The 69,431-nt window shown below is 37.7% G+C and overlaps 1 protein-coding gene across 1 annotated transcript; it reads right to left on the reverse strand.

Annotated features, from left to right (window-relative positions):
- Positions 1-41,630: 41,630 nt before the first annotated feature.
- On the reverse strand, positions 41,631-59,777 carry LOC102410938 (olfactory receptor 7A10-like). Its single transcript, XM_006078268.4, has 3 exons — positions 59,700-59,777; positions 59,445-59,499; positions 41,631-42,769 (listed from the first exon to the last, which is right to left on the reverse strand). The coding sequence occupies exons 2-3, from the start codon at positions 59,471-59,473 to the stop codon at positions 41,749-41,751; spliced, it is 1,050 nt and encodes a 349-aa protein (XP_006078330.4). The 5' UTR covers positions 59,474-59,499; positions 59,700-59,777; the 3' UTR covers positions 41,631-41,748.
- Between the last annotated feature and the right edge of the window lie 9,654 nt (positions 59,778-69,431).

A 69,431-nucleotide genomic window follows, 5' to 3' on the forward strand; every position in this document is an offset into this window, starting at 1 on the left:
CACTTTCTTACTTGGAAATGTTCACGCCTCCTTTGTCTTCAAAAACTCCATCTACACTTTCACATTGTTTGTAGGAAGCTCTTTCATGAACCATTTTTTAAATTAATAATTCTAAAGGAAAGAGACATTTCCTCACACACTTAATTTAGTTGTATAAGCCATCAATGTCTACTTCTAATTCTTTGTTATTTTCCTATGCTGTGAATATCTTGACACGTGTAATGATGCTATACTTACTCACTGCCATTCTGACCCCACCATGCCAGACTTAGTTGGAAATGGTAGATGAATAAATATATATCACTTGAACTTGAAAGATTATGGTCCCACAAAATTGCCAAGGCTGAAAGATGATGAAAGGATGAACAGAGGCAGGGAAATGCTAAAATACATATGGAGGACACACAAAACGAATATTTTCCATATTCTGAGGTGAGGACCTACTAGGGAATTAAACTATCTTTCCTAAGAATTAAATCTAATAGATTAAATAAAACACAAAATAACTTATCAAAGAGCATCCTTCAGAGAAAGGATACAGACAAAATCATACCAGGGTTCTCTTTGTTCAGTCCTTTCTATGTTAGTATATCTGTCTGTGTATGTACATATGTGTTTATTTCTATATTTGCATATACTGCAATATGCAATGTAAACGGCATGTAAAACAATGTACAAGGCATGCCTTCTTCTCTACATAGTCAAAATAAATTCATGGTAGCATGGAAGTGTTTCTATTTTTGTTTATTTTTATTTTTTAAAGTTATTTGAATTGGAGTATAATTACTTTATAATATTGTGATGGGGAACAGTATAGAGATTGCTTAAAAACTAAGAATAACATTACCAGTTGACCCAATAATCCCACTACTGGGCATATGCCCTGAGAAAACCGTAATTTAAGAAGACAGTGTACTCCAATGTTTATAGCAGCACTATTTACAATAGCTATGGGCACAGTCTAGACCTGATTCTGTTGCTGGTCCAACATGCAGAGGCTTCTCCACACCAGATTCCATAAAATCCTACAGAGGCCAAGATAATATATCCTTTTAACATATGATTTATCTCTGAGGACAGTATATCACATTTATGCATCTATATGATTGCAATAAACTTTTTCTTTTATGATTTATTATTCAAATGAACAGAGGCCTCATATTTTATTAAGCTTTGTGTTTTAAAGTGTGTACACTTATATAGAAAAATATTGGGGGAGGAGCTAAGATGACGGAGGAATAGGACAGGGAGACCACTTTCTCCCCCACAAATTCATCAAAAGAACATTTAAACGCTGAGTAAATTCCACAAAACAACTTCTGAATGCCAGCAGAGGACATCAGGCACCCAGAAAATCAACCCATTGTCTTTGAAAGGAGGTACGAAAAAATATAAAGGACAAAAAAAGAGACAAAAGAGGGAGGGACAGAGCTCTGTCCCAGGAAGGAAGTCTTAAAAAGAGAAGTTTCCAATAACCCTGTGTACGAGACAGCAAAAGAGACAGTGATGTATAGAACAGTCTTATGGACTCTGTGGGAGAGGGAGAGGGTGGGAAGATTTGGGAGAATGGCATTGAAACATGTAAAATATCATGTATGAAACGAGTTGCCAGTCCAGGTTCGATGCATGATACTGGATGCTTGGGGCTAGTGCACTGGGACGACCCAGGGGGATGGTATGGGGAGGGAGGAGGGAGGAGGGTTCAGGATGGGGAACACATGTATACCTGTGGCGGATTCATTTTGATATTTGGCAAAACTAATACAATATTGTAAAGTTTAAAAATAAAATAAAATTAAAAAAAAAAAAAAAAAAGAGAGAGAGAGAGAAGTTTCCAAACACCAGGAAACACTCTCACTGCCGAGTCTGTGCCGAGCCTTGGAAGCACAGAGGGCGATATAACAGGGAGGAAAAATAAATAAACAATTAAAACCCACAGATTACGAGCCCAACAGTAACTCCCCCAGCAGAGAAGCAGCACAGATGCCTGCACCTGCCACTAGCAAGCGGGGTCTGGGCAGGGAGGCGCAGGCTGCATCGCTTAGAGTAAGGATCTGGCCTGAATGCCCCAAGCGCTACCTGAGCAAACTAATTTGGGCTAGCAAACCAGACTGTGGGATAACTACCACACGAAAAGCCAGCCCTAACCTAAGACACTGCCAGGCCCGTGCATGGCACAAAGGACTGAACAGAGATAGCCGGCTGCAGATCATCCCCCTCTGGTGACAGGCAGCCAGAGCCGGAAGGGGGCAATCACAGCCCCAGAGAGACATCTACAAAACAGTAAGCAGGCTTCTTTGCTAACTAAGACTTCTTGGGGTTCTGGACGGTCAACATCCGCCTGAGAAGGTGCGCCGGTTGCACACCCAGAAAACCCAGCGGCGGGGAGGCGATAAGTCGCAGCAACCGTGCTTGCCAAACACCTCATCACCTGAGCTGCTCGGACCTGAGAAGGGCACAAAACGCAGGCCCAACCGAGTCTGCGCCTCTGAGGACTACCTGAGTGCCTGAACCTGAGCAGCTTAGACCTGGGAGGCGCAGCAGCCCAGGGCCAGCCTCGGATGGTTCCCTGCGGAGCAACCTAGAGCCTGAGCAGTGTGGGCAGGGAGGCTACAGGCACCTTGAGCGGGGGCAGGCCCAGTGTGGCTGAGGCACTGCGAGCACATGCCAGTGTTAATTTGTTTGCAACGTCCCTCCCTCCCCACAGCGCGACTGAACAAGTGAGCCTAAAAAAAAAAAGTGTCCACCACCGCCCCCTTTGTATCAGGGTGGAAATCAGACACTGAAGAGACCAGCAAACAGAAGAACCTATAACAGAGGGAACCACCTTGGAAGCGACAGGCAGTAGATTGAAACCCTGTCGTTAGTACGGACTACATAGGAAGGGGCCTATAGATCTTGAGAAATATAAGCCGGACCAAGGAACTAGCTGAAAATGAACTGACCCCACAACACCAGAGAAAGTCCTAGATATATTTTTACTATTTTTATGATCATCCTTTCTTTCTTTAATTTAAAAAAAAAATTAAGACCTCTATTACTCCTTTAATTTTCACTTTTATAACCTACTATTACTTTGCAAAAAAAAAGACCCTATTTTTTTTTAAAGCAAACTTCATATATATATTCTTTATAATTTTTGTAACCTTGTTTTTTTTTTTCTCTTGTTTTTTTTTTTTTCTTCTTTTCTTTAACATTGTATTTTTGAAATTCCAAACTCTACTCTAGATTTTTAATTCTGGCTTTTTGATATTTGTTATTAATTTTGTACCTATATTTTTAAAAATAATTTTTGTGACTTTTTTTCTTTCTTTCTCTTCTTCTTTTCTTTAACATTGTATTTCTGAAATTCCAAAATCTACTCTAGATTTTTAATTTATGCTTTTTGGTATTTGTTATCAATTTTGTACCTATATTTTCTTATAATTTTTGTGAATTTTTTTCTTTTCTTTTTCTCTCGTTCTTTTCCTTCTTCCTTTCTTTAACATTATATTTTTGAAATTCCAAACTCTACTCTAGATTTTTAATTTTTGCTTTTAGGTATTTGTTACCAATTTTGTACCTTTAAGAACCCAATCTTCAGTAACCATTTTTTACGTGGGAGCAAAATTACTGGTTTGACTGCTCTCTCCCGCTTTGGACTCTCCTCTTTCTCCACCAGGTCACCTGTGTCTCCTCCCTCTCTACTCTACCCAACTCTGTGAATTTCTGTGTGTCCCAGACGGTGGAGAACACTTAGGGAACTGATTACTGGCTGGATCTGTCTCTCTCCTTTTCATTCCGTCCTTTTATCCTCCTGGCCACCTCTGTCTCCATCCTTCCTCTTCTCTTCTCTGTATAACTCCATGAACATCTCTGAGTCGTCCAGTTGTGGAATGCACATAAGGAAGTGATTACTGGCTAGCCCACTTACTCCTCTACTGATACCACCTCATCTCATTTGGGTCACCTCTAACTCCCTCCTCCCTCTTCTCTTCTCCATGTAACACTGTGAACCTCATGGTGGAGAAACTTTTCATCTTTAACCTAGAGGTTTTATTGATGGTGCTGTATAGAAGGAGAAGTTTTGAGACTACTGTAAAAATAAGACTGATAACTGGAAGCAGGAGGATTAAGTCCAAACCCTGACTCCAGGGAACATTAACTTACAGGAGCTCATCAAACGCCTCCATACCTACACTGAAACCCACCACCACACAAGGGCCAACAAGTTCCAGGGCAAGACATACCAAGCAAATTCTCCAGCAACACAGGAACACAGTCCTGAGCTCCAATACACAGGCTGCCCAAAGTTACTTCAAAACCATAAACATCTCATAACTCATTACTGTACACTTCATTGCACTCCAGAGAGAAGAAATCCAGCTCCACCCACCAGAACACTGACACAAGCTTCCCTAACCAAGAAACCTTGACAAGCCACCTGTACAAACCCACACACAGTGAGGAAACTCCACAATAAAGAGACTTCCACAAACTACCAGAATACAGAAAGGACACCTCAAACTCAGCAATATAAACAAGGAGAAGAGACAGAGGAATACCCAGCAGGTAAAGGAACAGGATAAATGCCCACCAAACCAAAAAAAGAGGAAGAGATAGGGAATCTACTTGATAAAGAATTCCGAATAATGATAGTGAAATTGATCCAAAATCTTGAAAACAAAATGGAATCACAGATAAATAGCCTGGAGACAAGGATTGAGAAGATGCAAGAAAGGTTTAACAAGGACCTAGAAGAAATAAAAAAAGAGTCAATATATAATGAATAATGCAGTAAATGAGATAAAAAAACACTCTGGAGGCAACAAATAGTAGAATAACAGAAGCAGAAGATAGGATTAGTGAATTAAAGACAGAATGGTAGAAATAAATGAATCAGAGAGGACAAAAGAAAAACGAATTAAAAGAAATGAGGCCAATCTCAGAGACCTCCAGGACAATATTAAATGCTCCAACATTCGATTCATAGGAGTCCCAGAAGAAGAAGACAAAAAGAAAGACCATGAGAAAATACTTGAGGAGATAATAGTTGAAAACTTCCCTAAAATGGGGAAGGAAATAATCACTCAAGTCCAAGAAACCCAGAGAGTCCCAAACAGGGTAAACCCAAGGTGAAACACCTCAAGACACATATTAGTCAAATTAACAAAGATCAAACAAAAAGAACAAATATTAAAAGCAGCAAGGGAAAAACAACAAATAACACACAAGGGGATTCCCATAAGGATAACCGCTGACCTTTCAATAGAAACTCTTGAATCCAGGAAGGAATGGCAAGACATACTTAACGTGATGAAAGAAAATAAACTACAGCCCAGATTATTGTACCCAGCAAGGATCTCATTCAAATATGAAGGAGAAATCAAAAGCTTTACAGACAAGCAAAAGCTGAGAGAATTCAACACCACCAAACCAGCTCTCCAACAAATACTAAAAGATACTCTCTAGACAGGAAACACAAAAACGGTGTATAAATTTGAACCCAAACAATAGAGTAAATGGCAATGGGATCATACTTATCAATAATTACCTTAAACGTAAATGGGTTGAATGCCCCAACCAAAAGAAAAAGACTGGCTGAATGGATACAAAAACAAGACCCCTACATATGTTGTCTACAAGAGACCCACCTCAAAACAGGGAACACATACAGACTGAAAGTGAAGGGCTAGAAAAAGATTTTCTATGCAAATAGAGACCAAAAGAAAGCAGGAGTAGCAATACTCATATCAGATAAAATAGACTTTAAAACAAAGGCTGTGAAAAGAGACAAAGAAGGTCACTACATAATTATCAAATGATCAATCCAAGAAGAAGATATAACAATTATAAATATATATACACCCAACATAGGAGCACCACAATATGTAAGACAAATGCTAACAAATATGAAAGGAGAAATTAAAATAACACAATAATAGTGGGAGACTTTAATACCCCACTCACACATATGGATAGATCAACTAAACAGAAAATTAACAAGGAAACACAAACTTTAAATGATACAATAGATGAGTTAGACCTAATTGATATCTACAGGTCATTTCATCCCAAAACAATGAATTTCACCTTTTTCTCAATCGCACACGGAACCTTCTCCAGGATAGATCACATCCTGAGCCATAAGTCTAGCTTTGGTAAATTCAAAAAAATTGAAATCATTCCAAGCATCTTTTCTGACAACAATGCAGTAAGATTAGATCTCAATTATAGGAGAAATACTATTAAAAATTCCAACATATGGAGGCTGAACAACACGCTGCTGAATAACCAACAAATCATAGAAGAAATCAAAAAAGAAATAAAAATTTGCATAGAAAAGAATGAAAATGAAAACACAACAACCCAAAACCTGTGGGACACTGTAAAAGCAGTCCTAAGGGGAAAGTTCATAGCAATATAGGCATACCTTAAGAAACAAGAAAAAAGTCAAATAAATAACCTAACTCTACACCTAAAGCAACTAGAAAAGGAAGAAATGAAGAACTCCAGGGTTAGTAGAAGGAAAAAAATCTTAAAAATTAGAGCAGAAATAAATGCAAAAGAAACAAAAGAGACTATAGCAAAAATCAACAAAGCCAAAAGCTGGTTCTTTGAAAGGATAACTAAAATTGACAAACCATTAGCCAGACTCATCAAGAAACAAAGGGAGAAAAATCAAATCAATACAATTAGAAATGAAAATGGAGAGATCACATCAGACAACACAGAAATACAAAGGATCATAAGAGACTACTATCAGCAATTATATGCCAATAAAATGGATAACGTGGAAGAAATGGACAAATTCTTAGAAAAGTACAACTTTCCAAAACTGAACCAGGAAGAAATAGAAAATCTTAACAGACCCATCAGAAGCACGGAAATGGAAACTGTAAACAGAAATTTTCCAGCAAACAAAAGCCCAGGTCCAGAAGGCTTCACAGCTGAATTCTACCAAAAATTTAGAGAAGAGCTAACACCTATCCTGCTCAAACTCTCCCAGAAAATTGCAGAGGAAGGTAAACTTCCAAACTCATTCTATGAGGCCACCATCACCCTAATACCAAAACCTGACAAAGATCCCACAAAAAAAGAAAACTACAGGCCAATATTACTGATGAACATAGATGCAAAAATCCTTAACAAAATTCTAGCAATCAGAATCCAAAAACACATTAAAAAGATCATACACCATGACCAAGTGGGCTTTATCCCAGGGATGTAAGGATTCCTCAATATCAGCAAATGAATCAATGTAATACACCACATTAACAAATTGGAAAATAAAAGCCATATGGTTATCTCAATAGATACAGAGAAAGCCTTTGACAAAATTCAACATCCATTTATGATCAAAACTCTCCAGAAAGCAGGAATAGAAGGAACATACCTCAACATAATAAAAGCTATATGTGATAAACCCATAGCAAACATTATCCTCAATGGTGAAAAATTGAAAGCATTTCCCCTAAAGTCAGGAACAAGACAAGGGTGCCCACTCTCACCACTACTATTCAACATAGTTTTAGAAGTTTTGGCAACAGCAATCAGAGCAGAAAAAGAAATAAAAGGAATCCAAATTGGAAAAGAAGAAGTAAAACTCTCACTGTTTGCAGATGACATGATCCCCTACGTAGAAAACCCTAAAGACTCCACCAGAAAATTACTAGAGCTAATCAATGAACATAGTAAAATTGCAGGATATAAAATCAACACACAGAAATCCCTTGCATTCCTATACACTAATAATGAGAAAATAGAAAGAGAAATTAAGGAAACAATTCCATTCACCACTGCAATGAAAAGAATAAAATATTAGGAATATATCTACCTAAAGAAACTAAAGACCTATATTTAGAAAACTATAAAACACTGCTAAAAGAAATCAAAGAGGACACTAACAGATGGAGAAATATACCATGTTCATGGATTGAAAGAATCAATATATTGAAAATGAGTATACTACTCAAAGCAATCTATAGATTCAATGCAATCCCTATCAAGCTACCAACGATATTCTTCACAGAGCTAGAACAAATAATTTCATAATTTGTATGGAAATACAAAACAAAACAAAACAAAACCTCGAATAGCCAAAGCAATCTTGAGAAAGAAGAATGGAACTGGAGGAATCAACCTACCTGACTTCAGGCTCTACTACAAAGCCACAGTCATCAAGACAGTATGGTACTGGCACAAAGACAGAAAGATAGATCAATGGGACAAAATAGAAAGCCCATAGATAAGTCCATGCACATACGGACACCTTATCTTTGACAAAGGAGGCAAGAATATACAATGGATCAAGGACAATCTCTTTCACTAGTGGTGCTGGGAAAACTGGTCAACCACTTGTAAAAGAATGAAACTGGAACACTTTCTAACACCATACACAAAAATAAACTCAAAATGGATTAAAGATCTCAATGTAAGACAAGAAACTATAAAACTCCTCGAGGAGAACATAGGCAAAACACTCTCTGACATACATCACAGCAGGATCCTCTATGACCCACCTCCCAGAATATTGGAAATAAAAGCAAAAATAAACAAATGGGACCTACTAAAACTTAAAAGCTTCTGCACAACAAAACAAACTGTAAGCAAGGTGAAAAGACAGCTTTCAGAAGGGAAGAAAATAATAGCAAATGAAGCAACTGACAAACAACTAATCTCAAGAATATACAAGCAACTCCTACAGCTCAACTCCAGAAAAATAAATGACCCAATCAAAAATGGGCCAAAGAACTAAATAGACATTTCTCCAAAGAAGACATACAGATGGCTAACAAACACATGAAAAGATGCTCAACATCACTCATTATCAAAGAAATGCAAATCAAAAGCACTATGAGGTACCATTTTATGCCAGTCAGAATGGCTGCGATACAAAAGTCTATAAGCAATAAAAGCTGGAGAGGGTGTGGAGAAAAGGGAACCCTCTTACACTGTCAGTGGGAATGCAAATTAGTACAGCCACTATGGAGAAGAGTGTGGAGATTCCTTAAAAAACTGGAAATAGAACCACGTTATGATCCAGCAATCCCACTGCTGGGCATACACACCAAGGAAACCAGAATTGAAAGACACATGTACCCCAATGTTCCTCACAGCACTGTTTATAATAGCCAGGACATGGAAGCAACCTAGATGTCCATCAGCAGATGAATGGATAAGAAAGCTGTGGTACATATACACAATGGAGTATTACTCAGCAGTTAAAAAGAATACATTTGAATCAGATCTAATGAGGTGGATGAAACCGGAGCCTATTATACAGAGTGAAGTAAGCCGGAAAGAAAAACACCAATACAGTATACTAACGCATATATATGGAATTTAGAAAGATGGTAACAATAACCCTGTGTACGAGACAGCAAAAAAGACACTGATGTATAGAACAGTCTTTTGGACTCTGTGGGAGAGGGAGAGGGTGGGATGATTTGGGAGAATGGCATTGAAACATGTAAAATATCATATATGAAACAAGTTGCCAGTCCAGGTTCAATGCAGGATACTGGATGCTTGGGGCTGGTGCACTGGGACGACCCAGAGGGATGGTATGGGGAGGGAGGAGGGAGGAGGGTTCAGGATGGGGAACACATGTATAGCTGTGGTGGATTCATTTTGATATATTGCAAAACCAATACAATATTATAAAGTAAAAAATAAAAAAAAATATTGAGGAAATGACAATTCATAAAATAAAAATGGTGCAAAGAAAGAAAAAACCATGTGAAGACTAAAGGTTTCAATTAATTGTATTAAATGATATTTAATAAGACTGAGTCCCTTGGACTGTAAGGAGATCCAACAAGTCCATTCTGAAGGAGATCAGCCCTGGGTGTTCTTTGGAAGGACTGATGCTAAGGCTGAAACTTCAATACTTTGGCTACCTCATGAGAAGAGCTGACTCACTGGAAAAGATTGGGGGCAGGAGGAGAAGGGGACGACAGAGGATGAGATGGCTGGATGGCATCACTGACTCGATGGACGTGAGTTTGAGTGAACTCTGGGAGTTGGTGATGGACAGGGAGGCCTAGTGCGCTGCGATTCATGGGGTCACAAAGAGTCAGACACGACTGAGAGACTGAACTGAACTGAACTGAATAAGACTGATATGAAATAAGACATATAGAATAAAATTTTAATTGTATTATTTGGGTCTTTAATTATAGTTCAAAAAGGCAAAGGCCTATTAATGAAAAATGTAAAGACTCAATACTTGAAAAGTAAAAAAGAAACTATCTAAAGTTTTACTTCTATCAATATAACAATAAAAAGATTGCAAAATGCTTATGAAAAAGAAGCAGTAGTTAATTGAATGAAAAAAAAAATGCCTTCCACAGAGGGAATAAAATGACTTCTATTTTTATTTATTTATTTATTTTTTCATTTCATACATGATATTTTACATGTTTCAATGCCATTCTCCCAAATCTTCCCACCCTCTCCCTCTCCCACAGAGTCCATAAGACTGTTCTATACATCACTGTCTCTTTTGCTGTCTCGTACACAGGGTTATTGTTACCATCTTTCTAAATTCCATATATATGCATTAGTATACTGTATTGGTGTTTTTCTTTCTGGCTTACTTCACTCTGTATAATAGGCTCCAGTTTCATCCACCTCATTAGAACTGATTCAAATGTATTCTTTTTAATGGCTGAATAATACTCCATTGTGTATATGTACCACAGCTTGCTTATCCATTGATCTGCTGATGGACATCTAGGTTGCTTCCATGTCCTGGCTATTATAAACAGTGCTGCGATGAACATTGGGGTACACGTGTCTCTTTCCCTTCTGGTTTCCTCAGTGTGTATGCCCAGCAGTGGGATTGCTGGATCATAAGGCAGGTCTATTTCCAGTTTTCTAAGGAATCTCCACACAGTTCTCCATAGTGGCTGTACTAGTTTGCATTCCCACCAACAGTGTAAGAGGGTTCCCTTTTCTCCACACCCTCTCCAGCATTTATTACTTGTAGACTTTTGGATCGCAGCCATTCTGACTGGTGTGAAATGGTACCTCATAGTGGTTTTGATTTGCATTTCTCTGATAATGAGTGATGTTGACATCTTTTCATGTGTTTGTTAGCCATCTGTATGTCTTCTTTGGAGAAATGTCTATTTAGTTCTTTGGCCCATTTTTTGATTGGGTCATTTATTTTTCTGGAGTTGAGCTGTAGGAGTTGCTTGTATATTCTTGAGATTAGTTGTTTGTCAGTTGCTTCATTTGCTATTATCTTCTCCCATTCTGAAGGCTGTCTTTTCACCTTGATAATAGTTTCCTTTGATGTGCAGAAGCTTTTAAGGTTAATTAGGTCCCATTTGTTTATTTTTGCTTTTATTTCCAATATTCTGGGAGGTGGGTCATAGAGGATCCTGCTGTGATGTATGTCAGAGAGTGTTTTGCCTATGTTCTCCTCTAGGAGTTTTATAGTTTCTGGTCTTACGTTGAGATCTTTAATCCATTTTGAGTTTATTTTTGTGTGTGGTGTTAGAAAGTGTTCTAGTTTCATTCTTTTACAAGTGGTTGACCAGATTTCCCAGCACCACTTGTTAAAGAGATTGTCTTTAATCCATTGTATATTCTTGCCTCCTTTGTCAAAGATAAGGTGTCCATATGTGCGTGGATTTATCTCTGGGCTTTCTATTTTGTTCCATTGATCTATATTTCTGTCTTTGTGCCAGTACCATACTGTCTTGATGACTGTGGCTTTGTAGTAGATCCTGAAGTCAGGTAGGTTGATTCCTCCAGTTCCATTCTTCTTTCTCAAGATCGCTTTGGCTATTCGAGGTTTTTTGTTTTTCCATACAAGTTGTGAAATTAGTTGTTCTAGCTCTGTGAAGAATGCTGTTGGTAGCTTGATAGGGATTGCATTGAATCTATAGATTGCTTTGGGTAGTATACTCATTTTCACTATATTGATTCTTCCAATCCATAAACATGGTATATTTCTCCATCTGTTAGTGTCCTCTTTGATTTCTTTCACCAGTGTTTTATAGTTTTCTATATATAGGTCTTTAGATTCTTTAGGTAGATATATTCCTAAGTATTTTATTCTTTCCGTTGCAATGGTGAATGGAATTGTTTCATTAATTTCTCTTTCTGTTTTCTCCTTATTAGTGTATAGGAATGCAAGGGATTTCTGTGTGTTGATTTTATATCCTGCAACTTTACTATAGTCATTGATTAGTTCCAGTAATTTTCTGGTGGAGTCTTTAGGGTTTTCTATGTAGAGGATCATGTCATCTGCAAACAGTGAGAGCTTTACTTCTTCTTTTCCAATTTGGATTCCTTTTATTTCCTTTTCTGCTCTGATTGCTGTGGTCAAAACTTCCAAAACTATGTTGAATAGTAATGGTGAGAGTGGGCACCCTTGTCTTGTTCCTGACTCTAAAGTCAGGAAATGCTTTCAATTTTTCACCATTGAGGATAATGTTTGCTGCGGGTTTGTCATATATAGCTTTGATTATGTTGAGGTATGTTCCTTCTATTCCTGCTTTCTGGAGAGTTTTTATCATAAATGGATGTTGAATTTTGTCAAAGGCTTTCTCTGCATCTATTGAGATAATCATATGGTTTTAATTTTTCAATTTGTTAATGTGGTGTATTATATTGATTGATTTGCGGATATTGAAGAATCCTTGCATCCCTGGGATAAAGCCCACTTGGTCATGGTGTATGATCTTTTTAATGTGTTGTTGGATTCTGATTGCTAGAATTTTGTTAAGGATTTTTGCATCTATGTTCATCAGTGATATTGGCCTGTAGTTTTCTTTTTTTGTGGGATCTTTGTCAGGTTTTGGTATTAGGGTGATGGTGGCCTCATAGAATGAGTTTGGAAGTTTACCATCCTCTGCAATTTTCTGGAAGAGTTTGAGCAGGATAGGTGTTAGCTCTTCTCTAAATTTTTGGTAGAATTCAACTGTGAAGCCGTCTGGACCTGGGCTTTTGTTTGCTGGAAGATTTTTGATTACAGTTTCAATTTCCGTGCTTGTGATGGGTCTGTTAAGATTTTCTATTTCTTCCTGGTCGAGTTTTGGAAAGTTGTACTTTTCTAAGAATTTGTCCATTTCTTCCTCGTTGTCCATTTTATTGGCATATAATTGTTGATAGTAGTCTCTTATGATCCTTTGTATTTCTGTGTTGTCTGTTGTGATCTCTCCATTTTCATTTCTAATTGTATTGATTTGATTTTTCTCCCTTTGTTTCTTGATGAGTGTGGCTAATGGTTTGTCAATTTTATTTATCCTTTCAAAAAACCAGCTTTTGGTTTTTTTGATTTTTGCTATGGTCTCTTTTGTTTCTTTTGCATTTATTTCTGCTCTAATTTTTAAGATTTCTTTCCTTCTACTAACCCTGGGGTTCTTCATTTCTTCCTTTTCTAGTTGCTTTAGGTGTAGAGTTAGGTTATTTATTTGACTTTTTTCTTGTTTCTTGAGGTGTGCCTGTATTGCTATGAACTTTCCCCTTAGGACTGCTTTTACCGTGTCCCACAGGTTTTGGGTTGTTGTGTTTTCATTATCCTTCGTTTCTATGCAAATTTTGATTTCTTTTTTGATTTCTTCTGTGATTTGTTGGTTATTCAGCAGCGTGTTGTTCAGCCTCCATATGTTGGATTTTTTAATAGTTTTTCTCCTGTAATTGAGATCTAATCTTACTGCATTGTGGTCAGAAAAGATGCTTGGAATGATTTCAATGTTTTTGAATTTACCAAGGCTAGCTTTATGGCCCAGGATGTGATCTATCCTGGAGAAGTTTCCATGTGCGCTTGAGAAGAAGGTGAAATTCATTGTTTTGGGATGAAATGTCCTATAGATATCAATTAGGTCTAACTGGTCTATTGTATCATTTAAAGTTTGTGTTTCCTTGTTAATTTTCTGTTTAGTTGATCTATCCATAGGTGTGAGTGGGGTATTAAAGTCTCCCACTATTATTGTGTTATTGTTAATTTCTTCTTTCATACTTGTTAGCATTTGTCTTACATACTGCGGTGCTCCCGTGTTGGGTGCATATATATTTATAATTGTTATATCTTCTTCTTGGATTGATCCTTTGATCATTATGTAGTGACCATCTTTGTCTCTTTTCACAGACTTTGTTTTAAAGTCTATTTTATCTGATATGAGTATTGCTACTCCTGCTTTCTTTTGGTCCCTATTTGCATGGAAAATCTTTTTCCAGCCATTCACTTTCAGTCTGTATGTGTCCCCTGTTTTGAGGTGGGTCTCTTTTAGACAACATATGTAGGGGTCTTGTTTTTGTATCCATTCAGCCAGTCTTTGTCTTTTGGTTGGGGCATTCAACCCATTTACGTTTAAGGTAATTATTGATAAGTATGACCCCGTTGCCATTTACTTTATTGTTTTGGGTTCGAATTTATACACAATTTTTGTGTTTCCTGTCTAGGGAATATCCTTTAGTATTTGTTGGAGAGCTGGTTTGGTGGTGCAGAATTCTCTCAGCTTTTGCTTGTCTGAAAAGCTTTTGATTTCTCCTTCATACTTGAATGAGATCCTTGCTGGGTACAATAATCTGGGCTGTAGGTTATTTTCTTTCATCATTTTAAGTATGTCTTGCCATTCCCTCCTGTCTTGAAGAGTTATGCGACCCCCGAGCCACCCCAAAACCATAGACATCTCATAACTCATTACTAGACATTTCATTACACTCCAGAGAGAAGAAATACAGCTCCATCCACCAGAACATCGACACAAGCTTCCCTAACCAGGAAACCTTGACAAGCCACCTGTACAAACCCACACAGAGCGAGGAAACGCCACAATAAAGAGAACTCCACAAACTGCCAGAATACAGAAAGGACACCCCAAACTCAGCAATTTAAACAAGATGAAGGGACAGAGGAATACCCAACAGATAAAGGAACAGGATAAATACCCACTAAACCAAACAAAAGAGGAAAAGATAGGGAATCTACCTGATAAAGAATTCTGAATAATGATAGTGAATTTGATCCAAAATCTTGAAATTAAAATGGAATCACAGATAAATAGCCTGGAGGCAAGGATTGAGAAGATGCAAGAAAGGTTTAACAAGGACTTAGAAGAAATAAAAAAGAGTCAATATATAATGAATAATGCAATAAGTGAAATTAAAAACACTCTGGAGGCAACACATAGTAGAATAACAGAGGCAGAAGATAGGATTAGTGAAGTAGAAGATAGAATGGTAGAAATAAATGAATCAGAGAGGACAAAAGAAAAACGAATTAAAAGAAATGAGGACAATCTCAGAGACCTCCAGGACAATATTAAACGCTACAACATTCGAATCATAGGGGTTCCAGAAGAAGAAGACAAAAAGAAAGACCATGAGAAAATACTTGAGGAGATAATAGTTGAAAACTTCCCTAAAATGGGGAAGGAAATAATCACCCAAGTCCAAGAAACCCAGAGAGTCCCAAACAGGATAAACCGAAGGTGAAACACCCCAAGACACATATTAATCAAATTAACAAAGATCAAACACAAAGAACAAATATTAAAAGCAGCAAGGGAAAAACAACAAATAACACACAAGGGAATACCCATAAGGATAACAGCTGACTTCTATTTTTAAAAACGAATCTAAGCATAAAGGCAAAAAACTACCATTAAAGAAATGCAAATGTGAAATAAGAACACTATACATATAAAGGACTGTTATTACTGCCAAGGATACAGAAAACATTCCCAAATATATAAAATATAATATGAGATGATGTGACATGATTAAATAATAGAACTAACCACTCAATTGGAGAAGGCAATGGCACCCCACTCCAGTACTCTTGCCTGGCAAATCCCATGGACGGAGGAACCTGGTAGGTTGCAGTCCATGGGGTCGCTAAGAGTTGGACACGACTGAGCAACTTCACTTTCACTTTTCACTTTGATGCATTGGAGAAGGAAATGACAACCCACTCCAGTGTTCTTGCCTGGAGAATCCTGGTGACGGCGGAGCCTGGTGGGCTGCCATCTATGGGGTCGCACAGAGTCAGACACGACTGAAAGGACTTAGCAGCAGCAGCAGCAGCAGCAGCAACCACTCAATAAAGCAAGCTCTGGGAGTTGGTGATGGACAGGGAAACCTGGCCTGTGGCTGTGCACGGGGTCACAAAGGGTCGGACACGACTAGTAACTGAACTGATTGAGTGAACCACTCAAAATGTATATATTTTTACAGATTTCCCTCTAAAACCTATGCATATTATGTAATCATGGGCACCACATTTTTTGGCTTCTTAAAACATTTGTTCAAAAATTTAGGAATGTCTTCCTTTATTGCAAAGTAAGAGCTGTCATTTATACTGTCATATAAAGTATCTGTCAACTATTTTTAAAAATTTAGATATTTTAATACTATTTAACCTGAGATTAACATCTTATAGGCACTGCGTGACTTAAGTTTAGGAAAATTTTGTGCTGGGAAATAGTATAGAATAGACCACATGTCAGCACACACACACACACACACACACACATATATATTAATTAATGTCAAAGAGCAGTTAGTGCAAAAATTCAATTTTTCCTGAAAATATGTAACAAAGACAATATTTGAAAACTCAGGCAACTGTATATAACTGTGGAAAAAACTTTCATTTTCAATGTATAATAGAAAAAATGTGTAAAAATCCCCCAAATATCAATATATGTGGACTCATCAGTAATGAAATAACTGCAAAGAAAAAGTATTCCGTATTCTTCTTCAGATTTATTAAATGCATTTTTTTCATGTGAGCACACAGCATAATAGAAGATATTGTGAAATAGATTTCTCACAAACTGATGTTGCAGATAATATCTACCTCCTTTGATTTGGATGTTTTTAAAATGAATACAGAATATGCTCAAATTTAAAAACATTACAAAAGCTAGGATTTAACTGATGTGACATCATTTTAATGTACATCTTCAATCTATTAAAACTGAAAAGGAACTCTAAGTGTACGAGGATAACAAGAAAATACTGTATTCCCAAATTAAGCATATTCCAAAATAATTGATTTTTTTCTACTAGTGGTAATCATAATTTCTAATCTTATTCCAATTTCAAAATAAAAAGTTGTCATCTTAAAACAATTTTAAATAACTACAGAAAATAAAACCTCTAAGAATTAAAACAAATATTCAAATTGCTGCATAGGCCTCCACATATAATACTATATATGTTCTTATTCTGCTGAACAGCAAAACTCATATATATTTTTATTTTACTGGAAATATGTTATTTATCTCACTTGTGTTACATTGTCATCCAACTAGACCTTCATTCCCATCACTTAATTGTCAACTTACAATGCAGATTAAAAAAAAACACATTATAATTAACAGAGTAAATAAATAAACTGTACATTATTAGTTAACTAAGAATGTAAACACAGTCTTCTCTCATCGCCTGGCTAGGTTGTTTAGGCTCTTAGCTGAATTCAGTTAAAAGTTCTCAGGTTTAATATACTCTGAATCTTTCCTGAAGTAACTCCTCTGTTCTCAGACTTACCTAGATGGAGTTTCTTAGAAGGAGGTCTCTTGTGGGATCTGAGTCACTGGGTGGCTGATGATGAAGACTGAAGCTCTGTCACCAGACAAGACAGCAGAGTGCAGTAAAGCATTGGCCCCTGATCCAGACTTTTGACTCTGAAAGCAACTCTGTGTCCTGTTCAGCTTAAGGATGCAAACACTAAGGGACCTCAGCAAGGGAGATATTAATAGTTCTCTATACCTGTTCATTAGGCATATTTCCCTCCAGTTAGTTATACCTCTTCATATATGATTTCTCTCTGGGCCACTGCAATACAATGAAAGAAATATTTTCCTAATGATTCTCTGATCCCAAGAGATTAGCTTCAAAGTCAAGTAAATCCAGTCTTTATTACTCCTTGTGCTTGATCTTGTCTGTTTTTCAGAGGTCTAACCTGGACAGCTGTAGCCTAATTCTAAATTAATTTTTTTCCAAACCCTGAGACTAAGGGAACTGTTAGGACTAGGTCCCTTTGATCCTTAAAAGATTAATTTGTGGTGAGCACGAAGTCCTTTAATTCTCATAAAATTGCTTTTTTTCTTCAACAAGAAGAAGGTGTTCCTTTGATATGTAACCACATTTGTTGACTTCTTCTAATGTTTGACCAAAAATTTAAGAGTGTCCTCCTTTATTTCAAGTTAAGAACTGCCATTTATTCCCTCACATAAAATATTTGTTAATTGTTTTTTGAAAATTAGATGTTTTAGTGTTATTTAACCTGAGACTAATAGCTTTTAGGCACTTCATGACATATGTTGTGCTCTATTTCACACTGCGGAAATAAGTATGCCTGAAGCAGTTAAATTATTTGTTGAAAGGCTCAAACTGAGGCAGGAAAGGGCTTCCATCAGAATTCTGTCAGGATACTTCCATGTTTCAACTGTGAGTCATTGGTTCCCAACCAGAGATAATTTTGCCCTTGAGATATTTGTCTATATCTGAAGCAACACTGCTACACACCTACAGTACTCAATACAAATAATTATCCAGCCTCATTTGTCAACCAGAGAAGGTGAGAAAACCTGTTCCAGATTTGCATTTCCCCAACTTAATTGTGTGTAGGAATCATGCAGGATTGTAGCTCTGATACAGATAAGATTTCATCAGGTTCTGGTGGGCACAGAGATTCTGGGAAAAAAAAAAAAAAAAGCCTGCTGGGTAAAGTTGATTTTACAGGTCTTATTCTGGGGAACATATTTAGAGTAGCAACATTCCATCCAAATGCAGTAAAATATGCATTCTTCTAAAGTGCACATGTAAAATTCTCAAGAATAGACCATATGCCAGGATGTAATACAAGTCTCAATAAGTTTAGAATACTGAAATTATGTCAAGCATTTTCCATTATAATAGTATGAAACTACAAATCTTTTTTTTTTGCATTAATTTTTTTAATTTAAATTAATTTATTTTAATTGGAAGTTAATTAATTTACAATATTGTATTGGTTTTGCCATACATCAACATGAATCTGCCATGGGTGTACACGTGCTCCCCATCTGAAATCCCCTCCCACCTCCTTCCCCATACCATCCTTCTGGGTCATCCCGTGTACCAGCCCCAAGCATCCTGTATCCTGCATCAAACCTGGACTGGTGATTCATTTCTTATGATACTATACATGTTTCAATGCCATTCTCCCAAATCATCCCACCCTCTACAAATCAACTATAAGAAAAAAGGTGGAAAATCACATATATATGCAAGCCAGACATCATGTTACTGAACAATATTGGGTCAACCTATGGCTGATTCTTGTTGATGTTTTGCAGAAACCAACACAATTCTGTAAATCAATTATCTTTTAATGAAAAAGTAAACAAATTTAAAATAATAAATAAATAAATAAATGGAGTGACTAAAAAACCCAGAACACAAATCAAAATGAAAATATGACATATTTAAATCAGTGTAATAATGGGGAAGTTTATAGTATTACACGCCTACCTCAAGTAACAAGGAAAATCTCTAACAAAGAATTTAACTTTATATCTAAAGGAGGTAGTAAAAGAAAAGGAAACAGCCTAATGTTGGAAGGAAAGAAGAATATAATAAAAGAATGCTATGATAAAAATCAGTGCAGAAATAATGAAAAGTTGTTTAATAAAATTCAACATCCTTTTGTGATAAAAACTCTTATGAAAGTAGGTATGGAAGGAACATGTCTGGACATAATAAGACTATGATAAATGCACAGTTGATATAATATTCAACATCGCAAAGCTGAAAGCCTCCACTAAATCTGCAACAAAATAAGGAATCCCATACTCACCACTTCTCTTTAATATAGTATTGGAAGTCTTACCTACAGTAATCAGACAAGAAAAAGAAATTAATAAGTATTCAAATTGGCAAGGAAGTGGTAATATTGTTATTAAACATGGATAACATGATTCTATCTATATAGAAAACCCTAAAGATCCCACACAAAAGCTAGTAGAACAGATAAATTTATCAAGGTAGCAGGATATAAGATTGACATACAGACACCAGTTGCATTTCTTTATATTAACAATGAAATATCAGAAATGGAATGCAAACAAAAAACTCATCTAAAATCTCAATAAAAACACTTCAGAATAAATCTCATCAAGGAAGCAAAGGGCTTCCCTGATAGCTCAGCTGATAAAGAAACTGCCTGCAATGCAGGAGACCTTGGTAGGATTCATGGGTCAGGAAGATCCACTGGAGTAGGGAATTTAACGAACTGTATAGTCCATGGGGTCACAAAGATTCAGATATGACTGAGCAACTTTCACTTTCAGGGAAACAAAAGACTTATACACTGGGAAGTACAAAACATTAATAAAAGAAGTTAAATTGAAAGATATCCCATGCTTTTGGGTTGGAAGAATTAATATTGTTAAAGTGTCCATACTACCCAAAGCAATCTACATGAGATTTGTCAAAGGAATATAAAAAATTATCCTACAATTTATCAGTTCAGTTCAGTTCAGTCACTCAGTCGTGTCCGACTCTTTGCGACCCCATGAATCGCAGCACGCCAGGCCTCCCTGTCCATCATCAACTCCCGAAGTTCACTGAGACTCACGTCCATCAAGACAGTGATGCCATCCAGCCATCTCATCCTCTGTCGTCCCCTTCTCCTCCTGCCCCCAATCCCTCCCAACATCAGAGTCTTTACCAATGAGTTAACTCTTTGCATGAGGTGGCCAAAGTACTGGAGTTTCAGCTTTAGCATCATTCCTTCCAAAGAAATCCCAGGGCTGATCTTCAGAACGGACTGGTTGGATCTCCTTGCAGTTCAAGGGACTCTCAAGAGTCTTCTCCAACACCACAGTTCAAAAGCATCAATTCTTCGGTGCTCAGCCTTCTTCACAGTCCAACTCTCACATCCATACATGACCACAGGAAAAACCATAGCCTTGACTAGACGGACCTTTGTTGGTAAAGTAGTTTCTGCTTTTGAATACGCTATCTTGGTTGGTCATAACTTTCCTTCCAAGGAGTAAGTGTCTTTTAATTTCATGGCTGCAGTCACCATCTGCAGTGATTTTGGAGCCTAAGAAAATAAAGTCTCTCACTGTTTCTTGTTCCCCATCTATTTCCCTTGAAGTGATGGGACCAGATGCCATGATCTTCGTTTTCTGAATTTTGAGGTTTAAGCCAACTTTTCACTCTCCACTTTCACTTTCATCAAGAGGCTTTTTAGTTCCTCTTCACTTTCTGCCAAAAGGGTGGTGTCATCTGCATATCTGAGGTTATTGATATTTCTCCTGGGAATCTTGATTCCAGCTTGTGCTTCTTCCAGTCCAGCGTTTCTCATGATGTACTCTGCATAGAAGTTAAATAGCAGGGTTGACGATATACAGCCTTGATGTACTCCTTTTCCTATTTGGAAACAGTCTCTTGTTCCATGTCCAGTTCTAACTGCTGCTTCCTGACCTGCATATAGATTTCTCAAGAGGCAGGTCAGGTGGTCTGGTATTCCCATCTCTTTCAGAATTTTCCATAGGTTATTGTGATCCACATAGTCAAAGGCTTTGGCATAGTCAATAAAGCAGGAATAGATGTTTTTCTGGAACTCTCTTGCTTTTTCCATGATCCAGCAGTTGTTGGCAATTTGATCTCTGGTTCCTCTGCCTTTTCTAAAACCAGCTTGAACATCAGGAAGTTCATGGTTCACGTATTGCTGAAGCCTGGCTTGGAGAATTTTGAGCATTACTTTACTAGCATGTGAGATGAGTGCAATTGTACGGTAGTGTGAGCATTCTTTGGCATTGCCTTTCTTTGGGATTGCAATAAAAACTGACCTTTTCCAGTCTTGTGGCCACTGCTGAGTTTTCCAAATTTGCTGGCATATTGAGGGCAGCACTTTCACAGCATCATCTTTCAGGATTTGAAAGAGCTCAACTGGAATCACCTCCACTAGCTTTGTTCGTAGTGATGCTTTCTAAGGCCCACTTGACTTCACATTCCAGGATGTCTGGCTCTAGGTCAGTGATCACACCTTCGTGATTATCTGGGTAGTTAAGATCTTTTTTGTACAGTTCTTCTGTGTATTCTTGCCATCTCTTCTTAATATTTTCTGCTTCAGTTAGGTCCATACCATTTCTGTCCTTTATCGAGCCCATCTTTGCATGAAATGCTCCCTTGGTATCTCTAATTTTCTTGAAGAGATCTCTAGTCTTTCCCATTCTGTTGTTTCCCTCTATTTCTTTGCATTGATCTCTGAGGAAGGCTTTCTTATCTCTTATTGCTATTCTTTGGAACTCTGCATTCATGTGCTTATATCTTTCCTTTTCTTCTTTGCTTTTCACTTCTCTTCTTTTCACAGCTATTTGTAAGGACTCCCCAGACAGCCATTTTACTTTTTTGCATTTCTTTTCCATGGGGATGGTCTTGATTCCTGTCTCCTGTACAGTGTCACAAACCTCATTCCATAGTTCATCAGGAACTCTATCTATCAGACCTAGTCCCTTAAATCTATTTCACACTTCAACTGTGTAATCATAAAGGATTTGATTTAGGTTATACCTGAATGGTCTAGTGGTTTTCCCTACTTTCTTCAATTTAAGTCTGACTTTGGTAATTGACCCATAAATGACACACAATTGACAAAGTGATCCTGAGGACAAAAGAACAAATCAGGAGGCATAATTCTCCCAAACTTCAGACAATACTGCAAAGCTACAGCAATAAAAACAGTGTGGTATTAGCACAAAAACAAACAAGTGGAACAATGTAACAGAATAGAGAGCCCAGAAATAAACCCACATAATTATGGACACTTAATCTTTGCCCTTTTAGAACTAACACCCAAAAAAGATGTCCTTTTCATTATAGGGGACTGGAATGCAAAAGTAGGAAGTCAAGAAACACCTGGAGTTACAGGCAAATTTGGCCTTGGAATATGGAATGAAGCAGGGCAAAGACTAATAGAGTTTTGCCAAGAAAATGCACTGGTCATAACAAACACCCTCTTCAAACAACACAAGAGAAGACTCTACACATGGACATCACCAAATGGTCAACACCGAAATCAGATTGATTATATTCTTTGCAGCCAAAGATGGAGAAACTTTATACAGTCAGCAAAAACAAGACCAGGAGCTGACTGTGGCTCAGACCATGAACTCCTTATTGCCAAATTCAGACTTAAATTGAAGAAAGTGGGGAAAACTACTAGACCATTCTGGTATGACCAAAATCAAATTCCTTATGACTATACAGTGGAAGTGAGAAATAGATTTAAGGGACTAGATCTGATAGACAGAGTGCCTGATGAACTATGGAATGAGGTTCATGACATTGTACAGGAGACAGGAATCAAGACCATCCCCCAGAGAAAGAAATGCAAAAAGCAAAATGGCTGTCTGAGGACACCTTACAAATAGCTGTGAAAAGAAGAGAAGTCAAAAGCAAAGGAGAAAAGGAAATATATACCCATTGAATGCAGAGTTCCAAAGAATAGCAAGGAGAAATAAGAAAGCCTTCCTCAGCGATCAATGCAAAGAAACAGAGGAAAACAATAGAAGGGGAAAGACTAGAGATCTCTTCAATAAAATTAGAGATACCAAGGCGACATTTCATAAAAAGATGTGCTCAGTAAAGGACAGAAATGGTATGGACCTAATTGAAGCAGAAGATATTAAGAAGAGATGGCAAGAATACACAGAAGAACTGTATAAAAAATATCTTCACGACCCAGATAATCACAAAGGTGTGATCACTGACCTAGAGCCAGACATCCTGGAATGTGAAGTCAAGTGGGCCTTAGAAAGTATCACTACGAGCAAAGCTAATGGAGATGATGGAATTCCAGTTGAGCTATTTCAATCCTGAAAGATGATGCTGTGAATGTGCTGCACTCAATATGCCAGCAAATTTGGGAAACTCAGCAGTGGCCATAGAACTGGAAAAGGTCAGTTTTTATTGCAATCCCAAAGAAAGGCAATGCCAAAGAATGCTCACACTACCGTACAATTGCACTCATCTCACATGCTAGTAAAGTAATGCTCAAAATTCTCCAAGCCAGGCTTCAGCAATACGTGAACCATGAACTTCCTGATGTTCAAGCTGGTTTTAGAAAAGGCAGAGGAACCAGAGATCAAATTGCCAACAACTGCTGGATCATGGAAAAAGCAAGAGAGTTCCAGAAAAACATCTATTCCTGCTTTATTGACTATGCCAAAGCCTTTGACTGTGTGGATCACAATAAACTGTGGAAAATTCTGAAAGAGATGGGAATACCAGACCACCTGACCTGCCTCTTGAGAAATCTATATGCAGGTCAGGAAGCAGCAGTTAGAACTGGACATGGAACAAGAGACTGTTTCCAAATAGGAAAAGGAGTACATCAAGGCTGTATATTCTCAACCTGCTTATTTAACTTCTATGCAGAGTATATCACGAGGAACTCTGGACTTGAAGAAACACAAGCTGGAATCAAGATTGCCGGGAGAAATATCAATAACCTCAGATATGCAGATGACACCACCCTTTTGGCAGAAAGTGAAGAGGAACTAAAAAGCCTCTTGATGAAAGTGAAAGTGGAGAGTGAAAAGTTGGCTTAAACCTCAAAATTCAGAAAACGAAGATCATGGCATCTGGTCCCATCACTTCATGGGAAATAGATGGGGAAACAGTGGAAACAGTGTCAGTCTTTATTTTTTTGGGGGGCTCCAAAATCACTGCAGATGGTGACTGCAGCCATGAAGTTAAAAAATACGCTTACTGCTTGGAAGGAAAGTTATGAGCAACCTAGTTAGCATATTCAAAAGCAGAGACATTACTTTGCCAACAAAGGTTCGTCTAGTAAAGGCTATGGTTTTCCTGTGGTCATGTATGGATGTGAGAGTTGGACTGTGAAGAAGGCTGAGCGCTGAAGAATTGATGCTTTTGAACTGTGGTGTTGGAGAAGACTCTTGAGAGTCCCTTGAACTGCAAGGAGATCCAACCAGTCCATTCTGAAGGAGATCAGCCCTGGGATTTCTTTGGAAGGAATGATGCTAAAGCTGAAACTCCAGTACTTTGGCCACCTCATGCGAAGTGTTAACTCATTGGAAAAGACTCTGATATTGGGAGGGATTGGGGGCAGGAGGAGAAGGGGACGACAGAGGATGAGATGGCTGGATGGCATCACTGACTTGATGGATGTGAGTCTGAGTGAACTCCAAGAGTTGGTGATAGACAGGGAGGCCTGGCGTGCTGCGATTCATGTGGTTGCAAAGAGTCGGACGCGACTGAGCGACTGAACTGAACTGAACTGAACTGAATCTTTGACTAAGAAGATACGAATATACATTGGGGAAATAGACAGTCTCATCAGAAAGTGGTATTGGGAAAGATGGACAGCCACATGCAAATCAATGAAGTAAGAACACACCCTCACACTGTACACAAAAATAAACTCAAAATCACTCAGGGACTTAAATATAAAAGAAGATATTTTAAATCTTCTTGAAGAGATCATGGGCAAAACATTCCCCAACATACATCATATCAATGTTCTCTTAGGTCAGTCTTTCAAGACAATAGATATACAAGCAGAGGTAAACAAATGGGACCTAGTCAAACTTATATGCTTTTGCACAGCAAAGTAAAGCATAAACAAATAGAAAACACAGCATGCAGACAGGGAGAAAGTATTTGCAAATGATGTGACTGATAATGACTTAATTTCCAAAATATACAAATTGTTCCTATAATTAAATAAAAAAGCAAACAACTCAATAGAAAAATAAACAGAAGACCCATATGGACATTTCTCCAAAAAAAGACATACAGATTTCAATAAGCACATGAAAAGATGGTCATCATCACTCATTAGAGAGATAAAAATAAAAACAACAGTGAAGTACCACTTCAAATTAGACAGAAGGGCTATCACTGAAAAATCAAAAATATCAAATTCTGAAATGGGTATGGAGAAAAAGGAATCCTCTTACATTGTTGGTGGGAATGTAAGTTGGTACAGTCACTGTGGAGAAAAGTATGGACATTCCTCAGAAAAGCCAAAATTTTAGTTGACGTGTGATCCTGGAATTCTCCTCCCAAGCACGCACCCAGACAAAACTATAATTTAAAAGATACATGCACCCCTGTGTTCAGAGTAGCACAATTTACAATAGCCAAGACATGGAAACAACCTAAATGTACATTCACAGATGAAAAAAGATGATGTCAGATATATATATATATATATATATATACACACACACACACACATATATACATACACACATATATGTATATACATATATATGTATATTATATATATATTACATATATATATATGTAATGCTATATTACTCAGCCATAAAAATAATTAAATAATGACATTAGCAGCAACATGGTAGACATGGAGATTATTATTTTGAGTGAAGTAAGTCAGAAAGACAAAGACAACTAACATATATTATCACTTATATGTGAAATCTAAAATATGACACAAATGATCTTATCTACAAAACAGAAATATTTTCACAGACATAGAGAATAAATTTGTAGTTGCCTGAGGGGTGGAGTAAAGATTGACTGGGAGTGTGGGATTAGCAGAAGCAAACTCATATATAGAATGGCTAAACAATAAAGTTCTACTATATAGCACAGGAAACTTTATTCAATATCTTGTGAAAACCAAAACTGAAGACAATATATATATATATATATATATGCATGTATACGTACATATGTATATATACAGAGAGAGGGAGTAGTTTGCTGTACAGAAGAAATTCACAGACATCATAAATCAACTATTAGTTCAGTTCAGTTCAGTTCAGTTCAGTCGCTCAGTGGTGTCCAGTTCTTTGCAAACCCATGAACCGCAGCACACCAGGCCTCCCTGTCAATCACCAACAGAAGTTTACCCAAACTCATGTCCATTGAGTCAGTGATGCCATCCAACCATCTAATCTTCTGTCATCCCCTTCTTCTCCTGCCCTCAATCTTTCCCAGCATCAGGGTTTTTCAAATGAGTCAGCCCTTCTCATGAGCTGGCCAAAGTACTGGCGTTTCAGCTTCAACATCAGTCCTTCCAATGAACATCCAGGACTGATCTCCCTTAGGATGGACTGGTTGGATCTCCTTGCATTCCAAGGGACTCTCAAGAGTCTTCTCCAACACCACAGTTCAAAAGCATCAATTCTTCTGTGCTCAGCTTTCTTTATAGTCTAACTCTCACATCCATACGTGACTACTGGAAAAATTATAGCCTTGACTAGATGAACTTTTGTTGACAATGTAACGTCTCAGCTTTTTAATATGCTGTCTAGGTTGGTCATAACTTTCCTTGCAAGGAGTAAGCGTCTTTTAATTTCATGGCTGCAGTCACCATCTGCAGTGATTTTGGAGCCCCCCTAAAATAAGTCCACCACTGTTTCCATTGTTTCCCCATCTGTTTGCCATGAAGTGATGGGACTGGATGCCATGATGTTTTCTGAATATTGAGCTTTAAGCCAACTTTTTCACTATACTCTTTCACTTTCCTCAAGAGACGCTTTAATTCTTCACTTTCTGCCAAAAGGGTGGTGTCATCTGCATATCTGAGGTTATTGATATTTCTCCCAGCAAACTTGATTCCAGCTCGTGCTTCTTCCAGCCAAGCGTTTCTCAAGATATACTCTGCATATTAGTTAAAGAAGCAGGGTGACAATATACAGCCTTGACGTACTCCTTTTCCTATTTGGAACCAGTCTGCTGTTCCATGTCCAGCTATAACTGTTGCTTCCTGACCTGCATACGGGTTTCTCAAGAGTCAGGTCAGGTGGTCTGGTGTTCCCATCTCTTTCAGAATTTTCCACAGTTTATTGTGATTCACACAGTCAAAGGCTTTGGCATAGTCAATAAAGCAGAAATAAATGTTTTTCTGCAACTCTTTTGCTTTTTTCATGATCAAGCGAATGTTGGCAATTTGATCTCTGGTTTCTCTGCCTTTGTAAGGCCTCCCCAGACAGCCATTTTGCTTTTTTGCATTTCTTTTCCATGGGGATGGTCTTGATCCCTGTCTCCTGTACAATGTCACAAACCTCATTCCATAGTTCATCAGACACCCTATCTATCAGATGTAGGCCCTTAAAACTATTTGTCACTTTCACTGTATAATCATAAGGGATTTGATTTAGATCATACCTGAATGGTCTAGTGGTTTTCCGTACTTTCTTCAATTTAAGTTGGCAATAAGGAGTTCATGGTCCGAGCCACAGTCAGCTCCTGGTCTTGTTTTTGTTGACTGTATAAAGTTTCTCTATCTTTGGCTGCAAAGAATATAATCAATCTGATTTCGGTGTTGACCATCTGGTGATGTCCATGTATAGAGTCTTCTCTTGTGTTGTTGGAAGAGGGTGTTTGTTATGACCAGTGCATTTTCTTGGCAAAACTCTATTAGTCTTTGCCCTGCTTCATTCTGTATTCCAAGGCCAAATTTGCCTGTAACTCCAGGTGTTTCTTGACTTCCTACTTTTGCATTCCAGTCCCCTATAATGAAAAGGACATCTTTTTTTGGGTGTTTGTTCTAAAAGGTCTTGTAGGTCTTCATAGAACCATTGAACTTCACCTTCTTCAGCATTACTGGTTGGGGCATAGACTTGGATTACTGTGATATTGAATGGTTTGCCTTGGAAATGAACAGAGATCATTCTGTCATTTTTGAGATTGCATCCAAGTACTGCATTTCAGACTCTTTTGTTGATCATGATGGTTACTCCATTTCTTCTGAGGTATTCCTGCCTGCAGTGGTAGATATAATGATCATCTGAGTTAAATTTATCCATTCCAGTCCATTTCAGTTCTCTGATTCCTAGAATGTCGACATTCACTCTTGCCATCTCTTGTTTGACCACTTCCAATTTGCCTTGATTCATGGACCTGACATTCCAGGTTCCTATGCAATATTGCTCTTTACAGCATCGGACCTCGCTTCTATCACCAGTCACATCCACAGCTGGGTATTCTTTTTGCTTTGGCTCCATCCCTTCATTCTTTGTGGAGTTATTTCTCCACTGATCTCCATTAGCATATTGGGCACCTACTGACCTGGAGAGTTTCTCTTTCAGTACCCTATCATTTTGCCTTTTCATACTGTTCATGGGGTTCTCAAGGCAAGAATACTGAAGTGGTTTGCCATTCCCTTTTCCAGTGGACCACATTCTGTCAGATCTCTCCACCATGACCCGCCCATCTTGGGTCGCCCCACGGGCATGGCTTAGTTTCGTTGAGTTAGACAAGGCTGTGGTCCTAGTGTGATTAGATTGACTAGTTTTCTGTGAGTATGGTTTCCGTGTGTCTGCCCTCTGATGCCTTCTTGCAATACCTACCATTTTACTTGGGTTTCTCTTACCTTGGGCGTGGGGTATCTCTTCACGAGAACTTCCTGATGTTCAAGCTCGTTTTAGAAAAGGCAGAGGGACCAGAGACCGAATTGCCAACATCTGCTGGATCATGGAAAAAGCAAGAGAGTTCCAGAAAAACATCTATTTCTGCTTTATTGACTATGCCAAAGCCTTTGACTCTGTGGATCACAATAAACTGCGGAAAATTCTGAAAGAGATAGGCATACCAGACCACCTGATCTGCCTCTTTAGAAATTTGTATGCAGGTCAGGAAGCAACAATTAGAACTGGACATGGAACAACAGACTGTTTCCCAATAGGAAAAGGAGTACGTCAAGGCTGTATTTTGTCACCCTGTTTATTTAACTTATATGCAGAGTACATCATGAGGAACGCTGGACTGGAAGAAACACAAGCTGGAATCAAGATTGCTGGGAGAAATATCAATAACCTCAGATATGCAGATGAGACCACCCTTATGGCAGAAAGTGAAGGGGAACTAAAAAGCCTCTTGATGAAAGTGAAAGTGGAGAGTGAAAAAGTTGGCTTAAAGCTCAGTATTCAGAAAACGAAGATCATGGCATCTGGTCCCATCACTTCATGGGAAATAGGTGGGGAAAGAGTGGAAACAGTGTCAGACTTTATTTTTCTGGGCTCCAAAATCACTGCAGATGGTGACTGCAGCCATTAAATTAAAAGATGCTTACTGCTTGGAAGGAAAGTTATGAGCAACCTAGATTGCACATTCAAAAGCAGAGACATTGCTTTGCTAACAAAGGTCTGTCTAGTCAAGGCTATGGTTTTTCCAGTGGTCATGTATGGATGTGAGAGTTGGACTGTGAAGAAGGCTGAGCGCCGAAGAATTGATGCTTTTGAACTGTGGTGTTGGAGAAGACTCTTGAGAGTCCCTTGAACTGTGAGGAGATCCAAACAGTCCATTCTGAAGGAGATCAGCCCTGGGATTTCTTTGGAAGGAATGATGCTAAAGCTGAAACTCCAGTACTTTGGCCACCTCATGCGAAGTGTTAACTCATTGGAAAAGACTCTGATGTTGGGAGGCCTTGGGGGCAAGAGGAAAAGGGGACGACAGAGGATGAAATGGCTGGATGGCATCACTGACTCAATGGACATGAGTCTCAGTGAACTCCGGGAGTTGGTGATGGACAGGGAGGCCTGGCGTGCTGCGATTCAATGTGTCGCAAATAGTCAGACACGACTGAGCGACTGACCTGTTCTGATCTGATCTTCTCTGCCTTTTCTAAAACCATCTTGAACATCTGGAAGTTCCCAGTTCACATACTGTTGAAGCCTGGCTTGGAGAATTTTGAGTATTACTTTACTAGCATGCGAGATGAGAGATACCAAGGGAATATTTCATGCAAAGATGGGCTCAATAAAGAATGGAAATGGTGTGGACCTAACAGAAGCAGAACATTTTGGGAAGAGGTGGCAAGAATACACAGAGGAACTGTACAAAAAACATCTTTAAGACTCAGATAATCATGATGGTGTGATCACTCACCTAGAGCCAGGTATCCTGGAATGTGAAGTCAAGTGGGCCTTAGGAATCATCACTATGAACAAAGCTAGTGGAGGTGATGGAATTCCAGTGGAGCTATTTCAAATCCTAAAAGATGATGCTGTGAAAGTGCTGCACTCAATATGCCAGCAAATTTGGAAAACTCAGCAGTGGCCACAGGACTAGAAAAGGTCAGTTTTCATTCTAATCCCAAAGAAAGGCAATGCCAAAGAATGCTTAAACTACCGCACAATTGCAGTCATCTCACATGCTAGAAAGTAAATCAACTATATTCCAGTAAAAACAGAATGGCTATTATCCTAAAGACAAGAAATGACACATGTTGGAAGCCGTTGAAGAAAAAAGGTAACCCTCATTCATTGTGGATGGGAATGTAAATTATTAGAGCCACTATGGAAAACAGTGTGATGGTTCCTCAAATTTAAAAAATAAAACTATTATGTTGTGCACATGTGCTCAGTCTTGCCAGAGCCTGCAAACCCATGGACTGTAGCCCACTAGTTTCCTCTGTCCATGGAAATTTCTAGGCAAGAGTACTGGGGAGGGTTCTCATTTCTTTCTCCAGAGGATCTTCCAGACCCAGGGATTGAAACCATGTCTCTTGCATCCCCTGCATTGGCAGGTGGGTTCTTTACAAGCTGACCCACCAAGGAAGCCTCAAAATTACCATGAAAAAGTGTAGTGAAAATGTTAGTCACTCAGGTGTGTCCAACTCTGCGAATCCATGGACGGTAGCCTGCCAGGCTTCTCTATCCATGAAATTCTCCAGGCAAGAATACTGGAGTAGGTAGCCATTCTGTTCTCCAGGGGAATCCAACAACTCCACTTCTGGGTATTTAGGCTCCTTCGAAAAAAGGCCCAAAGTACTGACTTGAAACACTAATTTGCATACTAGTGCTTATTGTGGCATTATTTATAATAGCCAAGGTATAGAAGTAGCCTAAGTGTCTATTGACAGGTGAATGGATAAAGAAAATGTGGTGTGGGTCTACAATGGAGAAGTACTGAGCCATAATAAAAGAAGAAATCTTGCCACTTGTAACAAATGTCCATCTGGATCTTGAGGGAATAATGGAAGATGTCAAATGGAAAAAGACAAACATCATATGATTTCACTCATGCCTGTAAGATAAAAATTAAAAAAATACATTAAAAATAAATAAATACATTAAATAAATAAAAACATTAAATGAAAAATTCCAATAAAAACAAACAGATGCAGAAAACAGAATAGCTGTCGAAGGGGAGAAAAGAGGGCTGAAAAAAATGGGTAAAGATGGACAACTATGTTGTGATGGTTGGAAACTAACATTTTGATGGTGAGCATGTTGTAGTGGAAGTCAAAATGTCTTGCATACCTAAAGCTTATGTAATGTTATAAACCGATGTCACCTCATTACAAAAAGAATGCAGAAATAATACACAAATTCCAGTTGATAAGTCTCTCAAGGACATGTAAGCAAGGAGATCCATATTTATACACTCATTTTGTATCTGGTATTTAAGAAAATTTTTAAAAAAGTAATTCAAAAACAGGGAGTGAGAGGAGAGACCTACACATCAGTGGGCAAAAATATCTAGAATGCTCAGGTGGTTCCTGGAAGATTGTGATGAGAAATCTTTTTTTGTTCTGGCAGCATTCCAATCCTAGTTATTTGCTCTTAAATCCCAGAATATCTAATAAAGCAGGGGAAAAACACACATTTTTTTTTTTTCTCTAGAGAAACAAATAATATCTTATGTTATGGCTTTTACTGATTACACATTCCATTAGATAAAAGGTATAAGGAAATAAACTTATAGTTTATAATAGAAAATATACAAGGTACAATAATGATGGAATATTTTTTAGAGTTGAAAAGTGAGATGTCTTAAAAAAAACTATTGCATGCAAAACTTTGGGCATCAGAAAACTAAATTTTGAATCTTAGATCTACCACCTGTTATTCATAGTTGTTTATGTAACACTGTAAATGCTAATATTCTCGTTGAAGTAGTAAGGGGAGTAATATCCACTGTCCAGAGATGCTTGACAGATTTATTCAATGTGTGTAAAAAGCTTAGAATAGTTCCTTTCTGTTAATAGATTAGTGGTTATCACTGTTGATAAGATGTGGCTGATTTTTGCTTCTTCTCCGTTTGAATAGTCACGGTTGCTTCCCCACCTCTAGATAATGAAATAGTTGTAAAGTAAAGCCTGTTAGCTTAATCCTTTTTCTTATTAAGTACAATTTGTTTTTCGTATGACTACCCAACATGAGAGTATCTGTGAATTCTTTGTCTTGGGAACTGATGTTGCAAGCTAATATCCACTTCCCTTAGTCTGAGGGTTTCTAATAAACATTCTCAAACATGAAAATATGTGCATGTGATACAAATACAAACATTAAAATATTTGTGAAAGATGTAACCAACAAAGGGTCCATCTCTAAAATTTACAAACAGCTGTGTAACTCAATATCATGTAACAATAACCCAATCAAAAAATGACTCGTTCTAAAAAACACACAAATTTGCTCAAATACAACCCCCCCCCCTTTTTTTTTGAGCAGAGAAAGGTTTATTGCAGGACCATGCAAGGAGGCAGATGTCTCAGGCCAAAGAAAAACCCAGAGCTCCCAGAAGGATTTTGGCAAAGGATTTTCTTTCTTTTCTTTTATTTTTTAACTTTACAATATTGTACTGGTTGTGCCACATATCAACATGAATCCACCACAGGTATACACGTGTTCCCCATCCTGAACCCTCCGCCCTCCCTGTACCATCCCTCTGGGTCATTCAGTGCACCAGCCCCAAGCAACCAGTATCATGCATTGAACCTGGACTGGAGACTCGTTTCATATATGATGTTATACATGTTTCAATGCCATTCTCCCAAATCATCCCACCCTCTCACTCTCCCACAGAGTCCAAAAGACTGTTCTATACATCAGTGTCTCTTTTGCTGTCTCATATACAAGGTTATTGTTACCATCTTTCTAAATTCCATATATATGCGTTAGTATACTGTATTGGTGTTTTTCTTTCTGGCTTACTTCACTCTGTATAATAGGCTCCGGTTTCATCCACCTCATTAGAACTGATTCAAATGTATTCTTTTTAATGGCTGAGTAATACTCCATTGTGTATATGTACCACTGCTTTCTTATCCATTAATCTGCTGATGGACATCTAGGTTGCTTCCATGTCCTGGCTATTATAAACAGTGCTGTGATGAACATTGGGGTACATGTGTCTCTTTCAATTCTGGTTTCCTCAGTGTGTATGCCCAGCAGTGGGATTGCTGGGTCATAAGGCAGGTCTATTTCCAGTTTTTAAATGAATCTCCACACTGTTCTCCATAGTGGCTGTACTAGTTTGCATTCCCACCAACAGTGTAAGAGAGTTCCCTTTTCTCCACACCCTCTCCAGCATTTATTACTTGTAGACTTTTGGATCGCAGCCATTCTGAGTGGCGTGAAATCGTACCTCATAGTGGTTTTGATTTGCATTTCTCTGATAATGAGTGATGTTGAGCATCTTTTCATGTGTTTGTTAGCCATCTGTATGTCTTCTTTGGAGAAATGTCTATTTAGTTCTTTGGCCCATTTTTTTGATTGGGTCATTTATTTTTTTGGAATTGAGCTGTAGGAGTTGCTTGAATATTTTTGAGATTAGTGGTTTGTCAGTTGCTTCATTTGCTATTATCTTCTCCCATTCTGAAGGCTGTCTTTTCACCTTGCTTATAGTTTCCTTTGTTGTGCAGAAGCTTTTAAGTTGAATTTGTTTATTTTTGCTTTTATTTCCAATATTCTGGGAGGTGGGTCATAGAGGATTCTGCTGTGATGTATGTCGGAGAGTGTTTTGCCTATGTTCTCCTCTAGGAGTTTTATAGTTAATGGTTTTATGTTTAGATCTTTAATCCATTTTGAGTTTATTTTTGTGTATGGTGTTAGAAAGTGTTCTAGTTTCATTCTTTTACAAGTGGTTGACCAGTTTTCCCAGCACCACTTGTTAAAGAGATTGTCTTTAATCCATTGTATATTCTTGCCTTCTTTGTCAAAGATAAGGTGTCCATAGGTGTGTGGATTTATCTCTGGGCTTTCTATTTTGTCCCATTCATCTATATTTCTATCTTTGTGTCAGTACCATACTGTCTTGATGACTGTGGCTTTGTAGTAGAGCCTGAAGTCAGGCAGGTTGATTCCCCCAGTTCCATTCTTCCTTCTCAAGATTGCTTTGGCTACTCGAGGTTTTTTGTATTTCCATACAAGTTGTGAAATTATTTGTGCTAGCTCTGTGAAGAATACCGTTGGTAGCTTGATAGGGATTGCATTGAATCTATATATTTCTTTGGGTATTATACTCATTTTCACTGTATTGATTCTTCCAATCCATGAACATGGTATATTTATCCATCTATTAGTGTCCTCTTTGATTTATTTCACCAGTGTTTCATAGTTTTCTATATATAGGTCTATAGTTTCTTTAGGTAGATATATTCCTAAGTATTTTATTCTTTTTGTTGCAATGGTGAATGGAACTGTTTCCTTAATTTCTCTTTCTATTTTCTCATTATTAGTGTACAGGAATGCAAAGTATTTCTGTGTGTTGATTTTATATCCTTCAACTTTATTATATTCATTGATTAGCTCTAGTAATTTTCTGGCAGAGTTTTTAGGGTTTTCTGTGTAGAGTATCATGTCATCTGCAAACAGTGAGAGTTTTACTTCTTCTTTTCCAATTTGGATTTCTTTTATTTCTTTTTCTGCTCTGATTGCTGTGGCCAAACCTTCCAAAACTATGCTGAATAGTAATGGTGAAAGTGGGTACCGTTTTGTTGTTCCTGACTTTAGGGGAAATGCTTTCAATTTTTCACCATTGAGGATAATGTTTGCTGTGGATTTGTCATATATAGCTTTTATTATGTTGAGGTATGTTCCCTTCTATTTCTGCTTTCTGGAGAGTTTTGATCATAAATGGATGTTGAATTTTGTCAAAGGCTTTCTCTGCATCTATTGAGATAATCATATGGTTTTTATTTTTCAATAAATACAACCCTTCTTAAGCGTTAAAAAAATGGTTTCAGTTCTCTGCATAAGCCTCCAAACCTAATATTCTAGCTTACTAGGTCTCTTAACTGTAAATCTCAGCTATGTTCTAATTTTAGTGGAACCATTTTATGCCTCTTTTTCTTTCTTAATTCTCATTAATCTGACTTTCCTTTGCCATCAATTAGCTGAATGATCCTTGTATTTCTGAGTTCAAAAGACACTTCTCTTTTCAACATATTAAATAAATTAATTATAGACTAATTAGTCAGTCTGTCATAGAAACCTGACAGTCTCTTGATTCTGGGCTAGGGTGTTCTGACTCTCAGTGACTTTAGGTAAAAGATCTCAGGTTCAATTTCCTCTAGACTTTTCCTCATGTACCTACTGAACTCTCAGACTTACCTGGCTCTAAGAGGAAATTTTCTGTGTGGAAGTCTGAATTACTCCCTGGAGGGTTGATGATGGAGACAGAAGCTCTGATCCCAGATTAGACCAGAAGGAAGAAGTACAACTTTGGTTCCTGAGCTATGAGAAGGATGCCAAAGGCACCATCCGAATCATGTCCGGCACCTGGGATGCACACACTGAGGGACATAGAGGAGATAGTTACAGCTCCCTAGACTGTTCCTTAGGCACTGTTTGCACTGTTACCCCAACTTCTAAGCTCATATTTCCCTGTCTGAATACAGAGAAAAATGATTCCTATTGAGTCTTTGTATCCTAGAGACCAGATTAGAGTCCAGTCAGGTGAATGCAGTCTTTATTTTTCCATTTCCATGAACTCTTCTGCCTTCCAAAGGTCTCATCTGCTTATACCTTCTCCCACTCTTGAGTTAATATTTTCACCAAATCTGAGACTGATAACCTGTGTTTTCTAGATCCCATGGATCTCCAAAGTACTGCCTTGTGACAGCAAATGCCTGTCAGTGTCTCTAGAAAATTATTGTTCCTCTCTTCAACTTGGAAAAGAGATGTGTTTCTTTCCTATAAAATCATGGATGCTCTGATTTTGGCTTCATGGCGTTTTTGACCAGAACTTCCCCAATATGAAAGTGTATATGAATCACTAGGGGATCTTCTTTAAATAGAGATTCTAATTTGGGAGAACTAGGGTGGCTCAGAGATTCTGCATTTGTAACAAACTCCCAGATGTTGATGCCAGGATCTGGCATCATGAGGAATCTAACAGATTGGAACAATTCCAAACCATACCATCTCTCTGAAAAGAAATACATCATGTTTTGGGCTTTCCAGGTGGCACTAGTGGTAAAGAACCCAGCTGCCAAGTAGGAGACATAAGAGATGTGGATTCAATCCCTGGGTTGGGAAGATTCCCCTGGAGTGGGGCAGGCCACTTCAGTATTCTTGCCTGGAGAATCCCATGAACAGAAGAGCCTGGTGGGCTACAGTCTATGAGGTCTCACAGATTGGACATGACTGAAGTGACCTAGCACACATGCACACACATTATGTTTTAAATTTTATTTTAGAATGGTTGATAATGTAACCCACTAAAATTGCAATAATCAAAATGAATGATGTGGGCAATAATAATCTACCGCTTCTTTCAAAAAATATTGAGGTACAGATGATTTACAATGTTGTGTTAACTTTGGGTGTACAACAAGGTGAGTCAGTTATACATATACATAATTCACTCTTTCTTGGATTATTTTCCCTGTTTGATCATACTCTGACACATGGGGGCAGCATTTCTGATTACTTTGTTACTCAAGTTTCTTTTTTTAAAAGTTTTTCTTCACAGAAATATGTTAGCTTGAGTCTGGTGTCTTAGACCACTTGGCTATTCTGACTGCTCACAGAACTGTGATAAAAAGTGACTTAATTGATGTTCCAAGGAGAGCTTGCAAGCACATACATAATTTTACACAAAAACTGTTGACTCTGAATCTTATGAGTAGGCAGAAATTCAAGTTCTTTCATGAGTCAGTTTTGATCATGAAAGTTGAGGAAATTCTACCACATCATATGGGAGATATACAGTGCATGCTATCACTTGTTCACTGCTCATTTTATGGCAATATTTAGAATGAATGAGATTTTTTATTTAGAAAAATGGGAAAAATCATAGTTGTAGGCATTGCTGAAAGTTTTCAAGCAGGAATTGTAAGATAATTCAATAAGAAAACAAAAAACAGTTTCATCAGTCTTTCACCTTAATGAATAAATTGCCCTTTGCAATGAAACCAGTGTTCCACACTATTGAAAAGTTTTTCTTTTATAATTTAAAAGCATATTTTTAAATTTATTTTTTTTGAAGGATAATTGCTTTACAGGATTTTGTTGTTTTCTGTCAAACCTCAACATGAATCAGCCATAGGTATACATATATTTCCTCCCTTTTGAACCTCCCTTCCATCTCCATCCCCATCCCTCCCATCTAGGTTGATACAGAGCCCCTGTTTGAGTTTCCTGAGCTATACAGCAAATTCCCTTTGGCTATCTCTTTTACATAAGGTAGTGTAAGTTTCATGTTACTCTTTCCATACATCTCACCCTCTTCTCCCCTCTCCCTATGTCTATAAGTCTATTCTCTATATCTGTTTCTCCATTGCTGCCCTGAAAATAAATTCTTCAGTACCATTTTTCTATATTCCATATATTCTATATTCAGTTAGAATATGATATTTATCTTTCTCTTTCTGACTCACTGCACTCTGTATAATAGGTTCTAGGTTCATCCACCTCATCAGAACTGACTCAAATGCATACCATTTTATATCCAAGCAGGAATAAAATGAAAAAGAAATGAAAGAAACAATAGTAAAGATTAATAAAACTAAAAGCTTGCTCTTTAAGAAGGTAAACAAAATTGACAAGACTTTAGCCATGTTCATTAAAAACACGTTTTAATTTTTAATTAATTATCTAGACAGAAAATTATAACTGAATCTGAAATATAGACCCTGAAACATTTATTTTCATTTGCAGTGTGTAAATTTCATTCATAAATGTGATATTGCTGGATGTTGTGAATGTCTCTATTTGATTCCCAGCATATAGTCTAGGAGAGGAACTGCCTGTTTATTAGTCTATGGAATTCTTGTATACTCCCTTCTCAGTAGTCTATGCTTCCTATGTGTGCATGTGTGCTAAGTCACTTCAGTCGTGTCTGATTTTTTGCAATCCTATGGATTGCAGCCACCAGGATCCTCTGTCCATGGGGATTCTGCAGTCAAGAATACTGGAGTAGGTTGACATGCCCTCGTACAGGGGATCTTCCTGATCCAGGGATCAAACTCAGGTCTCTTTTGTCTCCTGCATTGGCAGGCAGGTTCTTTACCACTAGCACCACCTATATATTATGCTAATACCTCTATTCCTTACTGTCTCTACCTATGGGTAAGGAGGTATTTGTTACTTTAATGGGTATATTTACAGACTGAAAATGAATGCCATGCATAATATTATAAAGTATAAAGTTTACATTATTATATTCAACATCATCTCTGACTTGAAGGTCATACTAAGTCAATTCCTTGTGGCTTAGATGGTAAAGAATCTGCCTGCAATGTGGGATCCCTGGGTTTGATCCCTGGGTTGGGGAGATCCTCTGGAGAAGGGTAAGGCTACCCACTCAAGTATTCTGGCCTGGTAGTCCATGGGATTGCAAAGAATCAGACAAGACTGAGCAACTTTCATTTTCACTCACTGCTTCTGTGTAGACTATAAGGGCAGATATGTATTTGATAATCAGTTTTGCCAGCAACTTTGGTAGTCAATGTGGACAAGAGAACAAAATCCTAATTAGGAGAATAAACTCAATGGACTGTTATAGAACACTTAATTATATAAAGGTCTAGACCATCAAGAACACCAGTTCAGGAATTATATAAAAAGGGATGATGGACATAGAAGTGAAAAACTGTACTCTCTGGTTTTTCCTCTTCTATAATATTATAAACGTGGCCTAGCTTCCAAATTAATTTTTTCCAATGGATGATTCTTTTAGTAAAACAAGTGACAGAGTAAACTAGGGTGATATTTGTCATTTGAGAAGAAATGTTTCTTAATAAAGGACAGAAACAGTATGGACCTAAAAGAAGCAGAAGATATTAAGAAGATGTGGCAAGAATACACAGAAGAACTATACAAAAAAAAAAAAAAAATCCTAATGACCCAGATAACCATGATGATGTGATCACTCACCTAGAGGCAGATATCCTGGAATGTGAAGTCAAATGGGCCTTAACAAAGCTAATGGAGGTGATGGAATTCCAGGTGAGCTATTTCAAATCCTAAAAGATGATGCTGTGAAAGTGTTGCACTCAATATGACAGCAAATTTGGAAAACTCAACAGTGGCCACAGGACTGGAGAAGGTCAGTTTTCACTTAGGTCCCAAAGAAAGGCAATGCCAAAGAATGCTCAAACCACACAATTGTGCTAGCAAAGTAATACTCAAAATTCTCCAAGCCAAGCTTCAACAGTATGTGAACCGTGAACTTCCAGATGTTCAAGCTGGATTGAGAAAAGCCAGAGGAGCCAGAGATCAAATTGCCAACATCTGCTGTATCACTGAAAAAGCAAGAGAGTTCCAGAAAAACAACTATTTCTGCTTTATTGACTATGCCATAGCCTTTGACTGTGTGGATCACAACAAACTGTGTAAACTTCTGAAAGAGATGGGAATACCAGATGACCTTACCTGCCTCCTGAGAAATCTGTATGCAAGTCAGGAAGCAACAGTTAGAACTGGACATGGAACAACAGACTGGTTCCAAATTGGGAAAGTAGTACATCATGGCTTTATATTGTCACCTGCTTATTTAACTTTTATGCAAAGTACATCATGCAAAATGCCAGCTGGATGAAGCACAAGCTGGAATCACAATTGCTGGGAGAAATAACAATAACCTCAGATATGCAGATGACGCCACCCTTATGGCAGAAAGTGAAGAGAAGCTAAAGATCCTCTTGATTAAAGTGAAAGAAGAGAGTGAAAAATCTGGCTTAAAACTCAACATGCAAAAAACTAAGATCATGACATCCAGTCCCACCACTTCATGGCAAATAGATGGGGAAACAATGAAAACAGTGAGATACTTTATTTTTTGGGGCTCAAAAATCACTGCACATCTTGAGTTCAGCCATGAAGTAAAAAGATGCTTGCTCCTTAGAAGAAAAAGTATGACCAACCCAGACAGCATATTAAAAAGCTGAGACATTACTTTGCTGACAAAGGCTTGTCTAGTCAGAGCTGTGGTTTTCTACTAGTTATGTATGGATGTGAGAGTTGGACCATAAGGAAAGCTGAACACTGAAGAATTGACGCTTTTGGATTCTGGTGCTGGAGAAGACTCTTGAGGGTCACTTGGACTGCTAGGAGATCAACTCAGTCAATCCTAAAGGAAATCAGTCCTGAATACTCATTGGAAAGACTGATGCTGAAGCTGAAACTCCAATTCTTTGACCAGCTGATGCAAAGAACTGACTCATTGGAAAAGACTGCATTGGGAAAGATTGAAGGCAGGAGGAGAAGGGGCAAAAGAGAATGAGATGGTTGGATGGCATCACCGACTCAATGTACATGAATTTGAGCAAAGTCTGGTAGTTGGTGATGGCCAGGGAAGCCCGGTGTGCTGCAGTCCATGGGGTCCCAAAGGATTGAACTGAACTGATTCTTAGTAAATTAAGGCAGTTCCTTGCAATACATAGGATTTTCAACTTTTTCATATCAAAATTTGAGAAAAAAGTAAGGAAACAGGAATAAAAAAAAGAGAAGAAAGCCATTGTATATCTTTATTAATAAATGAGGTAATTCCATTGTACCAGATAGTTGAAAAAATAAAAATTCAGGAAATAAATAAAAGAGCAACTTTCACTTCCACAGTCTGATTAAAGAATCACAACAACTGATTCTGAGGCGTTGAGCCTTGCAATGATGGGCATTTCTCCAGACCTAGAATTATTTGCCTTTTTGGACTCACCATCACAAAGAGTCTTTTCAGAGCCCCCTTTATGTCTTTATTTCTCAGACTGTAGATGAAGGGATTCAGCATGGGTGTGACCACAGTGTACATCATCGAGGCTGTTGCACTTGAGTGTGAGCTGTGGGTAGCAGCAGAGCTAAAGTACACTCCTAGGCTTGTAGAAAAAAATAAGGAGACAACTGAGAGGTGAGATGCACAGGTGGAAAATGCTTTATACTTCCCTTGAGTTGATGTGATTCTACGTATGGAGGAAACAATCTTTGAGTAAGAGTAAAGGATACTAGTCAGGGCACCACTACCTAGCAGGACAGTAGTAAAATAAATCACCATGTAATTAAGAAAGTTGTCAGAACAGGCAAGTTGGGTCATCTGACTAAGGTCACAAAAAAAGTGGGGGATTTCCACATTAGTGCAAAAGGAAAGCTGCAACATCATTAAACTTTGTAACAAGGAATTCAGAATACACATGATCCAAGACACCAGAACCAGTAGTCCACAGATCCAGGGATTCATGATGATTGTGTAGTGCAGCGGGTGACAGATGGCCACAAAGCGGTCATAGGCCATCACTGTCAGGAGGAAGATGTCCAACACTGCAGACAGTAGGAAAAAATACATTTGTGTGATACAGCCTTCGTAGGTTATAACTTTGCTCTGGGTCTGGATGTTCCACAACATCTTTGGGACAGTGGTAGAGATGAAACAGATGTCTACAAAGGACAGATTGGAGAGGAAGAAGTACATAGGGGTGTGGAGGTGGGAGTCTGAGCTGATAGCCAGGATGATGAGCAGGTTTCCAAAGACTGTGATCAGGTACATGGAGAGGAAAAGTCCAAATATGAGGGGCTGTAGCCCTGGTTCTTCTGAGAATCCCAGGAGAATAAATTCTGAAATTTGTGCATCATTGCCTGGTTCCATGTGTTTGAAGTAACTACTAGGAAAGAAGAAAATGACATTACAAATATTCACACAAACTTGAAGGAAATATATAATTAAAATTGGCCTTACGCTTGGCCATCAAGAAACTAATTTTAATATTCTGTGTGCAGATCTGATTTAGTGTTTTCCCTGTGCAACCTGTGACTTGAAATTTTTGTTCCAATCAACTTTCCCCCCCAAAAGTTATGTATTCTACAGTTTTATTGAAAAATTGTTCATGATTTCAGGAATGTAAATTGAGCTCTGACCATGGTTCATTAATAGTTACTATCTAGGCAATCTCTTCAAAGGTCCTGAAGAGCAAAAGTGCCTACAGTTCAATGATGGAGAAAAACATGTAAGCCATTAATAACATTATACAATACTTACAGATGGCAACAAGTGATATACAGAAATCTAGAGCAGCTATAAAGGAGACAGTGAATAGTGCATTCACTTTGTCATGGGTATTTAGGCAAGACCTGAAAACAAGGTGACATTTGAGCAGTGACTTCATGTAAGAGGTGAGAAATGAAAGGCTGTGTGTGGAAGTGTGTGCCTGGCAGAAGGAATGTCCAGAACTCACATAAATAAATTCAAAAATGAAAGAGGAGATTTTACAACTGATACTAGAGAAATGTAAAGGATGATGAGAGATTTTTGTGAGCAATCATATGTCAAGTTGGATAATCTAGAAAAAATGGAAAAATGTCTAGAAAAATACAACCTCCCAAGATTAAATCATTATAAAACAGAAAATGTGAAGAAGCAAATCACTAGTAAGGAGGTTGAATCAATAATAAATAACCTCCCAATAAACAGATGTCTAGGATGAGATGCCTTCACTGGTGAATTCTACCACACATTCAAAAAGGAATTAATATCAATCTTCAGAAAGTATTTGAAAACTAGAAGGGGAAGAGACTCTTCCAAACTCATTTTATAAAGGCAGCATTACCCTTATACCAAAATCAGACAAGGACTCTACAAGCAAATTAAAGACCAGTATCCCCAGTGCAAACATTCTCAACAAAACACTAGCAAAACTAAATAATGCATGAAAAGGATCATGTATTCTGATCAAGTGAACTTATTCCAGGCATGCAAGAATGGTTCAATGTCTGTGATCAATCAGTGTGATATAATACATTAACAAAATGAAGGATAAAACTTGTATAATCTTTTCAACAGATGCAGAAAAACCTCTTGACAAAATCCAACATATCTTTATGATTAAAAACTCTCAACAAATTGCATAAAGCAGGAACAGAGCTCAACATAATAAAGGCCATGTATCACAAGCACAGAGATAACATTATATTCAGTGAAGAAAAGCTTTTCCTCTTTGAACAGGAGCAAGACAAAAGTCAGCTGTTTATTTTCCAGTTTCATTTAAAAAATAATTGATATACACCACTGTGTAGGGATATAGCATGAAAGTTTAATTTGCATATATTTTGAAATGATTACCACAGTGGGTTAAGCTAACATCCATCTTCTCATATATATACAATAAAAATAAACTAAGAAATAAAATAAAAAAGAAACTAAAAAATTTCTCACCTCAGGAATGAACCGGGGTCTCCTGCACTGGCAGGCAGATTCTTTACCATATGAGCTATGAAGTAAGCCCCTCCTAGTGCTTAGAATTCTTATATTTACTCTCTTAACAATTTTCCTATATATTGTACAGCAATGTTAGTTAGGTTGTTGTTTAGTTGCTAAGTTGTGTCCAACTCTTTTGTGACCCCGTGGACAATAGCCCGCCAAACTCCTTTGTCCATGGGATTAACAGGCAAGAATACTGGAGTGGGTTGCCATTTCCTCCTCCAGGGGATCTTACTGGCCCAGGGAGCAAACCCACGTCTCCAACATTGGCAGGTGGATTCTTTACCACTGACCCATCAGTGAAGCCCAACATTAGCTATACTTATCATTTTTTACATGCATCTACATCTAGTACTTATACTTGGAAGTTTTTGTCTCTTGATAACTTTTTTTTCTATTTTCTTAAGCCTCAATACTGCTTCGGATAGACACAAGTCTGATTTTTCTATGAGTTTTCTGTTGTTTTTGTTTATTTAAAGTTTAACATATAAGTGAGATCATATAGTATTTGATTTTTTTTTTCGTTTGTTTAACATCTTTCAGTTAGTATAATGCCTCCATGTTTCATTCATGCTGCCATAAGCCAGAGGATTTCCTCTGTGTGTCACCTATTATGGCTAAGTGTTATTTCATTGTGTACATTCGCCATAACCTCTTTATCCATTTATCCATCCATTGAACTTTAGGTCATTTCCATATCTTGGCTTTTGTGAACAATGCTGCTATGAATATCAGTTGCAAATGTGTTGCATTTCTCTACATTAATCATGAACTATCAAAAATAGTAATTAGGAAATAGCACATTTTCTAACTGCATCAAAAAGAATAATATACCTAGGAATAATCAAGCAGGTGTAAGACCTGTGCACCAAAAAGCATAAGACATTGGTGAAAGAAATGGAAGAAGACACAAATATACGGAAAGATATGCCCTACTCATAACTGAGAGAATTAATATTATTTTAAATTAACTAATTTACTTTATTTTTTTCTTTTTTTCTAATTTTATTTTATTTTTTAAACTTTACATAATTGTATTAGTTTTGCCAAATATCAAAATGAATCCGCCACAGGTATACATGTGTTCCCCATCCTGAACCCTCCACCCTCCTCCCTCCCCATTCCATCTGGGTCGTCCCAGTGCACCAGCCCCAAGCATCCAGTATCGTGCATCGAACCTGGACTGGCAACTCGTTTCATACATGATATTTTACATGTTTCAATGCCATTCTCCCAAATCTTCCCACCCTCTCCCTCTCTCACAGAGTCCATAAGACTGTTCTATACATCAGTGTCTCTTTTGCTGTCTCGTACACAGGGTTATTGTTACCATCTTTCTAAATTCCATATATATGTGTTAGTATACTGTATTGGTGTTTTTCTTTCTGGCTTACTTCACTCTGTAAATAGGCTCCAGTTTCATCCACCTCATTAGAACTGATTCAAATGTATTCTTTTTAATGGCTGAGTAATACTCCATTGTGTATATGTACCACTGCTTTCTTATCCATTCATCTGCTGATGGACATCTAGGTTGCTTCCATGTCCTGGCTATTATAAACAGTGCTGCGATGAACACTGGGGTACTTGTGTCTCTTTCCCTTCTGGTTTCCTCAGTGTGTATGCCCAGCAGTGGGATTGCTGGATCATAAGGCATGTCTATTTCCAGTTTTTTAAGGAATCTCCACACTGTTCTCCATAGTGACTGTACTAGTTTGCATTCCCACCAACAGTGTAAGAGAGTTCCCTTTTCTCCACACCCTCTCCAGCATTTATTGCTTGTAGACTTTTGGATCGCAGCCATTCTGACAGGTGTGAAATGGTACCTCATAGTGGTTTTGATTTGCATTTCTCTGATAATGAGTGATGTTGAGCATCTTTTCATGTGTTTGTTAGCCATCTGTATGTCTTCTTTGGAGAAATGTCTATTTAGTTCTTTGGCCCATTTTTTGATTGGGTCATTTATTTTTCTGGAGTTGAGCTGTAGGAGTTGCTTGTATATTCTCGAGATTAGTTGTTTGTCAGTTGCTTCATTTGCTATTATCTTCTCCCATTCTGAAGGCTGTCTTTTCACCTTGCTAATAGTTTCCTTTGATATGCAGAAGCTTTTAAGGTTAATTAGGTCCCATTTGTTTATTTTTGCTTTTATTTCCAATATTCTGGGAGGTGGGTCATAGAGGATCCTGCTGTGATGTATGTCGGAGAGTGTTTTGCCTATGTTCTCCTCTAGGAGTTTTTAGTTTCTGGTCTTACGTTGAGATCTTTAATCCATTTTGAGTTTATTTTTGTGCATGGTGTTAGAAAGTGTTCTAGTTTCATTCTCTTACAAGTGGTTGACCAGATTTCCCAGCACCACTTGTTAAAGAGATTGTCTTTAATCCATTGTATATTCTTGCCTCCTTTGTCAAAGATAAGGTGTCCATATGTGCGTGGATTTATCTCTGGGCTTTCTATTTTGTTCCATTGATCTATATTTCTGTCTTTGTGCCAGTACCATACTGTCTTGATAACTGTGGCTTTGTAGTAGAGCCTGAAGTCAGGTAGGTTGATTCCTCCAGTTCCATTCTTCTTTCTCAAGATCGCTTTGGCTATTTGAGGTTTTTGTATTTCCATACAAATTGTGAAATTAGTTGTTCTAGCTCTGTGAAGAATGCTGTTGGTAGCTTGATAGGGATTGCATTGAATCTATAAATTGCTTTGGGTAGTATACTCATTTTCACTATATTGATTCTTCCAATCCATGAACATGGTATATTTCTCCATCTGTTAGTGTCCTCTTTGATTTCTTTCTCCAGTGTTTTATAGTTTTCTATATATAGGTCTTTAGGTAGATATATTCCTAAGTATTTTATTCTTTCCGTTGCAATGGTGAATGGAATTGTTTCCTTAATTTCTCTTTCTGTTTTCTCATTATTAGTGTATAGGAATGCAAGTGATTTCTGGGTGTTGATTTTATATCCTGCAACTTTACTATAGTCATTGATTAGTTCCAGTAATTTTCTGGTGGAGTCTTTAGGGTTTTCTATGTAGAGGATCATGTCATCTGCAAACAGTGAGAGCTTTACTTCTTCTTTTCCAATTTGGATTCCTTTTATTTCTTTTTCTGCTCTGATTGCTGTGGCCAAAACTTCCAAAACTATGTTGAATAGTAATGGTGAAAGTGGGCACCCTTGTCTTGTTCCTGACTTTAGAAGAAATGCTTTCAATTTTTCACCATTGAGGATAATGTGTGCTGTGTGTTTGTCTTATATAGCTTTTATTATGTTAAGGTATGTTCCTTCTATTCCTGCTTTCTGGAGAGTTTTGATCATAAATGGATGTTGAATTTTGTCAAAGACTTTCTCTGCATCTATTGAGATAATCATATGGTTTTTATTTTTCAATTTGTTAATGTGGTGTATTACATTATTGATTTGCGGATATTGAAGAATCCTTGCATCCCTGGGATAAAGCCCACTTGGTCATGGTGTATGATCTTTTTAATGTGTTTTTGGATTCTGATTGCTAGAATTTTGTTAAGGATTTTTGCATCTATGTTCATCAGTGATATTGGCCTGTAGTTTTCTTTTTTTGTGGGATCTTTGTCGGGTTTTGGTATTAGGGTGATGGTGGCCTCATAGAATGAGTTTGGAAGTTTACCATCTGCAATTTTCTGGAAGAGTTTGAGCAGGATAGGTGTTAGCTCTTCTCTAAATTTTTGGTAGAATTCAGCTGTGAAGCCGTCTGGACCTGGGCTTTTGTTTGCTGGAAGATTTTTGATTACAGTTTCAATTTCCGTGCTTGTGATGGGTCTGTTAAGATTTTCTATTTCTTCCTGGTCGAGTTTTGGAAAGTTGTACTTTTCTAAGAATTTGTCCATTTCTTCCACGTTGTCCATTTTATTGGCATATAATTGTTGATAGTACTCTCTTATGATCCTTTGTATTTCTGTGTTGTCTGTTGTGATCTCTCCATTTTCATTTCTAATTTTATTGATTTGATTTTTCTCCCTTTGTTTCTTGATGAGTCTGGCTAATGGTTTGTCAATTTTATTTATCCTTTCAAAAAACCAGCATTTGGTTTTGTTGATTTTTGCTATGATCTCTTTTGTTTCTTTTGCATTTATTTCTGTTGTAAGTTTTAAGATTTCTTTCCTTCTACTAACCCTGGGGTTCTTCATTTCTCCCTTTTCTAGTTGCTTTAGGTGTAGAGTTAGGTTATTTATTTGACTTTTTTCTTGTTTCTTGAGGTGTGCCTGTATTGCTATGAACTTTCCCCTTAGGACTACTTTTACCGTGTCCCACAGGTTTTGGGTTGTTGTGTTTTCATTTTCATTCGTTTCTATGCAAATTTTGATTACTTTTTTGATTTCTTCTGTGATTTGTTGGTTATTCAGCAGCGTGTTGTTCCGCCTCCATATGTTGGAATTTTTAATAGTTTTTCTCCTGTAATTGAGATCTAATCTTACTGCATTGTGGTCAGAAAAGATGCTTGGAATGATTTCTATGTTTTTGAATTTACCAAGGCTAGCTTTATGGCCCAGGATGTGATCTATCCTGGAGAAGGTTCCATGTGCACTTGAGAAAAAGGTGAAATTCAATGTTTTGGGATGAAATGTCCTATAGATATCAATTAGGTCTAACTGGTCTATTGTATAGTTTAAAGTTTGTGTTTCCTTGTTAATTTTCTGTTTAGTTGATCTATCCATAGGTGTGAGTGGGGTATTAAAGTCTCCCACTATTATTGTGTTATTGTTAATTTCTCCTTTCCTACTTGTTAGCATTTGTCTTACATACTGCAGTACTCCTGTGTTGGGTGCCTATATATTTATAATTGTTATATCTTCTTCTTGGATTGATCCTTTGATCATTATGTAGTGACCATCTTTCTCTTTTCACAGACTTTGTTTTAAAGTCTATTTTATCTGATATGAGTATTGCTACTCCTGCTTTCTTTTGGTCCCTATTCGCATGGAAAATCTTTTCCCAGACTTTCACTTTCAGTCTGTATGTGTCCCCTGTTTTGAGGTGGGTCTCTTGTAGACAACATGTGTAGGGGTCTTGTTTTTGTATCCATTCAGCCAGTCTTTGTCTTTTGGTTGGGGCATTCAACCCATTTACGTTTAAGGTAATTACTGATAAATATGATCCCGTTGCCATTTACTTTATTGTTTTGGGTTCGAATTTATACACCCTTTTTGTGTTTCCTGTCTAGAGAATATCCTTTAGTATTTGTTGGAGAGCTGGTTTGGTGGTGCTGAATTCTCTCAGCTTTTGCTTGTCTGAAAAGCTTTTGATTTCTCCTTCATACTTGAATGAGATCCTTGCCGGGTACAATAATATGGGCTGTAGGTTATTTTCTTTCATCATTGTAAGTATGTCTTGCCATTCCCTCCTGGCTTGAAGAGTTTCTATTGAAAGATCAGCTGTTATCCTTATGGGTATTCCTTTGTGTGTTATTTGTTGTTTTTCCCTTGCTGCTTTTAATATTTGTTCTTTGTGTTTGATCTTTGTTAATTTGATTAATATGTGTCTTGGGGTGTTTCGCCTTGGGTTTATCCTGTTTGGGACTCTCTGGGTTTCTTGGACTTGGGTGATTATTTCCTTCCCCATTTTAGGGAAGTTTTCAACTATTATCTCCTCAAGTATTTTCTCATGGTCTTTCTTTTTGTCTTCTTCTTCTGGGACCCCTATGATTCGAATGTTGTAGCATTTAATATTGTCCTGGAGGTCTCTGAGATTGTCCTCATTTCTTTTAATTCGTTTTTCTTTTATCCTCTCTGATTCATTTATTTCTACCATTCTATCTTCTACTTCACTAATCCTATCTTCTGCCTCTGTTATTCTACTATTTGTTGCCTCCAGAGTGTTTTTAATTTCACTTATTGCATTATTCATTAAATATTGACTCTTTTTTATTTCTTTTAAGTCCTTGTTAAACCTTTCTTGCATCTTCTCAATCCTTGCCTCCAGGCTATTTATCTGTGATTCCATTTTGATTTCAAGATATTGGATTAATTTCACTATCATTAGTTGGAATTCTTTATCAGGTAGATTCCCTATCTCTTCCTCTTTTGTTTGGTTTGGTGGGCATTTATCATGTTCCTTTATCTGCTGGCTATTCCTCTGTCTCTTCATCTTGTTTAAATTGCTGAGTTTGGGGTGTCCTTTCTGTATTCTGGCAGTTTGTGGAGTTCTCTTTATTGTGGCGTTTCTTCGCTGTGTGTGGGTTTGTACAGGTGGCTTGTCACGGTTTCCTGGTTAGGGAAGCTTGTGTCGATGTTCTGGTGGATGGAGCTGTATTTTTTCTCTCTGGAGTGTATTGAAATGTCTAGTAATGAGTTATGAGGTGTCTATGGTTTTGAGGTGACTTTGGGCAGTCTGTTTCTTGAAGCTCAGGGCTGTGTTCCTTTGTTTCTGTTGAATTTGCTTGGTATGTCTTGCCCTGGGACTTGTTGGCCCTTGTGTGGTGCTTGGTTTCAGTGTCGGTATGGAGGCGTTTGATGAGCTCGTGTCAATTAACGTTCCTTGTAGTCAGGAGTTCCCTGGAGTCAGGGTTTGGACTTAAGCCTCCTACTTCCAGTTATCGGTCTTATTTTTACAGTAGTTTCAAAACTTCTCCTTCTATACAGCACCATTGATAAAACATCTACGTTAAAGATGAAAAGTTTCTCTACTGTGAGGGTCACTCAGAGAGGTTCACAGCGTTACATGGAGAAGAGAAGAGGGAGGAGGGAGTTAGAGGTGACCCAAATGAGATGAGGTGGAATCAATAGTGGAGAGAGTGGGCTAGCCAGTAGTCACTTCCTTATGTGCACTCCACAAGTGGACCGCTCAGAGATGTTCACGGAGTTATACAGAGAAGAGAAGAAGGAGGCAGGAGACAGAGGTGGCCAGAAGGATAAAAGGGGGGAATGAAAAGGAGGGAGACAGATCCAGCCAGTAATCAGTTCCCTACGTGTTCTCCACCGTCTGGAACACACAGAAATTCACAGAGTTGGGTAGAGTAGAGAGGGGTTAGGGAGGAGATACAGGCGACCTGGTGGAGAAAACAGAGAGTCCAATGGGAGAGACAGCAGTCAAGCCAGTAATCTCGTTCCCTAGTGAAAAATGGGTCCTGAAGTTTGGGTTCTTAAAGGTACAAAATTGGTAACAAATACATAAAAGCAAAAATTAAAAATCTAGAGTAGAGTTTGGAATTTCAAAAATGCAATGTTAATGAAAAGAAGAAGGAAAAGAAAGAGGGAAAAAATGAACAAAGGAAAACCAACAAGGTCACGAAAATTATAAAGAAACTACAGGTACAAAATTGATAACTAATACCAAAAATCAAAAATTAAAAATCTAGAGTAGAGTTTGGAATTTCAAAAATACAATGTTAAAAAAAAAAAGAAGAAGAAAAATAAAGAGAGAAAACAAACAAACCAACAAAAACAAAATAGCAAAAATTATAAAGAAAATACAGGTACAAACTTGATATCAAATACCAAAAAGCATAAATTAAAAATCTTGAGTAGAGTTTGGAATTACAGATATATGATGTTATATAAAAGAAGAAGAGAAAGAAACAGAGGGGAAAAAAAGAAAAAAAAGTCACAGAAATTATAAAAAAAAAAAAAAAAACTATAGGTACAAAATTGATAACATATACCAAAAGGCTAAAATTAAAAATCTAGAGTAGGGTTTGGAATTTCAAAAATACGATGTTAAAGAAAAGAAGAAGGAAAAGAAAGAGAGAAAAAACGAACAAAGTAAAACAAACAAGGTCGTGAAAATTATAAAGAAACTACAGGTACAAAATTGATAACTAATACCAAAAAGCAAAAGTTAAAAATCTAGAGTAGAGTTTGGAATTTCAAAAATATGTTAAAAAAAAGAAGAAGAAAAATAGAGAGAGAAAACAAACAAACCAACAAAAACAATGTCGCAAAAATTATAAAGAAAATACAGGTACAAAATTGATATCAAGTACCAAAAAGCATAAATTAAAAATCTTGAGTAGAGTTTGGAATTGCAGATATATGATGTTATACAAAAGAAAAAGAGAAAGAAACAGAGGAAAAAAAAAAGTCACAGAAATTATGAAAAAAACTATAGGTACAAAATTGATAACATATACCAAAAGGCTAAAATTAAAAATCTAGAGTAGAGTTTGGAATTTCAAAAATACAATGTTAAAGAAAATAAGAAAAAGAAAGAAAAACAAAACACGGTCAAAAAATTATAAAATATATATATGAAGTTTGCTGAAGAAGAAAAAAAAATAGGGTCTTTTTTTTTTTTTGCAAAGTAATAGTTATAAAAGTGAAAATTAAAGGACAATAGAGGACTTAAAATTTTTTTTAATTAAAAAATAAAAAGAAAGAAAGATTGATCGTAAAAATAGTAAAAATATATCTAGGTCTTTCTCTGGTTTTGTTGTGAGTATTGTGGGTTCAGTTCATTTTTGGCTAGTTCCTTGGTCCGACTTATATTTATCAAGATCTATAGGCCCCTTCCTATGTAGTCTGTAGTAACCACAGGGTTTTGATCTATGGCCTGTAGCTTCCAAGGCGTTTCCCTCTGTTATAGCTTCTTCTGTTTGCTGGTCTCTTCAGTGTCTGGTTCCCACCCTGACACAAAGGGGACGGTGGAGGACACTTTTTTTTAAATTTTATTTAGGCTCACTTGTTCAGCCGTGCTGTGGGGAGGGAGGGAGGGATGCTGCAAACAGATAACACTGGCGTGCGCTCGCAGTGCCTCAGCCACACTGGGTCTGCCCCAGCTCACAGCGCGTGTAGCCTCCCTGCCCACACTGCTCGGGCTCTAGGTTGTTCCACCGAGAACAATCAGAGGCCAGCCCTGGGCTGAGCTCCCAGGTCCAAGCGGCTCAGGTTCAGGCACTCGGGTAGTTCTCAGAGGCGCAGACTCGGTTGGGCCTGCGTTTTGTGCTCTTCCCAGATCTGAGCAGCTCAGGTGATGAGGTGTTTGGCGAGCACCAATGCTGCGACTTATCGCCTCCCCACCACTCGGTTATCTGGGTGTAAAACCGGCGCACCTTCTCAGGCAGATGTTGACCGTCCAGAACCCCAAGAAGTTTTAGTTAGCAAAGAAGCCTGCTTACAGTTTTATAGATAGTGTCTCTCTGGGGCTGCGATTGCCCCCTTCCGGCTCTGGCTGCCTGTCACCGGAGGGGGAAGGTCTGCAGCCGGCTATCTCTGTTCAGTCCTTTGTTCTGTGCGCGGGCCTGGAGGTGTCATAGGTTAGGGCTGGCTTTTCGCGTGGTAGATATCCCACAGTCTGGTTTGCTAGCCCAAATTATTTCACTCAGATAGCGCTCAGGACATTTGGGCCCGATTCCTACTCTAAGGGACACAGCCCGCACCGCGCTTCCCTGCCCAGCCCCCGCTTGCTAATGCCGTGTGCAGGCGTCTGAGCTGCTTCTCCCCTGGGGGAGTTACCGTAGGGCTCACAATCTGCGATTTTTAATTGTTTATTTATTTTTTTTCTCCCTTTTATGTTGCCGTCTGTGCTTCCAAAGCTCGGCACAGATTCGGCAGTGAGAAGGTTTCCTGGTGTTTGGAAACTTCTCTCTTTTTAAGACTCCCTTCCTGGGACGGAACTCCATCCCTCCCTCTTTTGTCTCTTTTTTTGTCTTTTATATTTTTTCCTACCTCCTTTCGAAGAGTTGGGTTGCTTTTCTGGGTGCCTGATGTCCTCTGCCAGCATTCAGAAGTTGTTTTGTGGAATTTCCTCAATGTTTAAATGCTCTTTTGATGAATTTGTGGGGGAGAAAGTGTTCTCCCCGTCCTACTCCTCCACCATCTTGGCTCCTCCCCCTAAAATTAACTAATTTACTTTAATTGGAGGCTAATTACTTTACAATATTGTGGTGGTTTTTTCCATACATTGACATGAATCAGCCATAGGTGTACATGTGTCCCCCATCCTGAACCCCTCTCCCACCTCCCTCCCCATCCCATCCCTCAAGGTTGTCCCAGTGCACTGGCTTTGAGTGCCTTTTTTCATGCACCAAACTTGGACTGATGATCTATTTCACATATGGTAATATACATGTTTCAATGCTATTCTCTCAATTCATCCCACGCTCGCCTTCTCCCACTAGAATTACTATCGTTGAGATACCCATACTACCCAAAGAAACATATAGATTCAATACAATTCCTATCAATTAATAAATGAAAAAATAAGCTATGTCTTTTTAATTTAGCCATAAAAAGTAATTAAATATTGCTATTTGTGATACCATGGATGGACCTTGACTGTTTTATGTTAAATGGACTAAGAAAAATACTAATACTATATAATCTCATGTGTGGATTCTGTGGTGTCCCAAGGACAAAAGAACAGAAAAAAAACCAGAATTGAAAGAGACACGTGTACCCCAATGTTCATCGCAGCACTGTTTATAATAGCCAGGACATGGAAGCAACCTAGATGTCCATCAGCAGATGAATGGATAAGAAAGCTATGGTACATATAGACAATGGAGTATTACTCAGCCATTAAAAAGAATACATTTGAATCAGTTCTAATGAGGTGGATGAAACTGGAGCCTATTATACAGAGTGAGGTAAGCCAGAAAGTAAAACACCAATACAGTATACTAGCGCATATATATGGAATTTAGAAAGATGGTAACGACAACCCTGTATGCGAGATAGCAAAAGAGACACAGATATATAGAACAGTCTTTTGGACTCTTTGGGAGAGGGAGGGGCGGATGATTTGGGAGAATGGCATTAAAACATGTATAATATCATATATGAAATGAATCGCCAGTCCAGGTTGGAAGCAGGATACAGGAAGCTTGGGGCTGGTGCACTGGGATGACCCAGAGGGATGGTATGGGGAGGGAGGTGGGAGGGGGTTTCAGGATGGGGGACACGTGTACACCCGTGGCAGATGCATGTTGATGTATGGCAAAACCAATACAATATTGTAAAGAAAAAAGAAAAAATAATAAACAAAACATCCAGAATGACACATTAAAAATTCTATCTCTTCTTAATAAACCAAAATTTAAAAATATATGAAAAAGAATATATATATACACATGTATAAGTGAATCACTTTGCTGTACAGCAGAAATTAACATTATAAATCAAATATCCTTCAATAAAAATAAACTTTTAAAAATAAAAAAAATAAGAAAGAAACACAAGGAGGGCCTTGGAATGCAGGAACAGGAAAAAACAGATTCTTATTGTCCCTCCCTCCCCCATGTTGTAACTATTAAAGAATTTCAGGTCCTCCTGAGCAGTATAATCTGTCTCCCCTCCTACCCATAGGGAGAAGGCATTTGCCTTACTCTTCCCCCACCTCATCCAAGCAGCAAATGACCCATAAGACCCCTATCCTGCTCATTGTACCCTTGGTATAAAAATGGACTAAGTACCTCTGTTCAACATCAGCTCTCCCTTGAGCTGGCCCACTGTTCTAACAGCATCTCCCACTCTAATAAACTTTATTCTCCGCTCATTCTGTCTCATGTCTGGAAATTCTTTTCCAACCTGCACACAGACCATGACAGTTTCTAAAATAACAACAAAAAACCCTAACCTTAACAAAAAATGAGCTCATAGAATAGAGAAAAATTGGTGGTTGCCAGAGAAAGATGAGTAAAATGGGTAAAAGAAGTAAAAATATCCAAACTTCCAGTTATATAAATTGTCATTGGGATGTAATGTACAGAATAGAGTCTATAGTTTATTTAGTTGCATTTTGAGATTTTTATTTTTAATTAATTTTTATTGGAGTATATTTGCCTTACAATGTTGTGTTAGTTTCTAATGTACTTCAAAGTGAATCAATTGTATTTATACATATGTATTTTTCTATTTTTGGATTTCCTTCCCATTTCTGTCACCACAGAGCACTCAAAACTAATAAGTTATCACTTCACACCCGTCAGAATGAACATCATCAAAAAATCTACAAACAATAAATGCTGGAGAGGATGTGAAGAAAAGGGAAACTTCTTGCACTGTTGGTGGGAATTTAAGTTGGTACAGCCACTATGAGAACAGTAAGGAAGCTCCTTAAAAAATAAAAAATAGAACTACCATATGACCCAGCAAGGGACTTCCTCAGTGGCATAGCAGTAAATAATCTTCCTGCAACGCAGGAGATGAATGAGACGCTCATTGGATTCCTGGGTTGGGAAGATCCCCTGGAGGAGCGCATGGCAACCCACTCCAGTATTCTTGCCTGGAGAATCCCATGGACAGAGGAGACTTACAGGCTACAGTCCATAGATTCACAAAGAGTTGGACAAGACTGAAACAACTGAATATGCACGTATGCAATACCCAGCAATCCCACTAATGGGGATATATCCAGAGAAAGCCATAATTCAAAAGACACACACACCCCAATTTTTATTGTAGCATTATCTAAAATAGTCAAGTCATGGAAGTCATCTAAATGTCCATCAACAGAAGAATGGATGAAGAAAGTGTGGTACATATAATTAAGAACATTGGTGAGTTTTAAATTCATATTTTTTTTTTCAACTCTCTGGGATTTCCTGGAGTATTTCTAATCTATTGTCAGATGAATCCATAGATGTGGAACCCACAAATTCAGAGAGCCAAATGAACTAATGTAAGAGGGTAGGATATGCCAGAAAAATGTTTCCCATATTCTAAGATTGAGACCCATTAGTGTTGCAGACTAAATAACATACAGTCAAATACTTGAGGACTATCATTCATAATCTCTGTAAAATTGCTTCATAGTTCTCTTTGTCCTGTTCTGTGTGAATATGCATGTATGTTTTCATTTTCAGAAAAAAATTTTTTAAATATAAATTTATTTATTTTAGTTGGAGGTTAATTACTTTACAATATTGTATTGGTTTTGCCATTAAAGTTTTTGTGAGCAAGCATGCAAGATCACAAAATGAAGGCATGGATTTGATACATAGTCAAAAACATCTAGAACCCAATGCATTAAAGGCAAGAAACGTTTAAGAAGAGTTGTTCTAATAATGAGGGGAAAGCAACATAAATGAAGAGCCCAACAGAGGAGCCAGGTTGCAGATAGAAGAGGCAACAATGTGGGTGCTGACATCACCTCAGTCTTGAGGGACCAAAGACTGACTGGACCTTTATCACTGCACTTGCTTCACCATGGAATCCACTTCATGAACTTGGTCTTACTAAGATTTTATACTTATCTTTGTTTATTTGACAGCAGTTTTTTTTTTTTTTTAAATCATGCAGCTGTGGATGTGCTGGCCCTTCTTTCATTTTTCTTTGTGGTATTCCTTTCTGTGTTTTTATTTAGCTTTGGCTTTGGTCATTTTTGACACATCCGATGGGCATGCTCTAGACCTGGTTCTGTTCCTAGGCTTAATATGCAGAGGCTTATCCACAACATACTCCATAAAATACTACATAGGCTATAAAGTTTGTTTTTTAACATGATTTATCTCTGAGGACAGTATATCATATCCATGCATTTATATTATGTAATAGGCCTTTCCCATTATGATTTAAGGTCCAAAGGAACAGAGACTTCATATTTTGTTCACTTTTGTCTTTACAAAATATGTGCATTTATATAGAAAATAATTAAAGAAATGAGAATTCACAAAATAAAAAATATGGTAAGGAAAATAAAACCATGTGAAAACTAGTGGATTCAAACAATTGTATTAAATGACATTTAACAAAAATCTAAGACTGATTATGAAAGTAAAAACTTAATCACATCCACATGGTTCTCTTAATTAAAGATTATATAAGAAATATAAAGATATATTTTTTGAAAATTAGAAAACAGAAACTATATTAAGTTAAACTTTCTATCAATAAAAACATAAACAGATTCCAATATGCTTATGAAAAAAGTCAGTAGCCAGTGAATGCCAAAAATGTCTTCCACAAGAGGGGAGAAGATGATTATTATTCTTAAAAACAAATCTAACTTCAGAAAGCAAAAAAGCTACCATTAAGGAAGTACAGATGTGAAATAAGAACACAATGCATATAAAAGTCTGCTATTATTATCAGGGATGCAGAAAATTTTTCTTCATATAAAATGTAATTATATGTAAGGGTGTGACATGATTAACTAATAGAACTGATCATACAAAATGTGTACATTTTCACACACTCCCCACATATATCTAAATTTATATTTAAAATAATTTATGTCAAACAATAAACTTAGTGGGAAAAAATCAATTTTTTCTGAAAACATGAAAAAAATATTAAAAAACTTGCAAGGGTGGGTGCTCAGTTGTGTCTGACTTTTTGCCACCTTATGGACTATAACCCTCCAGGATCCTTTAGTCTATGAGATTTTCCAGGCAAGAATAGTGTAATGGTTTGCTATTTCCTCCTCCAGAGGATCTTCCCAAGCCAGGGATCAAAACTGAGTCTCCTGAATCTCCTGCATTGTCAGGCAGACTCTTTACCACTGAATCACTTAGACCCTTATACATAAACTGTGTTAATAATTTTCACAATCAATTTGCAATAGAGAATGTAAATCTGCCACTTGCTCAGTCATGTCCGACTCTTTGCCACCATGGACTGTAGCCCCCCAAGCTTCTCTGTCCATGGAATTCTCCAGACAAGAATACTGGAGTAGGTTGACACTTCCTTCTCCAGGGATCTTCCTGACCCAGGGATCGAACCCAAGTCTTCTGCATTACAGGCAGATTCTTTACTGTCTGATCCACCTGGGAAGACCCAGGTCCTGGGAAAGATTGAGGGCAGGAGGAGAAGGGGCGACAGAGGATGAGACAGTTATATAGCCTCACCAACTGAGTGGGCTTGAGTTCGAGCAAACTCTGGGAGATAGTGAAGAACAGGGAAGCCTGGCATGCTGTAGTTAATGGGTCGCAAAGAGCTGGACATGACTTAGCAACCAAACAACAAAACTGCTGTTGGAAGGTAATGTCGACCTCCTTTGACCTGGACTTTCTTAACAAATGTAGAACACGCTCAAATATACTGCAACTTAGAAATTTGAAAAATACTTTTTATTTGCTGCATAGTTCTCCACATGTAATACTATACTTTCCTACTCCTCTGAAGAGCAAATCCAATGTATGTTTTAATTTTACTGGAACCATATTTTTATTTCACTTACTTTACAATGTCATCATACCGAACCTCCATTCCTATCACTTCCTTGTCAGCATGCACTGCAGATTCAAACAGACACATCCATATTAACATAGTAAATAAATCAATTATACTTCACTAGTTAATCAAAAATACAAACACAGTGAGCTCGCATTTCTGGGCTAGACTGATTAGGTTCTCAGGTGATTTAAGATAAAAGTTCTCAGGTTCCATTTTCTCTGAATCTTTCCTGGAGCATCTGCTGGGTTCTCAGACTTACCTAGATGGGGTCTCAGAGAGGGAGTTCTCTGGTTGAAATCTGAATTACTCTTTGAATTGTTGATGGTAATAACTGAAGCTCTGTAACCAGACAAGACAGCAGAGAGTAGTGGTAAAACATTGGCTCCTGATCCAGACTTATGACTCCAAAGCACCTGTCATGTCCTGTCCAACTTAGGGATACAAATACTAAGGGACTGCAGCAGAGAAGATATTAATAGCTCTCTATGCCTGCTCATTAGACACATTTCCTTCCCATTATTCCAATCGCTAAGTACATGATTTCTCTCTGGGCCTCTGGAATAAACAGAAAGGCAATTTCTCCTAATGGCTCTCTGTTCCCTAGAGATCAGTCTAGAAGTCAAGTAAATCCAGTCTTTTATTACACTTGTCCTCAATCTTTCCTGATTTTTAGAGATCTAACCTCAATCACATTATCCCAAGCCTGAATTAATATTTTATCCAAAGTCTGACATGAAGGAACTTGTCAGGACAAGTTACATTTGATCCCTAAAAGGTTGCTTTATAGTCAGCACACAGCCTTGTTGTCCTCAGAAAATTGTTATTCCTCTATTCAGCAAAGGGGAGAACTGAACTGCAATTTGGGGCACCACAATCTCTGGCTTCTTAAAACACTTGTCCAAGAATTAGGGATTTCAAATTTCATCACAGGCTAAGAGCTGATACTTAGCCCCTCACTATAATATATTTTGTTAATTGTAGATGTTATGTGTAGATATTTCAACACTATTCACCTGAGGTTGGCATCTCTTAGGCATTGTCCAAATTACCTTTTAGAAAACTTTATATTATGAGGTAGTATTACTAGGAGCACCATTCCACATGGTGGAAATATGTTTAAAGGAATTTAACGATATGCCTAAAGGTTCAAACTGAGTATAGAAAGGACCTTAATCAGAATTCTGCCAGGATGCATCCAGCTATCAAACTGTAGACTGATCAGCCCAAGATCATTTTGCCCCTGGGAATATTTGTCAATGTCTGAAGGAATGCTGCTAAACACCTGCAATTCTCAATACAAATAATTATCCCATTTCAACTGTCATCATGAGAAGGTGAGAAAAACCTCTTCTAGACCATCATTTCCCCAACTTCAGTGTGTATAAGTATCACCTATGGTTGTTGTTGTAATACAGATTCTGATTCATCAGGTCCTGGAGGGCCCAAATATTCAGACTGTGGACCACTCTGAGTAGCCAGGTTGTGGGCCTATGCAACTCAGGTGTAGGTAGTTTTAGCTATTCTGAATGAAAATTCATGTTTGCATGTTATTTTGAATGAATACTGTATTCACTCATTCCAGAGGCTGTTATAACTTCATTGTCCAACAAGCCAGGAATACCACAACAAAGATAATGACAGGTTGATTCCACCAATGAATATAGATGCAAAAATGCTGAACAAAATATTAACAAACCAAATTCAGCAATATGTTAAAAGAGTCACACACCAAGAACAATTGAGATTTACCACAGGGATGCAAGGATGGTTTAATACCAATAGACTGATCAGTGTGGTACTTCTAATTAACATATGAAGAATAAAATTTGTAGTATCATTTAAATAGATACAAAAGAAAAAAAAAACCTTTTGACAAAATTCAATATGTATTTATAATAGAAACTCTCAACAAAGTGGGTATAAAGGAAAATGCCTCAACATAAAAAAGGCCATTTATGACAAAACAATAGCCAATATTATGCTCACTGGTGAAAAATTAACAATATTTCTCCTAAAATCAGGAGCAAGGCAAAGATATCCACTTTTGACAATTTTATTCAACATAGTATTAGAAGTCCTAGGCAGAGCAATCAAATAAGAAAGAGATATGAAAATAATCCAACTGGAAAGGATAAACTGCTACTGTTTGCAACTGACATGATGTGTACATGTTCAGTCACTAAGTCATGTCTGACTCTTTTGCAACCTCATGTAGCTAACTAGGCTGCTCACTAGGCTGCTCTATCCATAGGATTTCCCAGGTATGAAAGTGGGTTTCCATTTCCTTCTCCTTAGGATCTCCCTGACCCAGGGATCAAACTCATGTCTCCTGTATTGGCAGGCAGATTCTTTACCACTGAGCCACCACAGAAGCCTGATGCTGTATATAGAAAATCCTAAAGACACCACCAGTAATAACACATGTTTTCAGTAAAGTTGCATAGTACAAAATTAATATACAGAAATCTTTTAAGTTTCTATTTGTCAATAATGAAATATAAGAAAGGTGGGAAAATATAATTTACTGTCACATCAAAGAATAAGTAACTGAAGAGTAATTTAATAAAGGGGCAAAAAACTTGAACTTTGTAAATTGTAAAACTTTCATGAAAGAAAGTGAAGATGACAAAAAAGCAGAAAGATACACAATGAAATAATTAATATTGTTAAAATGACCATACCACCCAAAGCAATCTCCAGACGCAATGGAATCCCTATCAAAAGAACAAAGGCACTTTCTTTTTTACAGAACTAGGAAAAATAATTCTAAAAGCCATATGGATAAAAACAGTAGACTGAAAGTGACCAAAGCAATCTTGAGAAAGAATAAGCTGGAGTTGCCACAGTCTCTAATATCAACATATATTACAAAGCTACAGTGAACAAAACAGTATGGTACTGGTTCAGAACCATATAATGTCAGAAGATATGGATCCATATGTAGCTGCACATTTGGTATGTCTGTGGATCGAGGTCAGTGTCTGATCTTCCTATGCTGCCAAATTGAACCACCTTCTAACATTTGATATTGATCCAATGAGACTCATTCATTTTACACTTCTGATATCCAGAACTGTAACAGCACATATTTGTTTATTGTAACAAATAGTTTGGGGATAAAGTCTGACACTGTTTCCACTGTTTCCCCATCTATTTTCCATGGAGTGATGGGACCAGATGCCATGATCTTTGTTTTCTGAATGTTGAGCTTTAAGCCAACTTTTTCACTCTCCACTTTCGCTTTCATCAAGAAGCGTTTGAGTTCCTCTTCACTTTCTGCCATAAGGGTGGTGTCATCTGCATATCTGAGGTTATTGATATTTCTCCCAGCAATCTTGATTCCAGCTTGTGTTTCTTCCAGTCTAGCATTTCTCATGATGTATTCTGATTTCCTTTAGGATTGACTTAATCCTAAGGTTTTAGGATTTAAAGCACAGTTTAATATCCTTCCTGTCCAAGGGATTCTCAAGAGTCTAGCACCACAATTGAAAGTCCCAAGTTTAGAAGCTGATTAAGGTGTGTGCCTTGATTATTACACAATCTATTTCTAGTTCTCTTGCTTCAGGTGAGTGGTTCTAAATCAGAGATGGCTTTGGCTCCAGAAGGCCCTTGGCAATATCTGGATAAAGTTTTCATTGTTACATCTGGGGACGTGCTACTGGCATGCGGTGTGATGAGACCAGGGAGGCAGTCCAGCAAACTGCAAAACACAGGACAGCCGTCATTATAGGGAATTATCCAACACAAATTTCAATAGTGGTGAGGGTGAGAAACACTATTCTAAACAAGCAGTTCTCCAACATCAATGTGCATATGAATCACTAGGGCATAGTATTTAAATACAGATTTTGATTTGAGAGGACTAGGGTGTCACAGAAATTCTGCATTTATAATAGTCTCCCAGATGTTGTTGATGTTGCAGGTCCTGTTCTGTGGACCACTCTGTGAGTATCAAGACTGTGATCCAGTGTTAAGAGTCAGGTGTAGGTAGTTTAAGCTCTTTTCCATCAAGAATTTTCCACCCCACCTCATGTCTGATGTAAATGATGGACTCAATCATTCAGCTTCTGCATACACAAGTTTACACGAGCTTCTTGAGTATTTCCCTCTTAACAGGAAATAAACCTTTCAGACATTTTCCCCTTATCTATAAACTGGGGAAATGCTGCCTAAGGAGTTGAGAGGTTGATAATATAGTAGAGCTCACAGGAAATTACCTGACACAGAGCAGGTACAGATCAACAAGCAGCTGTAATAGCTATGTCTGAGCTCCACATTTACTAAGATCACTGGGACTCCAGAAGATCTTCTGGGCTAAGAAGTGAGCCCAGGATTATCTGATGTAGGAAACAGAGTTACCATCTTAAAGATCTCCCAGGGTCCCATGCAGGGAGCAGAGTTTTAAGAGCCACCATTACATGCCTTTTTCCATGTGGGGACATAAACTCAGAGCCCCTCACGCCGACTCTGTACCAGTTAAGTTAAAAAAAAAAATTAGACTCTTTCAAGATTTTTTACTTTTCTTCTGTAATCTACTCATATGTTTCAAGGCTATGATTGCCCAGCTGTCATGTACAGTTGTGAGAACTGGACTTTAAGGAAGGCAGCATGCCGAAGAATTAATGCCTTCTAACTGTGGTGCTGGAGAAGACTCTTGAGAGTTGCTTGAACAGCAAGGAGATCAAATCCGTCAATCTTAAGGGAAATCAACCCTGAATACTCCCTTGAAGGACTGATGCTGAAACTAAGCTCCAGTATTTTGATCACCTGATTCGAATAGCTAACCCATTGGAAAAGTCCCTGATGCTTGCAAAGATTGAGGGCAGAAGGAGGAAGAGGGTGTCAGAGGATAAGATGGCTGATTGGCATCACTGATGCAATGGACATGAGCTTGGGCAAATTTTGGGAGATGGTGAGGGAGGCCTGGTGTGCTGTCATCCATGAGATCACGGAGTTGGACACGACTAGGCAAGTGAACAACAATGTGTGTAAAGCTCATATTCCTTGGTGAGTCATAGTTTCCACCAGACCTTCTTATCTTCCTTTGTTTCAAGTTTATAGTATAGAATTCATAAACATTTGATACCAATAGGAGTATGAAATGCTTGCTTGTTTGTTTCTTCTGCAAGTTGAATTTGTCTTATTCTTCACCATTTGTGATTCACCTCTTCATTACCTTAGGAAATCTTACTGACTCATCCATTCCTTTGAGATTTGAAAGTGTGGGAGGAGTGCATGTCACCACTCTTCAGCTTTGAACTTGAACATGTGACATCCTTGAGTTTGTGGAATGTGGGCAGAGTTGACATGCTCAGTGCCTAAGGAGAAGCTGTAAGAAGATTTGTAGGAGTCCATGCGTGCTGAGTTGCTAAGTCATGTCTGACTCTTGGTGACCTTGTAGACTGTACCCACCAGACTTTTCTGTCCATGGGATTTTCCAGCCAACAATATTGGAGTGGGTTGCCATTTCCTCCTCCAGGGAATCTTCCTGATTAATGGATTGAAACTGTGTCTCCTGCATCTTCTTCATTGGCAGGATTCTTTACCACTGAGCCACCTGGGAAACCTTTATGAGATTACACCCTTTGTATCACTGTCCCCCTCCATCATGAGAATGGGCACCTCCCACATAAGGACCTCTCATATAAAATCCATTTGCATGGCTCCCAGAATGAAGATGTGCAGGTAGCCTAGCACGGTCAGGTCAGAGTCATACATATCTTATAGTATGCTGCATCTAAAGTGATAATAAATAAACTTGCCATTTTAAGGTGTTGTGATTTGAAAAGTTATTTGTTATCACAGAAAATCTGACTACTACAACCCTTTACATGATGGTTTGCATTAATTAATATTGCTATACCAGCTAAATAGGCTTCTGTAGTGGCTCAGTGGTAAAGAATCCACCTGCAATGCAGGAGACACAAGAGACACATTTTCCATCCCTGGGTCAGAAAACTACCCTGTAAGAGGAAATGGCAATCCACTCCAGTATTCTTGTCTGGAGAATCCCATGGACAGAAGAGCCTGGTGGGCTACAGCCCATGGAATCATAAGGAGTCAGACACAACTGAGTGACTGAGCATGCACACATCAGCTAAATTTACACCATAGGATATACACTTGTTCAAGTATGTATCTTCAGGTGATGTACAAATGGAAATAAAATATTCAGAATAAAAACTAAAGCCTTAAACTATAAAGATATTTAAACATATATGCATAGGTGCTTTCATCTTTTCTCCACTGATTTGATTACTAATACATAGAATAATAATATAATTATTTATGAAAATTATAGTTTTTTTCTGAACTCAAATTATTCTTGCTTTGCTTTCCATAATTCAGCAAATCAAATAGATTTGTAAAACTGAAGACCTACCTGTACTATATTTTCTATTAGATATTAAAGAAATCCTCATTCTTTCTCCATCTCACTCTCTCTCCACTTTCTTTCATTGTCTCTTTCTCCAAATAGAGGTAGAGATATCAAGTCTCTCCTTGACTTCAGACCATAGTTGGAAGCTACAGTAAACAAAACATCATGGTATCATCGCTAAAACAGACATATAGATCAGTGGAACAGAACAGAGGGGCTAGCAATATACCCAAATACTTTTGGTCAATTAATCTATGAGATAGACATTGAAAATATACAATGGAGAATAGGCAATCTCTTCAATAAGTGATGCTGGGAAAACTGAATAATGATCTGCAAAAACACAAAATTAGAATACTTTCCAATATCATGTACAAAAATGAAGTCAAAATGGTATAAAGATCTAAACATCAGACAAATCATGAATCTCCTGGGTGAGAACTTAGAAGACTCTTTGACATAAATCATAGCAATATTTCTTTTTTTACTTTCAATGTGTCTCCTAATACAAAGGAAAAAACAAAACAAAACAAAAGCAAACACAAAACAAAACATGAAAAGTTGCTCAACATCACTTATTAGCAGAGAAATGCAAACTGAAACCACAATGATGTACCATTTCACGCCAGTCAGAATGACTGCTATCCAAAAGTCTACAAGCAATAAATGCTGGAGAGGGTGTGGAGAAAAGGGAACCCTCTTACACTGTTGGTGGGATTGCAAACTAGTACAGCCACTATGGAGAACACTGTGGAGATTCCTTAAAAAACTGGAAATAGAACTGCCATATGACCCAGCAATCCCACTGCTGGGCATACACACTGAGGAAACCAGAATTGAAAGAGACACGTGTACCCCAATGTTCATCGCAGCACTGTTTATAATAGCCAGGACATGGAAGCAACCTAGATGTCCATCAGCAGATGAATGGATAAGATAGCTGTGGTACATATACACAATGGAGTATTACTCAGTCATTAAAAAGAATACATTTGAATCAATTCTAATGAGGTGGATGAAACTGGAGCCTATTATACAGAGTGAAGTAAGCCAGAAAGAAAAACACCAATACAGTATACTAACACATATATATGGAATTTAGAAAGATGGTAGCAATAGCCCTGTATACGAGACAGCAAAAGAGACACTGATGTATAGAACAGTCTTTTGGACTCTGTGGGAGAGGGAGAGGGTGGGATGATTTGGGAGAATGGCATTGAAATATGTATAATATCATATATGAAACGAGTCACCAGTCCAGGTTCGATGCACGATACTGGATGCTTGGGGCTGGTGTACTGGGACAACCCAGAGGGATGGTATGGGGAGGGAGGAGGGAGGAGGGTTCAGGATGGGGAACACATATATATCTGTGGCAGATTCATTTTGATATATGGCAAAACCAATACAATATTGTAAAGTTAAATAAAATTTTAAAAAAAGGCTAAAAAAAAAGAAAAAAAAGAGAAAATCTCAGTGGAGTTACTTTTTAATGGAGTCACAGTTATAGGAAATAGACTGGAAAAACAGAGTGCTATTCAATATAAGAACTGCCTAGAATGAGAAGCAATATATTGTTTTAATTTCCTCAGTTCTCTTCACTTGGATTATTATATCAGTTTGTTGCTGCATAACAAGTTGTTCTAAGAGCAAATTGATAATAATGCCCTTATTATCACATAGCAATATATGATGGGGTGATGTTCTGAGACAGGTTATCTCTTCTTCATGGGTCTACTGTCAGGCTCTATTTCGTGTTTTAATGGTGCCAGGATGGGGAACACATGTATACCTGTGGTGGATTCATTTTGATATTTGGCAAAACTAATACAATTATGTAAAGGTTAAAAATAAAATAAAATTAAAAAAAAATAAAGGTGCCTCCATGATATTGTGTGTGGTTGTAGTGCTCTTCTCTCTTGAGCCACTTTATGCCAATTTCTTCCTTTTATATATGTAATAGTTGTTGAGTCACTCAGTCATGTCTGACTCTTTGTGACCCCATGGACTGCAGCATGCAGGTTTCCCTGTCCTTGATTAGCTCCTGAAGTTTGCTCAAAGTCATGTCCATTGAGCTGTTGATGGCATCCAACCATCTCATCCTCTGTTGCCCCCTTCTCTTCCTGCCTTCAGTATTTCCCAGCATCAGGGTCTTTACCAATGAGTTGGCTCTTCACATCAGGTGGCCAGAGTATTGGAAATTCAGCTTCAGCATCTGTCCTTCCAATGAACACTCAGGGTTGATTTCCTTTAGGATTGACTGGTTTGATCTCCTTGCAGTCCAAATGACTCTCAAGAGTTTTCCCCAGCACCAGAGATTGAAAGCACCAATTCTTCAGCATTCTTCTTGGTTCACCTTTCTTTGTGGTTCACCCTTCCTTATGGTTCACTCTCACATCCATCCATGGTTACTGGAAAAACCATAGCTTTGACTATATGGACCTTTGTAGGTTAGTCTTTAATTTACAGAAAAAAGTGGTTTATCAAATGTTAACAGCTTTATTTTATTTTATTTTTTTAATTTTATTTTATTTTTAAACTTTACATAACTGTATTAGTTTTGCCAAATATCAAAATGACTGTTCTTATATCCATATAGGACACTTTGTTTTCTTCCTTGGTAGAAGAGATATCTCCCAATCTTAGGTGTGAATCAACTACATGGTATTTATTTACTACCTTGAATCATGCAAAACCAGAAGTTTTAAATTCTAACTAATTCATTGAAGTATAATTACATACAATAAACTGCAAGTTTTAAACTTTCCAATTTTTTAAATTTCAAAAATTAGCAGTAAACACTACATGGTTCATTTATTAGAGTTCAAAATGTGCACAGGCTTAATAGTAAAACTTAATTCAGGTGCATGCTGTAAGGAATAAATGAATATTAGATATATATTGATTTATTTTTGATGAGTCCAAAGACAGCATTCAAGAATAGCTAGTGTGTGAATGTATGTATGTGTGTGCATTTGTGCATATCGTTCTTTCAATTAAACACAATCACACTTATGCATATATACATAGATTCATTCATCATCTCATCTACCATGTTGAAAGAAAAGCTGAGAGAGAGATTGAAGGGTTTGACATTTGAATAAACAGAACCTAGAAGATTTAAAGTAGAATATATTACTTTAATTTGAATAAGGGATTACTTTTTTACTACCTTAAATTCCCAAAGCCTTTGAAGTCAGAACCACATTTACGTTATGTAACAAGAAATTCTCTATACCAGGTAATGGTATTGAATATCTCCAAATTAATTTCTTGTATTGAAAAGGGATTTCAATATAGAATGACATGCCAAGGGTGAATGATTTGAGAAGCTTAAACTCATTTCCTGGCAACAATATTTTCTTGGTTAAGTATATGTATTAGATGCCTCCTGCTGCTGTAAGAAATTAACAGACTGTGACTTAAAAAAAAACATTCTATCTTAAACCTTTAGAGGTGAGAAGCCTAAAATAGGTTTTTAATGGGCTTAAATCAAGACATCTGGAGGGTTTGGATCTTTTAAGATGTTCCCAGTGAGAATGAATTCCTTCTTCTTTTCCAGTTTCCAGAGGACATCTTCATACATTGGCTTATGATCCTTCCTCCATCTGC

The sequence above is a fragment of the Bubalus bubalis genome, chromosome 9, assembly GCF_019923935.1.
Source record: "Bubalus bubalis isolate 160015118507 breed Murrah chromosome 9, NDDB_SH_1, whole genome shotgun sequence".
Classification (NCBI taxonomy): Eukaryota; Metazoa; Chordata; class Mammalia; order Artiodactyla; family Bovidae; genus Bubalus; species Bubalus bubalis.

Coding starts and splice junctions, on each gene's coding strand:
- LOC102410938 (XM_006078268.4), bottom strand. CDS start 59,473: ATGGAGGTTCGGTATGATGACATTGTAAA. Junction 42,770..59,444: donor CGGTATGATGACATTGTAAA/GTAAGTGAAATA, acceptor CTTCTTTCCTAG/TAGTTACTTCAAACACATGG.